This window comes from Acomys minous (assembly GCF_964271855.1).
Source record: "Acomys minous genome assembly, chromosome: 4".
NCBI lineage: Eukaryota > Metazoa > Chordata > Mammalia > Rodentia > Muridae > Acomys > Acomys minous.
In genome coordinates this window covers 79,500,901-79,572,989 of record NC_140486.1, presented here as the reverse complement: position 1 = coordinate 79,572,989, position 72,089 = coordinate 79,500,901, and positions in this window count along the sequence as shown.

Sequence of the window (72,089 nt, the reverse complement as noted above, 5' to 3'; positions counted from 1 at the left end):
ACTTTCTGTCCTCATGCCTCTGCACCAGGAGTTCTTGTTCTTGTTTTTGTTCTTGATCTTGTTCTTGTTCTTGTTCTTGTTCTTGTTCTTGAACTTGTTCTTGATCTTGATCTTGTTCTTGATCTTGTTCTTGTTCTTGATCTTGTTCTTGTTCTTGTTCTTGTTCTTGATCTTGATCTTGATCTTGTTCTTGTTCTTGTTCTTGTTCTTGTTCTTGTTCTTGATCTTGTTCTTGTTCTTGTTCTTGTTCGTGTTCTTGTTCTTGATCTTGATCTTGTTCTTGTTCTTGTTTTTGGTCTTGGTCTTGTTTTTTATCTTAGTCTTGATCTTGGTCTTGTTCTTCTTTTTCTTTGTTATTGTTGTTGTTCTTCTTCTTCTCATCCTTCTCCTCTTCCTCCTCCTCTTGTTCCTCCTCCTCCTCCTCTCATTCCTCCTCCTCCTTCCTCTCTCTACGCTGCCTAGGAAGAGAAGTCCCTCCTTCTTTCTCCTCTGCCCAGTAATTGACTCTTCAGCTTCTTTACTAAGTGATTATAGATAGCTGTGGAGTAAATTATAGACAACATTGATACAAAAGATTTACCAATAGTAATGACAACATCCGCATCCAGACTTCAACCAGACCTTGAGGCACAGAAAACAGCATCTGAAAGTACATTGCACAAGACCATCCTCTAACACATATTCATCATCTCTGCTGTTACCAGGGAACATGTAGATGCCTATGATCTGTCTTCTGGCTGATTATGAAGAGCTATGAGGTGACTTTTGCTGTGATATGAATGACTGCAGATGCACAGTTGAGATGGGGGGACATGGAAGACATCTGTGACAACCCCTTCCCCAATAAAAATTGACAGCCTAGAAAGAAAGCGATAGAGAAATTTTAATACAGCATTATGACTGCTCTGATCTCATCCAACCTGTAAATGCTGTTTTCATTTCCTCAATGGGGAATGAAATGATAGCTGTACCCGAGCTTTCTGACTGAAGGGCTCTGCTTGGAAAAACTGCCTATGAACTCCACAAACTCTATTGCATTTCCTTGCAAATTACTCCCAACTCTTTGACCTTCTAGATATGTGTGATTGCAGACTGGCTGCACATCTTTTATCCCACTGGTGGGAATATAGTTACATCCTTAGTTTACACCTTTAATCACAAACAATGTAGGTTAGTTTGTAGAAGGAAGCAGCTATTTTTGAAAGTGATGTCTAATTGGGGGTCAGAAATAGTGATAAATCAGACAAAGAAATGACAAAAAGAGTGGGAGATAGGATATAACCAACTATTATGAGAACATATAGGAAAGAGAAGCTACGTAAGAGCAGTACAGTATAGTTGAGACAGTGAGTAGGGCAGAGTATAGAGTAGAGAAGATAATGCAGTAGAGTAGGGTACAGTAGAGAGTTCAGTCAGAGAGTTGGGAATTGTTTGAAAGGCAGTGTAGTGGAGTTGAATTCCTGGCAATTCAGTTGGTGGCAGTTCAGTTTTTGGGATTTAGAGACAGTATTTCCAAGCAGAGCACTTTAGTCAGAAAGCTTGGGTATGGCTCCCATCTCATCCTCTATCTGAGGAAATAAAAACAAGATTTATAGGAAGCCACCAAAGAAAACTCTTAAAAAGTGTGATTTAGTGCTGAAGTGTAGCTCTCCACAAAAGATAGCTTCTGTCAGAGGGGAAGGACTCAGTTCTTTTTAAGAGGCAGGCCACTGAAAGTTTAACCACCCTCCACTAAGTATATAGGTAACACATATGGTTCTTTTTGTGCTATTTTTATTCTTATTTTTTTATTTTTACTTCTTTGAGGTCATAATGGTGGGAGAAGACATGGAAATACTGGGAAGTGAGTGTTCCTGGGGTGCATAATGTGAAATTTCAAGACAATCAATAAAGTTTTTACATCAAAAAACAAAAAAAGAAAACCCAAAAAACGCTGTTCTTGGAATATGTTTTCATGTATCTCCTAGGTGTAGTGGACAGGCATGTATTTATGTTAGGCTACTCATTATTGTTTGCTCTTGTTATTAAATGTGCCCCCTGTAGAAAAACATGCTTTTACCACACGCAGTTTGTCTTCCATATGCAACATTTCTGTCACGTCCATCTTGCCCTTATGACTGTAGACTTTTGTCGTGTGATTCTTCCTAACCCTCAGAGTATAAATTGTTTGAAGCTCTGAATAACGTTTGTGCTGCATGAGAATCTAATCAGCTTTATTTTTAGACTCTATTCTCCCAGATCCTATTGATGATAACTATAAATGGCTTTTACAATATTTCTACCCTGCCCCCTATCTCCATTGATCCCTGATGCTTTGATGGCGGGGATAATGTAAAGTATATTTTACATTTAGGACTGCACAGTTCACAATTATTTAGTTTCTTCTTGTTGACCAGTTGAGACTTTCTTTGACTCAACTACAAAGGAAACCTATGATGAGAGCTGAAAGACGCACTGATCTACTTGAACAACAATAATTGTTACAAGTAATTTTAATATATATCATCTAGCCAGTTTATAATATTATTTCCACAAGGGCCTACCACCTAGCTTTCCATATACTCTTGACATCAATATCAGGGCCTGGTATTTACCTTCACTCATACAGAAAGATTTAGATCTAGTCCAAAAATGTTTGCTTACTTTCATAAGATTCCACCTATTATTATATCAATGGCAACACCTTCTCAGACCAGTAACTATGTAACTTTCTGGAATAATAGCCGGGTTACAATCTCTTTTAAATTCTGCTAACATTCAGAGAGAGGTTGTTTTCAGCTCAAGGTCATGACTTAACTTACAACCTGATAGAATGTGATCAAAATAAAATGCTTGCTATTTCTTAGTTACCTGTTGAAATGAATGTAACTGGATGATTATTTTCCAAGGTTTACTTTTGTGGATAGTAGACTTTCTTATAGATTTGCTCTGAAAAGTCTGTAGTGTGAAAGAGTAAGATTCTAAAATATTTATCCCTGTTTTTATATTATGTGCCAATCTGAAGAAAATATTTTCAGAAATATTTCCAATTGAGACTATGACTTAATAAATATTTACTGAAGTAAGTAAAATATCTCAAAACTCACACTTTTCACAAAGGCCAGCAAGCCCTTCATTTTTACACTCCCAAAGAAACATTAAAAAAATTCAAGAAGTCCCAAAGGGCATCTGTTTATTATGCTCTCCAGTTATAGTTATTTAATCTGAACTTGGACATAGTTTCTTGTTATTTTTTTCTGAGTATGTCTTTTGATTATTAAAATTAAGTAAAAATACTTGAAGAGGCAACCATATTTTTAAGGGAACAGTGAACAAACAACCATTAAATTATCAATTTGAAATTGATCTCTAAATATTTTATCCTTATATTCTATGTGGTAGAGCTTTGAGTGTTGTCCATTAAGCATTTTCACTTGGCAACAGATCATGATTTTTAAAATAAATTCTTTCATTACATTTGAAATAATTTGTGACTTAAGTGAAATAACAATAATATCTACTTATGATTGGGCATTAATGGGCCTAGAGAGATGGCTCAGAGCTTAAGAGCATTGGCTGTACTTCTAGAGATCCTGAGTTCAATTCCAAGCAACCATAATGTGGCTCACAAGCATCTGTAATGAGGTCTGCTGCCCTCTTCTTGTATGCAGACCTACATGTAGTCAGAACACTGTTTATATAATAAATAAAACTTAAAAAAAAAAGACTGGGCATTTTTGAGCTCTCTAAATAAAACTGAATAGAACTTTAATAACACCTGAGCCATCAGAATTTGAATGCTTCTCTTTCAGAAAGTATGATCAAATCATTAAGGCATGATAATAATGAAGAATTTATTGTTGCCATGTGTTTCTTTCTGACTTTTTAAAAATTCATTCCTTCATCAAACTTTTAACTTGCTGGATTTTTATTGTTGTTTATTTTTTGGGTGAAGTTCTATAATAAAATATAAGTCTAATAAAAAACTTAAGGATAAGGATAAGTGTCTTAAATGGCTTATCAAGCCTACTCCTTTAGTTTTTGTCTCCTATCTAGATAGACTGAGGTTCTTTAGTTACAATTATGACCAAATTGGATATAAAGTACAGACTGTGGTCAATGTCTTGAGAAGAAAGGATTGTCCTAACCATTAATTCATTTAATTAGTTAACTAAATAATTAATCTTCATAAACATATATAATATTATTTGATCAATGTCTGTATATTATATTTTCTTATCACTTTCATATTCCTACCAAATCTTTAATTCTTCTTCAGTCTCTCATCTACTTCCATGTTTTTTGTGTGTATATGTGTTACCCGCTGTATAACCTCCAACCCATGCTCTATGGTCTTTCACTTTAAAGATGGTGAACATGATGTGAATGTCACAGATTTTGAAAACCTGGAATACACTGAATAATGCAATTTGAGAAAGCTAAGCTCTGATGGGATTTAACAGTAACAGCATATTCCAGAAATACTCTTTCCTGTGGGTGAGAATAGGCCAGAATATGTAAATCAGTGTAGAGTGTGGTAAAGACACATATTGGGAAAAAATTGGTGAGGTATCATACTAATAAATCATAAAATATTAGGATGCTAAAATGGAATGGGGATTTTGTTCAAAGAACAGGGACATAAAATGATCCTTGAAGTTTGTTTTTTAAGTCATGGTTTTTATGACATCTTGTGAAAGAATAATTTTAATGTACAGAAAATATATAGAGCCGCAATAGCACAAAACATAACCCCAAAAAATGGCAAAATAGACCACATGAAATTAAAGGCTTTGACATAACAAAAAGTTAATGACATACAAAAGAGTAAAACATGTTTGTCATCCATAACAAAGATATAGGGTTACTATCTAGAATAATCAGAAATGAATATTAAATATATGTAGCCAAATTGACAATAAAAACTCAGACAATTAAAATAATAGATAGGTCTAAAAATTGAAAAATTCATGGCCAATGAATATTTGTAAAATTTTCAACATATTTAGCCATCAAAAATGTTAAATAAATTTATTTTGAAATATTTTTCATTCTACGCAGAAAAACTCACTTCTGAAAAACAAATGGCTTAAATTGCCAGTAAGTATGTAAGGAAAGAGGAGCTCTTATTTATCATGAGTAGGATTTTAAACTAGTGTCCTTACTCTGGAAATCAGTGCAGAGGTTTTTCAAAAACAAAAAAAGAAAAACAAAAACAAACCACACACAGACTCACATTAAGCAGGACAATCTTTCAAACCAGCTGAACTTCTCTTGTGTAAAGGAATTTTAATTCAGAAACATGAGTGCTCTGACAAGGAAATGCATCCAAATACCTTCTAGGTCTTTATAATATAGCTATAATGTGGTCAGACCTTTCATACACACTTTAATCCTAAAAAGCAACATCTAATTGAGGGTCAGACAAAGTGATGAATCAGAGAAAGATTTGACAAAATGAGTCATAGATAGGATATACCCAACTCTTAAGAGAGCAAAGAGGGAAGAGAGGCTACTTAAGAGAACAGTACAAGAAATAGTGGTGACTTAAGGGAATAGAGTACAGAACAGAGAAAGATAGAAAGAGAGAGAGAGAGAGAGAGAGAGAGAGAGAGAGAGAGAGAGAGAGAGAGAGAATAGTAGGGTACAGTAGAAAGTTCACTAGATATGACCGTACAATAGAGAAAGGAGTAGAATTCAGTACAGAACAGAGTTCAGTAGGGGAAACACAACAGTAGAACAGAGTTAAGTATGATTCAAACAGTTCAGTGCAATTTATTTGAGTGTAGTTGAGTTTCTGTAGTTTGATTCAGTTCAGTTAGTGGAGTTCAGAAGAACAGCAACAGGAAACCTCTTATTTGTTATGCAGACTAAACTTTTATAAAATAAATACAGTTCAAGTGAAATATGGTGCTAAGGGGCTGAGTAGACTGTCCTCAGAATGTGTAAGTCGGCCTGTGGTTATTCCTTACCTTTGTAAAATAAGCACAGACATCCCAAAAATATCTTTTTCAGATTTGTTACTGTGTCCCACATAATTACACAGTAGTGGTGAGCAGAGGAAATATTTTTGTGTGGTTCAGTCAAGAAAATAAAATATGTCTGTTTAGTGGTCCAAAATGCTAAAATGAAAATAAAAACAAAACTAAAAAACAAAAACAAAAACAAAAACAAACAAAAAACAAAACAAAAACAAAACAAAAGAAAACAAAAATACCAAAAACAAAAACTACTAAGCTCTTAGTTCAGATGGCCATGCACATCTATGTTTAAAAGCTAGAATTAACATGTTGAAGCCAAGAGTTTTGTGTTATAAATCCTTGCCAGAAAGAGCTTTGTTAAATCACCCATTGATTTCCTGTGTAGGAGGTATCAGCCATTAGCTAAGGGCTGGTTCTCTCCAGCTTTCTTCTTAGTGTTGCAGCTTAACAAAGGCTTCATTCTATAAGATATCTTTTTTGTTGACCCTGTTCAGCCTCCTAATTAGTCCTCATTTCTCTTACCAATGAATGAAAATGACACAGTAGGAGTTCTCTGGACTCCAGACTCCTTCCATTGCTATTTTATTATATGTTTGCCTAGCCAGAACCATGATGATTGCTCCGTTTTCTCCAAGCTTTCTCATCTCCATTAAATACAAATACAAATAAAATAAATTTTGTTTACCCAGCTGATTATACTTGGCTTCCACCAATATTTTTTTTTTCATGTTCATCAAATGCAATCTACTAGCAAATGTTAGTGTGGACTCTGAAAGTCATTGGAAACAGATTTAATTCTTCTCTTTCCAACTTAATTACTTATACTCTTCAATTTTTACTATTAGAGATAATTGTAGTACTGTCTGTTTTATCTCCTGTCACTCTATTAGAGGTGATGGGACCTGGGAGAATGGAGCTGACAAATGAGGCAGCCTTAACTCTCATGCAGTAGCCAGATTTATTTAGAACATCAGGCAATTTATACCATGAGGGTTAAGAATGGTCAGATGAGTAAAGTTCTCTTGAGTTCAAGTTGTATACAATCAAAATGACAAGCCATATGTGACCAAAATAACCCATGTTTTCCAATACAGGCATATAGAAAGTAATTTAAACATTTAGTTTGTTAGCATTATGCTTACATTTAGTTTGTTAGCATTCTGCTTCAGCCCGCCTACTTGCCTGCTTACCTGCCACAGGTGTGTGGCCCTGTCCAGGGCCATATAAAAGGACAAATCATGCATGTGGCCCTCTCTCTTACCCTTCTTCCTCATCCGCTCTGTTCTTCTTACTTTTCCTGTGTCTGTCTCTATCTGCCCTTGTGGTACCCCTTTTCTTTTTCCTTCTTCCCCCATGCTCATTTAATAAACTCCTCTACAACATAATATCTGCTGCCTGGTACCTTATTATACCTTATCTTACCTTATAACTAATTATTAATCATAACATAGTTAAATAACAGAAGTAAGCAATAATGAGTAATTTAAAGTAAACTCACTCCTGCCTGCTATACTTGGGAGAAACATGGAAACACATTCTAAGAACAATTCCATATTTTGAGGAAGCTGGGGGTCAGAAGACCCTTGTCCGTTTTCTTGCCGTGTTCTCAAAGCACTCGGAGCTCTTTAATGCCTCAATCCCTTACCTGGGTTTTGCCATACTCCGTAGTTTTCATTTCATCTGCAGCAATTATTATTTAGTTCTTTGTTTTGTAACTATTTAGTCATGAATTGTAATATAGATTAAAATAATATATAGTCTCTGAGACACATTCAATTTATTATGCTGAAAACTCGATATTCCAGACTTCCACAGCTTAGTTTTCTAAGTTATTTACAAATTTCTTTGCAATAAAATTACAAAGCTTTACTTACTTATTTGGTTTGTAGTTTTGTGCTAAGAAGTTATATAATTTTTGTGTTTATTAATTTCTTTAATATGGGAGTACAGTATCAGTGGACAACTCTGGTGCTGGCTCCTTCCTTTACCATGTGTGCTCTAGGGATTGGACTGAGGCATCAAGCACATTGCTCATTGAGACATTTCATCAACCCACTAAATTCTTTAAAATTTTTATGCCCCAGTTACAATTTATGTATAATAGGTTATTATTAGTGATACATTCTTAGGAAGACTATAAGATTAAGAAATGACTCATACAGGGGTCTTAGAACCTTATCTAATATCATATCAATGAAGAGCTTCATGACATAAATATCACAATGGTTTGATTTTTTTTCTGAGGCTACATCTATTGCAGCAAATCTTGCCTCTACCATCATAGTAGATATCTGAGGGTGATCCTGAATCCCTGTTCCACTTTCCTGTTAGTATTTAGTAGTGCTAAGATCATAGGTATGCAGCACCATAGCCAATTTTAATTGTACTTAAACTGAAAGAATCATATTCGAGAAATATAAAGGAACCTGAATTAATTGGTAGATATTAAAAATATTTAACATACTTGGAAATTAATAAAGGAATATAAAGATAAATGCTTCAAAATTTAGAAAACATAAGAGATTATAAATTTGGAGGCCCCATTTGGGCAAATTTTGGAGAGAGATAAAGACATGCAAATATTTTATTGTATTTCAACAAGATGTAGCTGTCATAAATCAGGTGGGAGTTTTGTGCAATTGTTTCTGGAGAGGTAAACTGATAAATTCCCTTGAGGGCATCTAAGGTCACAGAATAGAAAATAGGCCTGTAGGATACTTTTATTGAAAGTGAGTTCCAATTTTTAAAAATTCTAAATCTATTACTTTTCCATTAAATACACTGAGGGTTAAAATGCTAAGCTATTTGCTCAAGTCAAAATCTATTTACTAAAAGTCACTAAGGCAGAAATTCAAGTATCACTGAAACATCCAATGCCATAGAATATTTCTGTGGGATCTTTTTTATGTAAAGAAATAGCTGACAATATTTTTTTGTATAAAAGACAAATGTATATCTTAGTATTTTGCAGATATTACTTTCATAGATATAAAACAATAAAATCTGGGGCATAGGCCCTTTAACTCAATAGTATATATAAGTTTAATGTTAATGTAAGATGTTAAAACCCTGAAGGACCATTTTGAAGAAGAAAAGCAGACTAACCTTGTCTCTAAGGAAAGGGAAAATATTAAAGATACTCACTTACATGCACAACTATTTTTCAATGTGGATTGGTGCTATAAAAATTATGACCTTTTTCTGTACCTTATTTTATTTTCTAGACCTAAAAATATTGCCAGTGCCTGAGGCGTGAGTCAGAGCGAACCTCCATTATCACTCCGGAGAGTTGGCATTTTCCTCATTAGGCGCCATAGTATCTGACTGAGTGACCTTGTTTGGTGAGAAGACACAGATGGGGTCTGTCAGTAAATCTTGTTAATGTAACAAGTATTCCTACTGTTAGATGAGTGTTGCACCTGATACTGGCATTTCTTCCCTTAGTAAACAACCTTTGCTCCCTTTCCAACATGGGCTTCTTCCCTCACACCATCAGGTTTTTCAGCATTAGCTTGTTCTTAGGATTATCTAAAAGCATCTCTCTTGCTGTGAAGGTGAGATGTTCTCTCTTCCCTGATAGAAATCTCTTGCTGGCATTTGAAAGCAGAAAAGATGGCATTAAAGGTGGTAAACACAAACTAATCCAAGTGTTTTAGGTAAAAAATAAGACTTGCTATCAGGTAAACATTGCTGTAATAGGTCATGTAATTCTTTACATATTTTTGCTATGTGAATCTTAAGGCTGGAAGAAAAAAGAAAATGTTAAATTGTTGGAGAAGACTAGAATATCATTTCACTGTTATGTTATAATATTAATGACACAATAGGATATTGTATTGGCAACTTAGAAAAAATTTAATCACTGATGTTTCAAATTGTTATTTAAAACATTTTAATAAAAGTGGCACCCCCACAAACACACAAGCCCCCCACAGCACATCAAGTCACATCAGGACTAAGCTCCTCTAGTCCATTGAGGACAGGCAAATCAGCCTGATTAGGGCAAAGTGATCAAAATCAGGCAATAGAGTCCATGTCATAGACAGCACCTGCTCAACTTACTAGAGGACCCAAATGACCATCAAACACCCATCACTACTTATGTGGCAGAGGTGGGCCCTAGGTCCCTGCATGCTCTTTGGTTGATGATTACATCTCTATAAGCCCCCATTGGTCTATAGTTGACTCTGTTGGTCTTCCTGAGGCATACTTGTCTCCTCTATCTTGTCCTATCTCTCCCTCCTACTCTTTCACAGGACTTCCTGACCTCCACCTAATGGGAGGTGGGATGGGGAAAGAGGGTAGGAGATAGGAACTAGGAGGAGAGGAGAGGGCAGGCTACAATTGGGGCCTTAACAGAATATGTAAATTAGATATAAATTAAACATTTAAAAGTAGAAAAGTACATTGATTTTAGTTAGCATTTAATGTGAGAACACTGAAACAAATATGAATCATTTCTGAAATAAAAATCCGATGTCTGAAAACAAAGTGGATGTCCAAAGTTTACAAATATTAGCTTGTTTGCAATGAGAACTGCTTTTTCTGAGAATTTGGTTTTATGCCTTTTAAGATATATAATAATTATTAATCAAACACACTACTCCTTATTCCATACTTTTCCAGTAGATCGTCATTCCAGATTTTAATGAGAAGTAATGTGCTAAATAAATACTGAGACAGAGACGGGTTTATAGAAGGCATATATATGTGTGTGTGTGTGTGTGTGTGTGTGTGTGTGTGTGTGTATGTATATATGTTTTCTTGAGTATGTTAAGTGTCTCCAGACATAGACCCCCGAAGAGAGTTTCAAACATGGAAGATTTAACAGTCCTTGCCTGTATTTGAGTAATGAGAAAGAAAGTAACAAAACTATTATGATTGGCAGTGTAAAGGATGACTCCCTCCCAACACACACACTATGCATTATCTGATCTCTTAGAATATTGAAGTTTTAGCTAGGCTTTTAGCTTTGCACATGTTGAAGTTTGAGTTAAATAGGGTTAGATATATGGAGAAAAATGCATGCCTGGAAGTGGAATGACATCTCATAATGGTCTGAACTACAAAACAGTTCAAATATGCCCAGTAAACAATCTTGAGTCTAAAAATGCAACTAGGGATAGAGGTTGGACCAGATAATTTATAATTCATCAATTCTTGATAAAATACACTGAAATGATGTTATGCTGTATGAAAAGTGGAAACTAGAATGCAACTCTAACATTCCCATAAAAAATAAAATGAAATCCCTATCCTTTGTGAACAATAAGGGAGTGAGTGCCCACAAACTCTGTTACAGTGTGTATACATCTTCCCCTGAAAAGTCTCTCTGTAGCCATCCCTGCAAGAGTGAAAGGGTAGTAAGGTGAAACACTTGCCTCTTTTTCATTTTCTGAGAAGCAATGGTTTCTATAGAATGGGAAATTTCCCAGGAATCTCATCCTGGGAGAAGAAAAAGGCTGGACCTTGTTCTTGGCAGAGGAGGGAACTTTATTCTTAGAAAGAAATTAAACACAGGTCTTTCAAATTGTTCTATTACCTTGTCAAAGAGAGACAATGATAAGTCAATATTGGATGAGGTTACAGCTTTTTCGGGATTAATTATAAAAGCTAATGGTCCTATACCAATGACTTTATATTCACAAGAATATCTTATGCCAAGATCCTGGAATTGGGATATGGGGCATGGTATACTGGATATCTTTATTTATTCCTCTTCAAGATATGTTTGAATTTGAAAGAAAAAAAAACACCTGCTTTCTCTCCTTATCACTATTAATTCTAAATATACTTGGTTATTGATGATGGCTGGGCAAACATAGATGTTTAGGTTTTCAAAGCTCAGACTTAGACACTAAAAACCTCAGTATTTTTCTTTTCCTTTCTACCCAATCCCTCTTTTTCTCCCTTATTCATACTAGTACATGACCTATGTCTGTTACCAGTAACTCCTCTTTCCCCAAATTAACTCTATTCTTAATTTGTGTGTTTGTATGTGAGTAAAGATCTGTTTTTTTTTATCTTTATAAAATTACTTATATGATAAGATGTTTTAGGAAAGTTCCAAATCATAACAAAACATGTTTATTCTATTATAGCTTCTCTTTTATGACAAAGGGGTCTGTCTATAAGGGAAGTTTTGTTATTAGGGATAGGAGAAAATAGCTTCAATCTGTGTTATTATAGAGAGACAATAGCTGCAAGAACAGAAGAAAAGGAAGGACCTGTAGGTTCCATGGGACTCAGAATAAGACAATTTAACCAGACAAGACATCCTTGAGAATCATTCTAATCAGTGCAAGATAGCCAAAAGGCTACCAAAATTCTTAACAGCAGGATGGCCTAACAGAAAGTAATAGTAGATGCCTCCAGACAGTGTCTGCATGATCAGAAATATCTGCTTGCTATTACTGCCTGCAAGCAATCTATACCAGGTTTCTAAGCAAAGGGTACCAAGGGTCCACAATCAAGAAAAAATGCTATTTAAAGTTTAATCAGAAGAGAGGACCTTGGGTAGCTCATGGTTGTTAGTTTTGGCAAACTTGATAAGGACAAAAGGTAAAGCACAAACATTTCCAGAGAGGTCATATCAAATTAAGAACAGAAATGCTGGAAAGGAAATTTAATTTAGGTCCCTGGATGGAAGGATGGGAGTGATTTGGCAATAATTATCAATTTTCACTTTCAAACTTCCTTTATTGATTATCTGCATTTGACTCTAAGTGTTCAGTCAAAACAATTATTTCTTTATGGATTCAGAATTAACTTCCATTTTCTCTTTTCCTCATTTCATTAGTCCTTCTATTTGCCTAATGTTGTAGCTAGAATGTAAAAGCTCTCCCAGAGGCTTAAAAGCATGATTGTTTTGTCTTTAGTGGGTGGTACTGGTAGGGAGCCGGAGGAACCATCATGAGGTTTGTGATGGTAGTGGTCACTGGCGTGTGGAACTTGGGGCTTTAAGTTCAGCTCCACTTCCTATTCACTGTTAGCTTTTTGAGTTGTTAATACTGTGTGAGCACTCAGCTTCCCGCTTCTGTGACCGTGCTTTTTCTCTGTTCATGGACTGCATCCCTCTGGAACTCTAAACCAGTTAAGCCCTCTTTTTGTGCCAAGCCATTTTCCCTCCAGCACAGACATTAGAATGTAACCGGGACTTCTTAATTTTTCCATATTTCATTTCCAGATCTTACATTATGAACAGAAATATGATCTTTAAGAGAGCACACAGTGTGGCAATTGTTTGAGTAACAAACTTAATGTATTTATTTACTTTGTATGCACAGTCCCTATTTTTACTTACTATGTTCACTTAAGTCATTTTCAACTCTTTCAATCCTTTTCACTTTTTGAGAGTATAATAGAAACACATCATCACTTCTTTCCCTTTTCTCCCTCCAAGTCCTCCTATATAGTCATACTTCAGGCTCTCTATCAAATTTATGGCATTTTCATTGATTTTCATTATATGCATTCTATCTATACATATATATTTTTCTTAATTTTTATTTAAATAATTTAGTCAGATTACATCTCAGTTATTATCCCCTCATTGTATCTTTTCATTCACCCCTCACTCTTCTCCTTTTCACCCTATTCCCCTCCCATAGGCCTATGACAGAAGGGGACTGCCTCCCCTGACCATTTGGTCACAGCCTATCAAGTCTTATCTGGATTGCCTGCTTACCCTTCCGCTGAGTACCACCAGACCTCCCCTCCTAGGAGAAGTGGTTAAATAGAGGGCACCAGAGTTTATGTCAGAGTTAAGTATCTGCACTCCACACAACTGTGGAGAATGTGCTGTCCATTGGCCAGATCTGAATAGGGTGTCTACCTTTACTGCATGAATTGTCCTTGGTTGGTACAGTAGTTTGTGCAGGCTCGCTTGGGTCCAGATCTGCCAGCCTTGATGGTCTTCTATAGTTCCAGGACCTTCTGGGCCCTTCTATTTCTCCATTCTCTCCTATATGTTTCACCTGGAGTCCCAATAGGAAGTCCCAGCATCTGTCCCAATGCCCTACTGAGCGAAGACTCTTAGAAGACATCCATGTTAGGCTAGTGTCCAATTATAAGTGAGTATATACCATGTGTGTCTTTCTTGTTCTGGGTTAACTTTCTCAGGATGATCAGTTCCAGTTCCATCCATTTGCTTGCAAATTTCAAGATTTCCCCATTTTTAATAACTGAGTAGTATTCCATGGTGTAAATGTACCACAGTTTCTTTATCCATTCTTCAACTGAGGGACATCTAGGTTGTTTCCAGATTCTGTCTATTACAAATAAAGCTGCTATGAACACAGTTGAGCAAATTTCTAAGTACACTAATACAATGTGCTCAATCAGTATAATGTTAGTTAAATTATAGCTTTAGGTCTGACCGTTTGACATTGGTGATTTTTTCCTGAGAAAATTCCTCTGGCTCACAGCATTCCTTAGTTGTCTGTACTGCTTTGTGTAGAGTTGAGGCCTCTTGGTCTTCCCTCTATTTTAGCATCTCTATTGCTGTCCTTGTTCAGCTTATGTTTAGGGAATCTCATGATGAGAAATTATTATTTTAGCTTTTGATATTCTTAGGAGACACAATCTCATTAAAAATCTTGATCTTAGAATGTTATTTTTTCCCTTCTTCAATGATTCCTGAGCCTCAAGTCTAGATATTGTGTTGAATATTGCTGCATGTTACTGTTCTTTAAAACTTTGCATTTTGATTGTTTGTGGTTATCTGTAATGGTTGCTATTGTTGCAAATAAAAGTTTGCTTGATGAGGGGTGAGATTTGTCTCTCATTGTTGATTCTGAATTTATACTATAACATCAGAAATATAAAATCTTGTGAGTCTGGGGCCAAAATTTCTATAGAAACAAGTAAAAAGATCTTAACTATTTTATCTTCATTTAAAACAAATTCAAACATGTGGTTATACATAAATCTGTTGTTGCTAGCAATGTGATAGAGGAATTAGAGAATCAATGTGCATTTCTGATAAAATGTTTATGAAAATGTATAATGTATTATTCTGATACCTGCATGTATATTATACAAATTAGCACCAGCCACAAAAATTTAGGATTTAGAAAATTAAATTACATTCTCTGAGATAGTCATTGCTCAGAATTCCTTATGTATAATGATGATAAGAGTTAATCCATATTTTAATTAACAATAATTACAAAATTTATATTGAATTTTAAACAAATTTTCTTAGAATATTCTGTCCCTAGATAGACATGTTAGTTGTGGGGTTTATAGAGGTCCAAAATTATAATTACATGTGTAAATTGTTGGCTTTTTACCACAATTGCCAATTAAGATTGATATGTAATTAATTTACAGTTGTTAGAACAACACTTCAACCAGTATTTTTATATTCTTCAAGACACTTATGTGCTACCAGTGTAAATATGTGTCTCATAAATATATAATTTCCATTATATAGCTTATAAAAGTTGTTGATTAAATCTTCCCAAATAAACTTTTGTTTAGTTATGGTTGTCCTGGAACTTACTCTGTAGACCAGGCTGGTCTTAATAATATATAGATCCTCCTGCCTTTGCCTGCCATTTGCTGGGATTAATGGTGTGCACCAACATGCCTAAATTTTTTTTCAATAAATTTTTCTAAAGTGCAGTCCAGGGAAGTAAAAAGTGAACATATTCTCTAAAATTAATACAATTAGGGGACAACAAATTTTGTAATAAGAGACATGATAGTAACAACAATGATCAGATAATTATATATATTTTAACCTACAATTTTACTCATAATTTAAGCTTTAGATATAGACAAACCCTTGTGTTATGTAGCTGTTTCCTAGGAGACTAAAATTTTCCATCCAATATAAACTCACTAAAATAGGAACTAAACAACTCAAAGTAGCATAAGGAAGTCCCTGAATCTAATCAGGTTTACTAGTTCTGTCTTTCCAAAGAGTTTACAAACAGTAAAGCTTGCTGAGAGTCACTCTTAGAGAGCCAATCTGCAAAAGATGATTCTGCAGAGAAGTAGAGATACATCAAGCAGCTTGAATGAAACAGAGACCATCTGAGCTACCTGGAAGAAGCTCAGACCACAAAAACCTCTAAGAAAGGACTCTCCAATCTATTGAGATGCCTGAAAGTTGTGCATTATGCTCCAGGCTTCCAGCTTTTTATGCTGTAAACCATGTTGGGATATTACAAATAAAGCTGCTATGAACATGGTTTAGCAAATGTCCTTAGTGTATGTTGTAGCACATTTTGAGTATATTCCCAGGTGTGGCATACCTGAGTTTTGAGGTAGATCTATTCCCAATTTTCTGAGAAAGCACCAGTTTGATTTCCAAAGTGGTTATACTAGTTTGTACTCCACAAGCAATGGATGAGTGTTCCCCTTTTTCCACATTTTCACCAGAATATGTGGTCACATGAGATTTTGATCTTAGCCATTCTGAAAGGTGTAAGATGAACTCTCAGAGTCATTTTGACTCTGATGAGAGATGAAGTTGAACATTTCTTATAATACTTCTCAGCCATCCGAGGATCCTCTATTAAGAATTCTCTCTTTAGCTCTGTACCTCATTTTTAACTAGGTTATTTATTTTGTTGGTTAATTTTTTGAGTTCTTTATATACTGTGGATATTAGCTATTTGTTAGGTGAGGGATTGGGAAAGGACTTTTCCCAATCTGTACCCTGACATTTTGTCCTTTGACAGTGTTCTTTGACTTGCAGAAGCTTTCAGTTTCATGATGTCTCATTTATTAATTGTTGATGTTAGAGCCTGGGCTGTTGGTGTTCTGTTCAGGAAGTTGTTTCCCGCGCCAATGAATTCAAGGTGTTTTTTCATTTTATTGTTTAATAGAGTTGGTGTTTCTGGTTTTATGGTGAGGCTGTGATATACTCGCACATGAGTTTTGTGCAGGGTGATGAATATTTACATTTTCTACATGTAGATATCCAGTTAGATCTGTACCATTTCTTGGTGATGCTTTCTTTTTTCCATTGTATGGATTTGACATTTGTATCAAATATCAGATATCTATAGGTGTGGTTTTATTTATTGGTCTTTTATTAAATTCCATTGACCAACTTCTCTGTTTCTGTGTTAGTACCATGGAGTTTTTATTGCTATTACTCTGGAGTACAGCTTGAAATTAGGGATGGAAATATTTCTTTTTTTTTTTTTTGATTTTTTGAGACAAGGTTTCTCTGTGTAGCCTTGGCCATCCTGGACTGACTTTGTAGACCAGGCTGGCCTTGAACTCACAGTGATCCGCCTGCCTCTGCCTCCCGAGTGCTGGGATTAAAGGCATGTGCCACCACACCCAGCAGGGATGGAAATATTTCTAGAAGTTCTTTTACTACATAGAATTGTTTTAGCTTTTTCAGTTTTTGTTTGGTTTTGTTCTTAGTTTGGTTTTTTCATATGAAATTGCTAATTGTTCTTTCAAGGTCTTTAAATAATTGTGTTGGTAGTTTGATTAGGGATTGCATTGAATTTAACCATTGGTTTTGGTAAGATGTCCATTTTCACTATGTTATTCCTACCAATCCATGAGCGTGGGAGATCTTTCCAGCTTCAGATATCTCCTTCAATTTCTTTATTCAAAAGCTTAAGGTTCTTGACATAAAGGTCTTTTACTTGCTTAGTTTAAATTTCACCAATATACTTTATATTACTTATCACTATTTTGAAGGGTGGTTTTTTTCCTCTACTTTTCTCAACTTGTTTATAATTTGAATATAGGAAGGCTACTGATTTTTATAGGTTAATTTTTTATCTGTCAACTTTGCTGAATGTGTTTATCTGCTGAGGAGTTCTTTGGTAACATTTTTGGGGTCACTTATATATATTATTTTATCATCTGTGAATATGAATAATCTGACTTCATCTTTTCCAGTTTCTATCTCCTTGATCTCTTTTAGTTGTCCTATTGCTCAAGCTAGAACTTCAAGTCATACCTTGAATGGATATAGAGAGAGTGCACACCCTTGTCTTGTGCCTGATTTTAATGGAGTGCTGTAAGTTTCTCTTTGTTTACTTTGATGTTGGCTATTAGCTTGCTATATGTAGCCTTTATTGTGTTTATATATGGGCTTTGTATCTCTGATCTCTCCAATAATTTTATTGTGAAGGGGCTATAATTTTGTTAAAGGCCTATTTTTTTTATCTAATGAGATGATCATGTGATCTTTTTTCAGTTAGTTCATATGGTGGATTACATTTGTGAATTTCTGCATGTCGAGCCATCCTTGTGTGCCTGGGCTGATGCCTACTTGAGATTTCATCTTGCTAGATTTTTTCCTATGATGAGTATGAAGTGTCCATTCTTATCTTTTTTGATTAATTTTGGTTGAAAGTCTATTTTAATCAATACTAGATGCCTGCTCTAGCTTATTTTTTGGTTGTTTTTGCTGAGAAAAGCCTTTTGCAGCCCTTTACTCTGAGATAATTCTATCTTTGTTGTTGAGGAGTGTTTCTTATATACATTAGAATGATAAGTCCTGTTTTCATACCCATTCTGTTATCCTGTCTCTTTTTATTGGAGAATTCAGTCTATTGGTTTTGAGAGCTATTAATGACCAATGATGCTAATTAGTGTTATTTTGATGTTGTTGTTCATAGAGTATATGTGTGGTATGTGTGTGTGCTTAACTTATTTTGGTTTTGTTAATGTGGGGTCATTTATTTACTGGGTTTTCATAGATATTCTTAGCCTCCTTGGTTTGGAGTTTTTCTTCTAACATCTTCTGTGTGGCTGGATTTATAGACACATATTGTTTTTATTGTTGTTGTTATTATTTTGGAATGCCTTGTTTTCTCTCTTTATGATGATTAAAAGTTTTTCTGGCATAGTAGTTGAACTGACATCTGTGGCTTCTTACTGTCTGTAAGATATTTGCCCAGGCCCTTCTGACCTTTAGCATCCCTGATGAAAAGTCAGGTGCAACTATGACAGGCCTGCTTTCATATGTGACTTGGCCTTTTCCCCTCAAATCTTCTAATATTTTTTCTTTGTTCTGTACATTTAGAGTTTTGATTATCATGTGGTGGAAGGAATTTCTGTTTTTGTCTATTCTGTTTGGTGTTCTGTAAGCTTTTTTATATTTGTGGGCTTCTCCTTCTTTTGGTTTGGGAATTTTTCTTTTATGATTTTGTTGCAGATGTTTTCTGGACCTTGGAACTGGGAGCCTTCCCCTTCTTCTATTTCCATTGTTCTTAGATTTAGTCTTTTCATAGTGTCCCAGATTTCTTGGGTGCTTTGTGTCAGGAACTCTTTAGATTTAAGATTTTCTTTGATAGATTTCTTCAGTCGTATCTTTTGTATCTGATATTCTCTCTTCATTTCTTATATTCTGTTGGCGATGCTTCTGTCTGTAGTTTCTGTTCTCTTGCTTAGGTTTTCCATCTCAGGGATCACTTTAGTTTGTGTTTTCCTTCTTGCTTCAATTTCCATATTCAAGTCTTGGACAGTTTTGTTCATTTCCTTCTCTTGTTTAATTGTATTTCCCTGCATTTCATTAAGGGATTTATGCATTTCCTTCACCCGTTTGATTGAATTTTCTTGTATTTCTGTAGGGGATTATTCATATCCTACTTTAAGGTCTCTATCATCTTTATTCGGTTGGATTTAAGGTGATCTTCTTTTGCTTCAGTTGTTTCAGAGTGCCCAGGGCTTGTTGCAGTCGAATACTTGGGTTCTGGTGATGCAATATTGTTCTGGCTATTGTTGATTGAGTTTTTCCATGGGCCTTTAGCCATCTTGTTGTCCCTGGTGTTGAGGGGGTGTTCCTAGTGCTGACAGGACTCCTCAGGGAGGCAAGCAGAGTCTTCTGCCTGATAGTAGAATTCCAGGAATATCAGCCTGCTTATTCCTGCTGCCTGGGTGTCCCTGAGGACCTGCAGGTATGGATGTTCCTTTTTGGTTGTGTCTTAGCAGGGTCAAAGAAAGGCTGGGCAGGCTCTAATCTTGCAGTTCCTGGGGATCTGCAAGCCTGGAAGATCCTGAGGCTGGCTGGCTTCTTCGAGAGAGAAGGTTATGGAGCTGGCTGTTTCTGAGAACCTGCAGGTGTAGATGATAATAGGGCCAGAAAGTCTCCTCCAGAGGGCAGGTTACAAAGCTCTGTTGGCTGTGGCCCCTGGCACGCAGGAGAATGGCTCTGTGGCCTCTAACTTGGCTGTTCCTGAGGACTTGCAGATCTGGCTGATCCTAGGGCCAGCATTCCTCCTTTAGAGGGGAGGTTATCCTTATAATTTTAAATTCATTCTTGCAACATAACCATTCCAGTAAGTCACAGGGATTCTTGCCTATTACTAGTCAATTCCTTCATGTCTAAGCCACCTTCTATGAAAACTCTAAGTCTCCTGTGGAAGTTTTGGTTTATATGTAAACATGTTTTTGTTTTAATGACAGGTGTGGGATATGGGGGCTGCTCCAGCTTGTTCACAGTTGATATTTGCTTCTTAAGAGGGCATGTGATGTTCTTTACCTTTTGAGATGGTGTGGTCTTTGCTAGAGGGATAAAAGCCAGACCTGGAGAGAGACTGGGGCCTCCAAGAAACAGGAAGGGTGCTGGTGCCCTCCCACACCACTTCTCCTGGTTGCTATTGGTGCAGTTGAATGAGTGGAAGTTGGACGAAAACCTTGAAGAGTAGGAAGAAGGAAGAAGGAAACTGACAATCTTGAACAGAAGGAAGGAGCTAAAGAAAACTATGCTCCCTCTTCCCCCTAACTTTATTGCTCTCCTTTCTGGTGTTGAGGCATTGGAAGGGATTGGGATGTAGAAGGGAGAAAGATATTTATGGAACCCAAAATAAAAATACATTTTAAGAGTACGCCAACATAAGTCTCAGTGAATATATTGTTTACAGTTAGTTAAAGCTGCTCCTTAAAATGTGTAACATCAAGATTATTTGACTTATCTTTTCGAGACCTGGAAATTGGCAAGGAAGCATAAACACAGTTTGAGAACCTGCTGCTATAGCTGATAGGACATGGACTTATTTTCTTCCAGTTGTAATCCTCACCTATGAAGACAGAAAGTATATGTTTAAAAGGTTTTAACATTGTATTTAAACTATAAATTGAAGCCTTCAGAAACTATTGTAATTGTACTTGGCAAATTTTAATATGAAAGTAATGAAAACATAAGTAACACTTTAAATTTCTTTTTCTGCCAATACTGGAAAAATCTACTGAGTCTCATACCTTGTTAGAGGATGTTTTTCTTTTAAAAGAGTGCACAGAAGTAGAAAAATCATGTGAAATGTAAATGTAAATAAAAATTGAAAACAGACAGAGAGAACTGCTGTAAAAATATGACTGAATATGGAACACACTTTATCTAAAGTGCACTTCTACTGAAACTATGATGTTGAGATGTGTGCCACCAAATATGTGGATTTGTTTTTCCTTTGGGTTTACATCTACATGTTTATTATCCTCTGCATCCATTCTCAGAGATTGATGAAGAAAACACTTTCCAAAGTCCATTTAAACCAACTGAAATTAAAATATAATTTTTTTATGTATTCCTCATTACTGTACCTCAAATTCACGACATCTTTTTCTTTGTTAACACGTATTAAGTTATATATATATATATATATATATATAACTTTCTCAGTCTGTATAATATTACTTCTATGCATATGAGTCTATGACTGACCACTTGATATTGGGTAACAACTGGAGCATCTCCTCTGAGAAACACTACTTCTTTGGCTTTCAACATTCCTTAGTTGCCTGTAGCTCTTTTTATAAGGGAGAGGCCTTACAATATTTCCTCATTCCTTGTTAACACATTGTAGGTTGGCTTTTTGTCTACCGTTTTTTGTTGTTGTTGTTGTTGTTGTTTGTTTGTTCTTATATTTACCATTCTTCTCTACCACAATCCCTCCAACTTCCTAACCCTAGGTAGGCAAAAAAGGTTAGGGGGGAAAGGGGACATAGACTTCTTTGGAGTACCTCCTGCTGATCAAGGGTGTTGGGTTCCTTTGGACAATTCCAATCTTTGCTGTAGTCAGGCTGTCTCCAACTTCTTGCTCTCGTCAAGCCATGGCAACAACAACCAGGAGCAGCAAGTGGAGCGGGATGGAGACCCACCACCTCCTCCTTGGAATTCCTCAGGCTCCTCTCAGGCTCTGGCATTTGTACTCCCACCAGAGTCCCCAGAATTCCAAATGTAAACAATCTACCACTGGGAAAATTATGCCTCTGGTAGTGCACAAGTCAAAAATCATAATTACCTGCTGTGAAGCAGCCTCTTCTTCTTTACTTCAGATCGAAACAAAAACATATTCTTGCAACATAACTGGGTTTTTAAAGAAATCAAAAATTTCACTACAGCACATTCATTGAGGTCATCCCTTTTGTTTCAGGTGGTCATTTTTTTTGGGAGGGGACCTAATGAAGGATATAACCAGATAATTTAGTATTTCACTTATTCTGTCTCTATAACAATGTACCCATGATCAAAATTATTTACCATAGCCATGAGTTATGTTATGCCTTCTTAACTTGTTCTCACTATAACACCTTGCTTGTAAATCTTATGACTCAATTCTGGTCCTGAGTTCTACTAGAACATGACAGGTTCCTAGGTTGTATAGACAGCTTTCTTCCAACTGTGCTCTGCTGGGAAATTGCAGAGACTGACCAATAGACAGCAGTTTACCAAGTGCTGAGGGACCTATGACAGGTCTCTGGCTACTAACCTTTATTCTACTATTGCTGAAGTCTTTCCCCAAGACTGAAAAATCAAAATGCGCATCTGAATGCTAGTTTTCTTCACTCCGATACTGTATGGCTGAGGCAGCTGGGCTTCTTCCACTCTTATATGCTTTCACTTGTAGGTATATCTGAGGTCTCTCCTCTCCTGGGGAAACTGAATTATTGGAGTCCTCTGGAGTATAGCTGTTGATATGTTAAAAATAAAATAAGCAATATAGAAGATCCTGAAAATCCTTCCTCAGGGTAATGGCTCGCCTTTCAGATATATTGTTTGTGTATAATCCAATTTGAATGCTAAAAATACTGCATAGGTATTTCTTCTTTCACTCCATCTGTAACACGTTTTAATCTTACCCTCAGCAGATGGATGCCTACAGTGGTATAGGGCAAAGGCTAAGACTTAGGAAAGCAACTGATAAAAATGCTGTAATTGTAAAATCAATTACTCCTTCAGAGGAGCTTATTTCAAAGCTCTCCCTATCTGTCTTACAAAACCCATTGTTATTTTTTAATTTACTATTGTGCTTTGTACCTTTTTCTTAATCTTCTATTTTAATTAAATATTAGGTACTTTAAAAATCCAGCACACAATTTTGCAATGAAACAAAACATTTTTCTTACAACACAGACAACTAGAAAAAAAAAAAAAAAGCTTGCAAAGAGCGTAGCTTTGAAAGGTTTTCAGAGATTCAAGTAAATGCATAGATGTTAAATTACCTGAGTAAGTTTTCGACCTGAAACATATCTATTAAATCCACTCCTCAGTCAAGATAGAGAAGAATTTGCTCAAATTCAGAGAACTCCCCTTTTTTTGTAGTCAAGGTTAATTTCTCACATCCCCAAGGTGACACAAGTCTGATTTCTGTGTTAACACATTTAATTTCCTGTGTCCCTAATCTTCAGCTGGGTTGAATCCTCAAGCACATGCTATGTTTATTTGTTCTTACTATGTTTAATGCTCTGAAAGTAATCAATAATTGCCGTGCATGATATAGTGTCTTTGAATACTATGTAGATATCACAACATCTGTTTTATAATTTGGTACTCTTCTAATGCTATTATGAATATTCTTCTATTTGTTCTCCAGGTTCACATCTTTATTTTAGCTATTTGTTTGTTTTTTCAGAGACTACCGAGAGATAAAAAAAAAATCATGTTGTAATTGACAAGTAAATTTATATTTGCGGTACACTTCCAACTCAACTTTTATACTCACCACAATAAATGACGGTTTCAGAGTTCTATTCTTTCACCCAGTGTCTGTGGTGTTCAGACTTCAGGATTAGCTCCACTTTGAGTCTGTAGTGTTTCCCCATTATAGTCTGAAAGTTGTGTTTTCTTTCTTGGTTGGGAATAAGATGCACAACTTTCTTGTCTATGTAATGGTCATTGTGTATCTTGTCATTGGTTCTGGTTTTATAGTGGCTCTTCTTATTGTGGAATTAGAAATAACGTTACATTCGGAAGTAAAGCTACTTGCTGGATATATATATATGTATATATATTTCTATCCTGGTCAGTGTATGGCCTCTAGCTTTAATTTTATATTTAAGAAATATTTTGTCATAGAGCTGTACTATGTAGCATTTATTCTTATTAGAGAACTTCCAGGTTTTTCCAGTTTTATGAATTGCTGCTTTGAATGGGAATATTGTCCATGAATCTAATGTATTAATTTTTTCCTCATGAAAATTCCTAGAAGCGAAGCTTCTGTCTTTTGTTTTATTTTCATTATTCCTTACATTTGTATTGTAACCTTTAAAAAAACATAGTCCCTCTTTGTTATAAACTCCTCAAATATTGATCTTTCAACCTTAAAATATTTGTCAATAATTAAAGCAAAGTATCCTCTTGTAGAATACGCCTTAAATACAGAGTAGTTGTTCACTCTCAAAACATTTGTGTTACTTTTGCACCAGCATGCCATGCAGACATGACAGGCCCTGCTGTAGATCACAGGATTTGAGCTTGATTAGTGATAACCTTCCTCTTCTGGTAGTGTGCACAATACCTTCCATTATTATCAACAATAATGACAAGAGGCAAAGATCTAGACACCAATACAATTTCTCCATGTGCAGTGAGATATGTAGACTCTATATTTGGCAATAGAGACTTATCATCAATTTTGGAGAATATCTAATACCCTTGGCAGTAACTAGAGTTATTTGGAGTTTTGGTGGGGTCCCTTTAGCCAACAATTCACCTACATTCAATTGACTGCTGCCAGTGAAGGTTTCTTTCAGTAGGGAGAAATGTATATGGATCATTATGTGATGACTCCATCTCAATTTATATTTCTTACACACACACACACACACACACACACACACACACACACACACACATACACACACACATCAAATGTGTGTCTAAAAGAGATATATATGAAAATAAATATATATGCTTCTTTCATATATATATGTGAAATAAATATAAATGGAAATATATATACATGGATCTTCATTTATAGCAGTAGCCATGATTTTTGTCTTTTACAATCTATCACCTGTTTGGTGATGTTCATTGACCTTCAGGTATAGAGAAGCATTGTAGATTGTAGATATGTCAGTATGGGTTGGGCACCCCAGAGTCTATTGTACTCTGTATTTTAACCAGTTTAAATGTCTTTAACAGCTTATATCTTATGTAAAAAGAAGCTTCTTTGATGAGTAATGAGTGCTACTTAACTTTGGTAGTAACGATATGTACTTAGAATTCAATTCAAATTCATATTGGTTTAGGATATGGTAGTAGTTGGTTCTCTTTTAGGATCATTGACCTCATCACACATGGAAAGTTGATTAGGTTTACCATTCTAAGTATGAGTTCTCTTCTATTAAGGGAAGGTGTTAAGTCTAGTTACCTACTTATTGATTATTTTAAATATATAAGTGACACTAAAGCATTGATGGACATACTTTGCTTTAATGGACATTATTGTGGTTTATAGCCTTTACAGTTGGAAAGGATTATGAACTACTTTTCTGCCTCATCATCTTCAAGCACTATGAAGTTTACTCTTTATAAAAGAGGATTCTGATTTAGTCCCAGCTTGATTCCATAAAGCACTGTGTTAAAAAATGTAGTGTTTCCAGCAATGGTGTTGTATATTAAATTTCAGGGAGAAAGTGATAGGAAATGATGAGTAACACCAATAACCTATTCAGTTTTGGATATCTCTTGTACCCTACTGACAAAAACTAGCAGGACTTATTTTCTATGACACTCTTCCTGATAATACCTAAGGATCCTGGTGGGAACATAATCATTCCACTTAGGTGGTTTAACATTAGTATACACTTATCATATTTTTAAATAAACATAAAATTATATGGTTCCCTATGGCTTTTTAAAACATCCCTATTGTTTTAATTTAATTTTATAATATGTTCTATTTTTTGAAATGATAATATAATCATATTCTTTTATTCCCCAAATGATCCAGTGTATCCCTTTGTTCTCTCTCAAAATCATGGCCTTTAAAACATTATTAATATAGACAATAAATACACAAATACACACACATATGTATACATATGTACAAGTAGCATTGTACAGAGTGTGCATGTATACACATACATCTTTGTCATTCCATATAAAATATAACACACACACACACACACACACACACACACACACACACATATATATATATATACACATTCCTAATCCATAAAATGCTATTTGTACATATGCGATCTCAGAGTTAACTAACAATTTGTGAGTCTTACCAGAGGAAGATAATTTCTCCCATTTTGGCATTCTATTACCTATAATTTTTTTCTATGATCAAGGCCTTTTGAGCTCCCCTGACGCTTTTTTGTTTGTTTGTTTTTGTTTTGTCACTTTTCTTTTTATTGTGTTTGTTTTGAGACAGATTTTCTCTGTATAATTGTTCTGCCTGTCCTTGAATTCTTTTCATAGACCAGGCTGGCCTCAAAGTCACAGAAATCCACCTGCCTCTGCCTTCCTAGTTCTGGGTTCAAAAGCATTCACCATAACACCTGGCTATCCCCCTTGCATGTTAGCATGTTTCTTTGTGTTGTCAATGCCGCCCCCGACCAGCAGTAAAGACACCAACACTGAGAACTCTTCTTGCCGTGGTTAATTCAGGAACCTGGACTACTGGAGTGACCCCGGGAAAAGCTCCCACAGAACCTTTATAGTGTGCCTGGTCCTATCAAAGACTGCCACGTTGTCGCTCTTGGTTGGTGCGTTCGGATCATGCCACCTCACACTATGCCTTCAGGCATGCGCATAAGGGGCTTGCTCAAAGGCACACTGTGCATACCCATAAGGGGCGCATTGTGCCAGAGAAGCAGCAGGGGGCACAGCTATCTGTGGCACTCCACAGTTCCCCCTTATTCATTAAATTTTGAGCAAGTGGCACAAAGAATGCCCAGTAGGTTGTCCTCCCTGTACTGGAGAAATAGGCTGACAAGATGGTTGAACATTGGCCATGTAGCCCGTCCCCAACATCTTCTTCTTCTCCTCCCTCTCTTTATTAGAAAAGGAGGTAGATGGATCCATTATATACAGGTGAGCTTGGGTCCCCAGAGGAAGCGGGCATTAACCAGAGGGGCGAAGCATTGACCTGATCCTCCTGGGGCCACATTGGCCTGTCAAGATGTCTTTTTGAGGAGGAGAGAGAGGTCCTGATCTGCTGTCTGTGGGCATCCCCAACATACAGCGAACAAGACAGTTTCCAACATCAACCTCTATGCAATCAGGTTTACTTCTCGGGGGACTCAGAGTTGGACAATCGGGTCCTCCCCCTGCTGTACCTTGTCCTACACCCCTTGCAGGTGCCCATGCCTTACAGCAGGCAATATCTGAGTATATGCCATTCTCACCATGCCAAGGAAGGGGAAACGGAAGCACTTTAGTGTCATGGCCTTGGTCCGCCAAGTGAACAGAGGAGCTATACCTGTCACTGACTATTTCTCTATCATGCCAAGCCACATTTGAGGAGATTGCCCAGCCTCCAGTGCAGCAAATGCTTGCATCATAGAGGCCTACATGCGATGTTGGTGGGCGTGCATCCTGCATATGCACCAGAGTGCTAGGCAACTGACAAGGACCAGACACACTGTCAAAACTCTTATTCACGTCCATTCCTGCAGATGAGAGAAGGCATTCTGGAACCACTGCGAAAGCCCAGAGACCATGGAGACATCAGCTTGTGTAGAATTGATGTGCAATATGGAGAGACACAGTTCCAGCAGGAGACTATCCAGGCTTCTGCTCCAGTTACCTGCAAGATACTGGGAGAGGCTGCTAGACAAGTTAATAATCTGAAAACATAAGTTTCCCTTAAGGGGAAAGCCCATATTTTCTGTATCAGGTGCAATCTCTTTTGTTAACGAAACATTGGTGGTGAAGATTCTTGAGAAAATTGTGGTTGTATGTAATACTGGTAATGGTTTTAGAAAACCTGACAAGATTCCCCACCTATACTCAGGCTGTGTCATGGAGCTCAGAATGTTTCCCACCATTATCATCCAGATTCCCATTTATGGGCTCATGGCTCTGCCAGAGGTTTTGAAACATCATCATTTTTCTTTTTGTAAATCAAGTTAACCTTTCAGGCACCTACACTGGTTGGTCTGCATCCTGTGGAAACACACAAACAGATCCTCTTGTCCAGACCAACACTGGGTCTGGGCCCTTCCACTGCCCTGTAAGGACATCCTTCCACATGACTGTTCCTTTATAAGTAGAGTCTTGGCTCTTATGACACTTGGCAGCCATCATGCCGGACTTATCTAATTGAAAAAAATTTATGGTTAACATAGCCAAAGAAAGGCACTCTCTAGGTGTTCTTTTATACCCTATTCCTCTTTTGTGTTTTGGAAGGCATTCCTTAAGGGTGCAATGTGCTCTTTCAATGATGCCTTGTCCCTGAGGATTATAAGGGAGGCCATGAAGTAATGTAACACCCATCTGTGCACAGAAGGAGGTAAAAGTAGCAGATGTATAAGCTGGACTATTATCAGTTTTATAAGTTTTTGGCATGCTCCAGGCACTCCATGCCACAAAGCAATGATCAATAACATGATGGGATTTTTCTCCTGTATGTGGGGATGCAAATATAATACCTGAGGCAGTGTCAATCGAAACATGCACGTATTTTAGCTTCCCAAATTCTGGTATATGAGTGACATCCATCTGCCAGATATGCAAGGGATATAGGCCTCGAGGATTTACCCCCAGGGGTAGTTGAGGCCTAAAAGGAGCACATGCTTGACATTCTTTCACCACAATTCATGCCTCCTCACGTGTAATGGCAAAACGGGAAGCTAAAGTTTTTGCATTAACATGGAAATAAGAATGGAATTGACGGGCTCGATCCAGATTAGTAAAAACAGTTAGGATTAAATGGGCCCATGTGTCTTTATTCACTATATCATTACCTTCTGATAAAGGCCCTGGGAGCCTGGTATGTGCTCAAATATGTTGAATAAAGAAAGGTTGAGTACGTTTCCAAAAGAGGGTTTGTAATTGGGATATCAATTCTCGAATCACACTTTTCATATTAATTTTCCCTGTTATCTCTAACTCTTTGACTACATTAACCACGTATTTGGAGTCAGAGAGAAGATAAAAAGATTGTGGGAATTCTTGAAAAACAGTGTTGACAATTTGTAATTCAATTATTTGAGGTGAAGCAGAGACAAATTTCTTTATTACTGGCTGGCCTCCATCAACTGAATATGCTCCACGCCCTGTTTTAGATCCATCAGTAAAAATAGTGGGGCAATTTTTTAATGGTTGCTTAGATGTGACCACAGAAAAAAATAACAGGATGCTCTGAGACAAACTGGAGAATGGGATCTTTGGGGTAGTGATTATCAATATCACCAGTATAACTGCAGCGAAGTATTGCCCAATTATCCAGAGTGTGAGAAAGTACTTCAAATTGTTGAGCTGTATAAAGTATAATAAGCTTCTCAGGCCATTGTCCAAAATATTGAAGGCTTTGATGTAAATCTACAAAGGCCAATTGTGCTACTGCATCAGGATAATGACTGAGTATTTTTCCTGGGGGAAATCTTTGGATGAATCCATATTAAACGTGCCAATTGCCATAACACACCCATAGGTTGTCTATATGAGGGCAAGATTAATAATTGGAATGCTATATTGGGATTCCATCTGGTAAGACTTGCAGTAATTAATCCATCCTCAACAAGGGATAAGGCCGCTCTCGCCTCAGGGCTAAGAATTTTAGGGGAAGTTAAGGCACAATCCCCAGGCAAAATATACAGTGGTTGTAATTGGGAATTAGTGAGTTTTAAGTAGGGTGTCAGCCATTGTATATCCCCCAGCAATTTTTGGAAATCATTAAGTGTTTTCAAACTATCAGTTCTTAATGTAATTTTTTGTGTGGTAACTCTATCCTGACATATTCTTGTTCCTAGATAATCAATAATTGTAGCCTTCTTCACCTTCTTTGGAGCAATGAACAATCCTTTTACCTTTAAGCTCAGGACTAGCCAGGTTTAAGATTGAACTAAAACCTCCTCACTCTTTGCACAAATCAAAATATCATCCATGTAATGAAAGCACTTAAGTTGAGAAAATTCTTTCCTAAATCCCTGAATGGCATCAGTGACATATAACTGACACATTGTAGGACTATTAGCCATTCCTTGTGGTAACACTATCCATTCAAATCTCTGATCAGGATCTGTTTGATTTATTGAGGGTACTGTGAAAGCAAATCTCATTGTGTCTTTTGGAGACAGAGGAATGGAGAAGAAGCAATCCTTGATGTCTACCACAATAATATGCCAATTTTCAGGTAAAGTGGATGGCAATGGAAGGCCTCTTTGGACTGGCCTCATTGGCATCATCTGATTATTAATAGCTCGCAAGTCATGTAATAACCTCCATTTACCTGATTTCTTTTTATAACAAATATGGGTGTATTCCATGGTGAAATTGAGGCCTGTAAAAGACCTAGTTCCAGCAGTTCCCTAACCAGCTCATGAATGGCTTGCAATTTTCCTGAGGGCAGGGGCCACTGGGGAACCCATACAGGTTCCTCAGTTTTCCATGTAATGGCAATTGTATCCTCAGTGGCCCCTAGGAAAAACCCAGACCCTTACGGTCAAGTTTTGGAATGTCAGCAATAGGATCTGGACGTCCCCGCAAATTTTTTCCAAGTCCTTTTCCTCCAATATATCCCGTATTATTATTCATCATCTCCTGGGACTGTCTGCTGTAGGACTCCTGATTAGTGATCTTATATCCCATTGCATTCAATAAATCTCTTCCCCACAAGGTTATGGGTACTTATAATACATGGGGTTGGAAAACTCCTCCATGTCCTTCTTCATCTTTCCAATTTAGCATTCTGGCACTAATATTTGGGGTTTTCTCGAAACCCAGCCCTCTGAGTAAGTGACTAGAGGTTTGAACAGGCCATCCGGGGACCAATCACCTTTTGCAATTATACTTATGTCTGTCCCGGAATCCATAAGGCCAGTGATTGCTTTTCCTTCTATTAAAAGTTTTAGAGTGGGGCGATTTTGTAAATTCATAGCCATGTAAACCGAAGCTCCTGAGGATCCAAATCCCTTCCCTCTACGTGTTTGATCTTTTGCCGGGAATAAATTATGACAGCTAGGAAGAATGAACAACTGTGCTAGATGGTCACTGGGTGAAATTGCGCTCACCCCACGAGGAGATGAGATCATAATTTTTACAATGCCTGTATAATCTGAATCAATTACACCGGGATGAATAATAAGGCCCTGCAATGTAGTAGAACTACGGCCAATAAGTAGTCACACTGTGTCTTTTGGTAGTGGGCCAGTGAAATCAGTGGCTACCAACTGAGGCCCCATTTGTGGGGTCAGTACGGGTCTGGTGGTGGAACAGAGGTCGAGACCTGCACTCTCTCTAGTAGCTCTCCGGGGTGTTGGCATTCTATGGGAGGATGCAGACTCGCCCACTGTTCTGGAGCTCTGGTCTCCTCCACTGACCCATATATTTGAGGGCCCTGAGGATGAGGACCCTGTGTCCCGTTTTTTGGCTGTGCTGCCTCAAATCCTGCTGCTAGTTGTTGACCATTATTGTCTTTTACTGACCAGCATTCATTAGCCCAATGATTTTCTTTCCTGCATTTGGGACAGAGGCCAGGTGTACGTGCAGGGGGATTTTGACTAGTCTGATTAATCCCCTTGGGACACTGGCATCTGAAATGTCCTTCTTTGCCACACTTGAAGCAATTTTGAGGACAAGTAATTCCATTTTGATTCCTCCCTTGGGCTGCCTCCATCATGGCTGCAGCCAATCCTGCATTAGATAATGGTCTTCCTCTCTCTCTGCAGATCTTTAACCACACATCTAAAGATTTATGTTTGTATGGATTTATGGCTTGTCTACACTCCTTGGTACATTGCTCAAAAATAAGTTGTTTTATCAAAGGCATTGCAGTATCTGGGTCCCTGAAGATCTTTCCAGCGGCATCAACTAATCTGGCCACAAAGTCGGCAAATATTTCATTGCCTCCTTGAATAATTTTTGTGAGATTACCTGATACTTCCCCTCATTTAGGAAGGGCTTTCCATGCCCTTGGGCCAAAAAAATTAATTTGCTCAAAAACTTGCACCGGATATCCTGTGTGTTGGTTAGCAAAATGTCCCTGCCCCATAAGCATATCCTGGTCCCATGCCACTTGTTCGTTACCTGCATTGACAGCTGCCTGCTCAGCTGAGAACTCAATGTAATAAGCTTTCCAGTCTAAATAGGTGCCAGGTGAAATACAGACTCGTGCTAAATTTTGCCAATCTGAGGGTGTCATGCAATATCTCCCTAGGGACTCCAACTGAGCCATAACAAAGGCTGTGTTTGTGCCATAAGCACAAATAGACTCAGCCAGTCTTTGGACAATTTTAAAATCCAAGGGTTCGTGATAATGATTCCCTTGTGCATTCTGAAAAACTGGGTAACAATGAGTGGCATTTTGCAAATGAAATTGCCTCTATACCTCAGGACAGGTAGACTTACCTCCCCCTGGTATATGGGGCGGGGTTCTTATTCTGCCTGGAGATTTAGGTAGCTCTAGTTCAGGAGCTGACGGCTGTGTAATCTTGGTCTCCTTCTTTTTTGGTATAATAATGCTATCTAGCCGTTCAGCCAACTCCTTTAATTCTTCATCCTCGGGGCCAGAATCATCCCCTTCAAACCGTTCCTCTTTCACTTTCCCCAAAATATAATCCCCCATTTTGTCCGAGTCTGGAACTTTATTGTTTCAAAGCCTAAGAACTTAACAGTTAAGTCCCACTGACCGGGAACTTAATTCCCCATTTTGTCCAAGTCTGGAATTTTATTGTTTCAAAGCCTGAGAACTTAACAGTTATGTCCCACTGACCGGGAACTTATCAGCTAGCTGCCCTGGCTGCCGCAAGTTGTGAGATTCCCGTTATGGGCCACCAAAATGTTGATGCCGCCCCCGACCAGCAGGAAAGACACCAACACTGGGAACTCTTCTTGCTGCAGTTTATTCAGGAACCTGGACTACCGGAGTGACCCCGAGAAAAGCTCCCACAGAACCTTTATAGTGTGCCTGATCCTATCAGAGACTGCCATGTTGTCGCTCTTGGTTGGTGCGTTCAGATCACACCACCTCACGCTATGCCTTGTTCGGATCACACCACCTCACGCTATGCCTTTAGGCATGCGCATAAGGGGCTTGCTCAAAGGCGCACTGTGCATGCGCATAAGGGGCGCATTGCACCGGGGAAGCAGCAGGAGGCACTGCTATCTGTGGCTCTCCACATTGTGTCATTGTTATATGAATCTTACTTAATAACAATGTTGATGAGCCTTCATTGGTATAGCTAGTATGATAATTCTAGGAGACACAATTTCACATTAGTGTTACTGTTTCTATGACTCTGACAACCTTTCCATCCAATCTTTCATAGTAACCTATGAGCTTTAGATATGGGAGTTGTATTCATTGCAATTTGGCTCCACAACTCTGTATCTTGAGTTAGTGTTGTTTTCCGCATAGTTTCACTCTATTCCACAGAGGTGTTTCCTGGATGAGGGCTGATGGCTATACTTATCTCTCAGTTTAGGTTAAATATTCACTATGTAATTAGGGACTATGCAAATTAGAGTAGTGACAGTTGTAGTTTCTCCACCAAATTCAATGACTTAACTGTTCCTGGGTAGTGGTCTAGGTGTTCAGTACCAGACATGCTTTCAATGTTGTTTATTTGATCATATACTCAGTTAGACAGCTGATAGTTAACCACAATAGTGCATGCCCTATTGTACCCTTTGTGTTATTACACCATGACAGTTTTTATTCTGGCTCATAGATTTCATGGCTGAACAATAAAAGTTAGTCCTCAGAGAGTAGGCTTGCAAGTCTCGTATTCCTGTTTCCAAAGTATCCATAGTGACTTTATCAATAGTGGCTAACCTCTATTCTGGGAGGCAACCATGAGCAACAGCCATAGCCTTTAATATTTTGGAAGCATTTTTACAACTTTACCAACAACTCAAAAGGGGATTTTCATACTTGGTTTTCTGGTTTTATTAGATTATGAGCACTTGAAGACTTGCCAGTCCAGGTGAGTGAATTAAATTTAAACTATACATCTATTTATTTGTAAATTTAGGTAAATATTAATATGGTCCATTATAACTTTTTCAGATTTCCTTATTATTATAATACTCTACTCCCCTCCTTCTATTATGTGTATTTCCCTCCTGCTTCCTTAATAAAGATTCCAATTTTTCTGTGTCTGTGTGGTACTCACGTAGAAACAGACTGGTGGATCAATGGAATCAAACTAAAGACCCGGAAATAAATCCACTCTCCTATGGACAAATGATTTTTGACAAATAAGTCATAATTATACAATAGAAAAAGATAACATCTTCAATAAATAATGCTGGTCTAACTAGATATCTACATGTAGAGAAAGGAAGGAAGATCCATATTTATAATCCTGTACAAAGCTCAAATTCAAGAGTATCAAAGACCTCAAAAAAAAAAAAAACCTAGAAAAGGTAAATCTATTAGAACAGAAATTGAGAAACATCCATAAACTCAGTTACAGAGAGTACAACTTTCTGAAAAGAACACTAGCAGGTCAGGCTCTAAGATCAGCAATTAATAAATAGAACTTCATGAAACTGAAAAGCTACTGTAAGACAAAGGGCACTGTCAACAGAACAAACTGGCAGCCTACAGATTGGGAAAAGATTTTCACCAATCCCACATCTAACAAACATCTAACATCCAAATTGTGCAAATAACTCAAGAAATTAAATACCAAGAAACCAAATATTCAAATTAAATATTAGGTACAGAACTAAACAGAAAATTCTCAACAGAGGAATGTCAAATGGGCTACAAGCACTTAAAGAAATGTTCAACATCATTATTCATCAGGAAAATGCAAATCAAAATAATTCTGAGTTTCTTTTTTACATTCCATCAGGAAGGCTATGATCAAAAACTCAAGTGACAGCACATGCTGGCAAAATGTGGACAATTATTTTCATTTTTAAAGTAAATGTGCAATAAAGAAAATGAAATTTATGTCAGGGTATTAATCCTATTTTTTAAAAGGAATTTATCAAAAACATTCTGTTTTACAAATTTTTCAAAAATTATTAAAGTGTTTTGTTGCGTTTCCTTTTCCCTTCTGGTTTTATCACATTTCTTTTTTTTAACAGATAATGTTGGTTGGCTATATTGATTACTTTTCCTGTTACTGTGCTAAATATTAAAGGAGTTTTTATTTTTGGCTCACAGTTCTAGAACACAACCTATCACAACATACATGTGATATTGGTATGGGCTTGTGCTACCTGGTCACATTATCAAGGGAGATGTGAGCACATTTTGTATTGGTATAAGTTAAAGAAAATAGCCTTGTATGTTAATGTTAAAGATTACAATATCTTTAGCACAAAAAATTTATTTTAGAATCTCTTACACTTCCCAAACATAGTGAACTTATGAAATGAATTTATATAAGAAAAGAGAGAGTACTATAGGAGATAAATAGAGTTTGTTACAGAGTGGAGGGAAATATTAATATGACATGGGAAAGAATACTGATCACATGGACCATTGTAAGGGAAGCATGCTCAAGGGGTAAAAATAATCAATACCCAGAGGGTATATTTGCATACAGTATTTCTTAAAATAATTAGAACAACAGCTTTGCTGAGTGATGAGTTTTGTTAAACTGCACATCGACCACTTACATTAGTACTTATGGGGAAAAAAAGACAATATTGTGTTTGTTTTTTTGTTAGAAATCTTCTGTGTAGGTAGTAATTTTATGATCTTGGGCAATAGAGAATGCCATGTCTCCACCAAGGGTTTGAGATAGGACTCAGATCTAATTCTTTTGATAAGTGCTCACATTCTTAATTTTATGTCCTAGCTTTTTTTTTTCCTGTTACTGGCGGTTTTTTTTCCCTTTTTAAATTAATTTATTCTTGTTACATCTCAATGGTTATTCCATCCCTTGTATCCTCCCATTCTTCCCTCCCTCCCATTTTCCCCTTATTCCCCTCCCCTATGACTGTTCCTGAGGGGGATTACCTCCCCCTGTATATGCTCATAGGGTATCAAGTCTCTTCTTGGTAACCTGCTGTCCTTCCTCTGAGTGCCACCAGGTCTCCCCCTCCAGGGGACATGGTCAAAGGTGAGGCACCAGAGTATGACAATGTGATAGGCAGATTTGGGCCCAGGAGTCCTGCTCAAACTAAGGCACCAGCCAAGGACAATACAGGCCGTAAAACTTTAAACCACTACCCAGATCTAGCCAATGGTCAGAACATTTTCCACAGTAGAGTGGAGAGTGGGATATGACTTTATGTCCTAGCTTTATGAGCTGTTGTTTATGAGATGGAGTCAGTCCTCAATGGCCTTCTAGCATGGAGTATCTGACTAGCTACCTAATATGTAGCACACAGATTTTTTTAAGGCAAGAAGGCAAGCATATTAAATAGCAATATTATTAATAATAATGAAAATTTCTAAATGTGTTAAATGATCTTAACAGAAGAGAATGTATAAGTTCACTATATATTTGATGAGTTGGCAGTCTTAAGTCCTTTGAAAATTTTAAAAACATAATAAAGCTACACAGGAGTATACTTTATACAAAGTGTGTTTTAAATAAATATCATCAGAAGGGACTAGGGTGATTTTAAAGCACCACTGAACAAATCATGATGGTAAGAGGATACTTGAGATAAAGTCAAGGTGGGTCAGGATGTCTGTCTGCAACTCCATCTTCAAAAGAGAAACACGAAGGACACCTTACCCTTAATCTAAACAATGAGTCTAGACTCTTGACAGGCTCCAGGTTTGACTGAAGGTGCTGACTCATAATGCTCAAGGATGATTATAAACACCAGCCTAAAGCCTTCTCTTTGATGTGCATACACATGTATGTATGAAGGTACTCAAACGAAACACACACACACACACATCAGTATTCATGGGCAGAAATGAAACATAATGTCTAACATTACTTTGAACTTCTGAAGAAACTAGCTGCAGTTTTTACTTTTGATTACTATTGAAAGTAAATGGATTTTTATTGACACTTATTTTCAAAATAGAAATTTAATATAATTGCTGAATCTGATATCTTGCATGAACATTTGGATGGCAATACAAATAGTAGCTTATTTATCCCCAAAGCACTCAATTAAGCAAAGTAATGAAAAGAAAACAATAAAATAAATTGATATATCAAATTAAACAAAGAAGAAAATGACTGTGATCCCCAAATATTGAGGACTTGGAGAGAATCATAACTCATTAGTATAACGGACAATTTAAGTTGTGGTTTTAATGTTCTTTTTTAGAATAAAATTTATGACTAAATTCGGTGGAATGAAGTCAGCTTGAGATAGTGGCAACCTGCTTAGGAATGATTTTTCCTGCCAGTCACATGACAACAAAGCTGTTTTTCAAACAGTGTTGTGAGACTACTGATGTGATCTTTAAACCTTAATTACGCATAATAGGTACTCTGCAACTCATTGCTTCAATCTTCTTGGAAAAAATGCACAGCTCCTGAAGTTGTTGACGAAGTTGGTATTTGAAATAATTATGTGTTATTTTCAGTTCAGTGATGGATGGTGTATTTTAAACCCTCTTGAAGTTGATTTTTTAATGGGTAAATGTAATGATATAGCTTTCACATTATAAAACTCCAAAACTCACAATATGCATAAAGAAAAATTTAAAGACTCTACCCTACATTTTTAAAGACTTGGAAGAGAAACTTGAATTCAAATGAGAAGCAACACATTTATTCAAGATGCTGATTAACTAAAAAAAAAAAGTTGGGTACAGTTTGGCAAGACATTGGGACTATTTTACTGAATGAAATAAGAAATGAAAAAATATTGATTTATTTGTACTTTAAAATTAGCTTAAAATTACCTTTAGGGCTGTATAATTCCTGTGAAAAATTATATGTTTTTGGAACAAAGAACTGGGCACTGACATTACATCAGACCTGACAGGATTCATTCCTCTCAGCATGCTGGACACTGACATCTGTATCTTTCATGTTCCATCCCCAAGCACTACAATTGCTGTTACTCATCAGAATAGGACAGCCTCGAAGAAAGCTTCCAAGACAAATTGGTCCAGCATTTCAGACTGTCCCACACATGACTCCCACTAAGCCTGTAATTTCTCAACATTTAGAAACAGGATGACAAATGCTATTTTTGACTTGTTTAACCATTTTCCCAAATTTTATATGGGTGCCTACAAAAGGTACTATTCACCCAAAATTAGCCTGAAGAAACCTGAAGAGGATGACACTCCATTTCCCATAAGGGGGCTTGGGTATGTTTTTTATTGCTTTCTTGGGATACAGATGTTTATCTTCATTAGGAGTTGGTTATAAGCTATAATTGGTCTTATTTAGAGAGAAATTGAGTTTGGACTCGGGGATGTTGCTCTTTTCCTTTATCTTTCTTTGGTAGGTTTGGAGATAGGGGTTGAAAAGAAAGAATGAATAGGGATGATAGAACAAAAAGTAAATTATTGAATCTACTTCTCAATTTAAGGCCTTAATTGTTACACACAAAGAAGGTTAATTTTAATTCATTGGTATAGAATTTTGTATATTGAGGCAAAATAAGTTTAATTTTGATACACTGGCAGAGAATTCAAATGTAAGATTATTCATCACACAAATTATATGTATTTCTACTCTAATATGCAGTATTATACCCACACAACTCAATTATAATATAAGGTTTAATTCCAGTACCTTGAAAGTGTGATTACAGGCTATTTAGGATAATTAAGAAATATAAATAACTGTTACTTGATCAAATCATGGCCATGTCAATTACTAGTCTATTTTTATCACAAAAATATACATCCTAGGTTTAACTGATAGATATAATTCTATCAATATATGAGGTAAAGTAGATAGGTCTTCAAAAGCCTCAGAGACCTATAGAATATGGCGTTTAAATATGTCTTTATTATTTTAAAGATTCTTTGACAACCAAACAGGTTAACTCCTGGAAAAACTCAGCCTACCTCTAAAAGATGATGAATATCAAAGAACCTCTTTGTGGAGATGGCTTCAAATGATGCAAACAAGCCACTGGGTAAAATGTCCTCATTTTTGTCACAGACAAAATTCTGTCTAAAAAAGGACAAGCTTGGATATAGGCAGAGTTGACAGGCAAACACGGTCAAGATTGGGTAAGCAAGTCCACAATAGTTCCTGCCACACAAATATGTCTGTCAGATATATTGGGCCAGAGGGCTGAAGAAGATGCTCTAACATTATATAGAGTTTTGGGTGACTGTTCGGCCAACAAACTGTCCCTGTGATTTTTTTTTTTCATTTAGAAGCTGATAATATGCACTTCCGGTTTACTCAGGTAATTAAGTTTTAGTCCTTCTCAAGTCTCTGATAGGGTTGAAGACCAGATAGTTTAGTCTTACAATTAGGCTTAGCTGTTTAGGGGTTAAGATGTTTTTAGATTTAGACAAGATAAGAAAAAGAGAACACAGAAGATTAAGAAAAAAGACACTAAATAGGAAGAGGTGAACAAGACTAAAACAGTATGGACCAGAAAATCTGCTAACATCAGTGGGGATGAACATGATCAAATCTATAATAGTCAGACCAAAGATGGGGAAGACCAGTTGGCAGTCCAGGTACCTGGATGAACTGGAGTGGTGTGCAAAATGTGCTTGAGATTGCAGGGAACAACTTTGCAACTGTTTGGAAAGCAAGGGAACCACAGGACTTTAGTCACTTGAAGCTACTCAGTGAGATCTGTGGTTGGCAGTAGTTTCACTTCCCTTTTTGGTGTCCAGACAGCCAGGGTTTGAATTGGCAGCATACTCCTATAACTAGCATTTGCCAATTGAGTTTGTATTAGGGCTGATTTGCTGTAGCTGCTCATAGTTCTCCCTTGTTCCTAGGACTTCAGGAGTGTGCCATCATTCCAGCGATAAATGTTTGATTATGGCACAAGATTGGGACTGGGTAGTCTTGTATTGAAAGGTTTGTGTCATCACCCCACTGCATTGTGACAAGCACCTGCGTCTGGACAAGCAATGTGAGGTGGATCATGAGGCCCAGGAACTTTAAGACAACTCTATAATGGGCTACATAATTCTCCCATCACTCAAAAAAAAAAAACCTATCATCACTATTGCCACAACCTATTGCGGAGACACTGTAGCAGAAAATTTAAGTGGACAAAAAATGGAAAAGGTGTCAAAGATGTGGTGGTGGTACTGTTTGAAACTAATGTTTTCCTCTAAGTCCTCCTTTGAGAATTCCTAGACTCACTCCAACTGCATCTACAATATGATCAAAGTAGGTCTGAGTGAGTAGGAGACTTGAGATACACGTGACAAGTTAGAGAACTGTCTGGGCTTTTGAACACATAATGCCATCTGACTCAAATCTCATGTCTTATTAAGTCATCAGTGAAAGCAAGATGGCTACAGAGGATGCTAGTGCTGCTCTTCCTGATGAGATTCCCCTCACTGGAAAGTGATGAAGATGCCTATGTCATAGGTGAGGTGTGTTAGAGCTGCCTCTGGGAAGTCTAGGTCCTCTATGGCTTCCCTGTGGTTATAGCTGCAACCTGAGCTTGGCTTGACTGACCTGGATCTCTGCTCATGTTAGGGAATCTCTTCCATCCTGTCCTATGTCCAAAGAAGAGAAATATGCTCATACAGAAGTGAAGGGTTTGGTGCTATGTTGTTTGTTTTGTTATTGTTTATTTCCTTCTGAAGTTAAAATTATGCAAAATAAAGAAGATGCAGTTTTGTAAGGAAAAAAGAATGACAAGCTCTCTTTTAAATTTGATTTTTAATTTTAATTAATTATAATTGCTCCTTCTCCTTTCTCTCTCCAAACTCTTCCATACACTCCTCTTTGCTTTCATTCAAATTCAATGTCCTCTTTTTTCTTAATTGCTACTTCATGTGCACATAGACACACACAGGCACAAGCACATTAAGTATAACATGAACACTTTATATAATGTAATGTTATTTGTATGTATTCTTTTAGTTCTGATCATCTGGCATTAAATAAACAATTAGCAGGATCTTTCTTGGTAATGGAAAACTGATAAGTGGTAACAAAGGGAAAATGCCTACAAAGATAAGAGAGAAATAAAAGTTTCATTGCATAAAAAAGATTTAACTTCCTCTATAAAATTAGATGCATAAAAACTATTCAGCAGTAAATACACAAAAGATGTACAGTGTATTCTACATGAGTAAGGATTCATAAGATATAAACAGTAGAACAGAGATGAGCTCATGAAGAAATGGGATGTGAGGAGGCATAGAGCAGCTGGCTGGGATAAAGACAAGAGGACAGAGACCTTAGGACTGTAAGACCCCCAGCACGGTGGTCTTAACGTGGAGACCCCCACCAAGAACCAGCGAGACCAAGGTTTCGGTTGCAACACGCAAGAGGCTTTATTGCAGGGGGTCGGGTACCCGGGCGTCTCAGTCTCTGGAGAGGCTGGCGCACCGAGCGAGTCTTTTGGGGGCCTTTTATAGGGATTTTAGCAGGAAGCGCGGGTACAGAAGCGAGAAGCATAGTTACAGGGCTCTGATTGGTAAATTTAAATGAGGCGAGGTTATGGCCCGGTCATCAGATGGGCTCTAGGAACAGGAGAGTTTACCCGTTCTCTGGGCCAGGAAAGGGAGGTCAGGGACTGTTCTAATGTACTAATGGATTTTTTTAATGCTTGAAGGTCTGCATTTATGGCCTGTTGTAACTGTTGAAAATGAGCAACCTGAGTGAGAGCAGTAGTCCCGGTTCCGATACCTGTCGCAACCCCCCCCCGACTGTTAATCTTTTTAATAGCAGTGCCAGAGTGATGGATATTGGCCCTTGGCCGCCTTGACGTGAGCAGCGTGGATCTAGGTGGCTATTCCGTCAACCTTGAGAGCCGTTGGGGTGATCAGGAGTACTGTGTAGGGTCCCTTCTAGCGGGGTTTAAGGTTCTTGGTCCGGTGACGTCTGACCCAGATGTAGTCTCTAACCTGGAATGGGTGAGGGGCCAGGGGCTTATCAAGTTGGTCTTTATAAGCGCGGGCTAGGGGTTTTTATACCTCATTTTGCACCTCTTGGAGGGCTCTTAGGTGTGTCTGGAGGGAAGGCCTGGTGGCGAAGGAGCCGATATCTGGGTCAAAGAAGTGAACAATAGGAACATGTGAACCATAGACAATCTCAAAAGGAGTAAGCCCATGTGGGCCAGGGGTGTTCTTAACCCTGTATAGGGCCAGGGGTAGCAGGGCCACCCAGTCCTTAGTGCCAGCTGCAAGCGTTAATTTGGTTAAAGTCTCCTTAACAGACTTGTTCATGCGTTTTACCTGTCCTGAACTCTGGGGTCTGTATGAACAATGTAATTTTTAATTAATTCCCAACAGTTTGGCCATGTGCTGGCTTACCTGAGAGACGAAGGCCGGTCCGTTGACAGACCCGATTACCTGTAGCATCTCGTAACGAGGGAAAATATCATCTAAGAGCTTCTTGGAAACCACCTTGGCCGTCTCATGTTTGGTGGGGAAGGTTTCAGCCCATCCTGAGAAAGTATCTATGAAGACTAGCAGGTACCGGTACCCGTATATACCTGGTTTGACCTCCGTGAAGTTAATCTTTTAATGGGTCCCTGGCCAGTGTCCTCGGACCCTAGTGCTTGACAAGTTCAAGGATTTGTTAGTATTGACCAGCGCGCAGGGCCGGCAATTGTCAATGGCTCTCTGGAGGGCCTCCTTTTTTCCCAATAGGTAAAAGTCCGTTTCTTTTTTTTTTTTGAGGAGGGTCTTTATTTTCTGGGCGCTTAAATGAGTGAGCTTGTGAAAGTAGTCAATCAAATAGTTAGTTTTTTTTTTTTGAGGGGACGACTACCTTGTCCTGGTATCGCCAATGGTTGGGGCCTTCAGGAAGAGCGCCCATCTTGTGAAGTCTCTGTATGTCGTCGTTGGTGAATTTTTAATTCCGATCTTGCTGTCCTGGTGCTCCGGTGTCCTCTTGTAAGGAGAGCGCCTCGAGAGTGTCGAGGGGTCTTGTAGCGGCTTGGCGGGCTGCCTCGTCAGCCAGACGATTACCTCGAGCCTCAGGGGAGTCCCCTTTCTGGTGGCCCGGGCAATGGATGATGTTGAGCTGCTGGTTGGTGGTGGTGATAGTCGCTCCGGCCCGTCGTGTCCCGTTATCCAGGAAGCTGTTCCTATCCGTATACCAAACGAAGTCTGGGTGAGGGAGAGGCTGGTCAGTGAGGTCAGGGCGGGTTCCGTGGGTTTCCGCCAGGACTTGCTGACAGTCATGATCCTTGGGCCCGTCTGGGAGAGGGAGCAGCGTGGCAGGGTTGAGATTGGTCTTTGGCCCAAAGGTGACTCTGTCTGAGTTTAAAAGCATGGCCTGGTAATGGGTTAACCGGGCATTGGAGAGTCATCTGTCTGGGGGCTGCCGGACCAGGGATTTCATGGCATGGGGCGCCAAGATAGTAATTGACTGTCCCATGGTGAGTTTATTAGAGTCTTTAAGGAGTAAGGCGGCTGTAGCAACCATCCGTAGGCAAGGGGGCCAGCATGCTGCCACGGGGTCCAGTTTTTTAGAGAGGTAGGCTATAGGCCTTTTTCAGGGCCCCAGTCTCTGGATTAGAATTTTCTTGGCCAGGGAGACTGACAAGGAGTCAGTATGCCTTGGTCCAGGAGTCTCCGAATATGAGGCCGTATCCCCAGGTAGGCTTCCTGGGACATAGGGTACTGCCGAATAGAGACTGGGGTGGCAGAAGCCTTTAGGTGTAATACTAAAGTCTGAATAGGCCGCCCTTGTGGTCCTGTCACACAAGTGTGCCCTTTTTCGAAGTGAATTTGGGCCTTGAGTTTGGTTAACAAGTCCCTTCCCAGGAGGGGATATGGGCAGTCCGGGACGTGAAGGAAAGAATGTGAGACCTTACCGGTTGCAAGATGTACTTTTTTTTCGGTGGTCCAGGGGTAAGGCTTCCCGCCAGTCGCTCCTTGTACCCAGGCAGTCTCTGTTGTCAGGGGCCCCGGTGTGGTGGTGAGGACGGAGTGCTGAGCTCCCGTATCCACCAAGAAGGTGAGGGGTTGCCCCCCCACATTTAGAGTTAGCCGGGGTTCAGGGGGAGGCTCCTGATCCTGACTTTTTCAGTCTTTTAGGTTGAGGAGAGCTGCGGAGGGGGAGGCCCTACGGGGCCCTTTGGGACGTCTGGGACAGTCCCGTACCCAGTGGCCTCTTTTTTTACAATAGGCACATTGGTCCTTATCCACAGGGGCCTTTCTCCGTTCTTTCTGGCCCTGACTATCCTGGCGCCCTGAAACTACGGTGGCCAACAGTCTACTCATTTTTTTATGTCTCTTCTTATCTCTAGCATTTTCCCTTTCTTCCGCTTTTTTTTTAATCTTTTTTTTTAGACTCTTTTTTAAGCCTTTTTTTTTTCGGCGTCTTTCTCTTATTATAAACTTTCTCTGCCTCCTTTAAAAGATCCTGAACTGTACTTTTTTTGAGTTCTTCCAATCTCTCTAATTTGCGTCTGATATCTGGGGCAGATTGCCAGACAAAGGACATGGCCAGAGTGGTGGCCTGGAGAGGGTCCTCAGGGTCATATGGAGTGTAAACCCTATAAGCCTCTTTTAGACACTCAAGAAAAGCTGACGGCGTCTCATCTGCTTTTTGAGTAACCATCTTAACCTGAGCCAAATTGGTGGGCCGCCTGGCGGCTTTTTGGAGACCCGCTATAAGCAGCTGGCGATAAAGACGTAGGTGGGCCCTACCTTTCTCAGTGTTGAAGTCCCAGTCGGGTCGTTCCAAGGGGAAAACACTGTTGATCTCATTTGGCAGCTGGGTAGGCCGTCCATTAGCTCCTGGGATGCTCTTGCGTGCCTCCAGAAGGACGCGCTGTTTCTCTTCCGAGGTGAGGAGTGTCTGTAGGAGCTGTTGGCAGTCGTCCCAGGTGGGTTGATGAGTGACTAGAATAGACTCAATAAAGGAAGTTAACCGGGAGGGATCCTTAGAGAAAGGAGGGTTATTATTTTTTCAGTTATAAAGATCTGAGGCAGAAAACGGCCAATATTGGATCTGGCCACCCATGCCAGCCCGAAGGGGGAAGGCCTGAGAGGTCTGGGGTGGAACTTCGCGCCGGCTACGGAGTCGGCCGGCCATTGGTGAGGCCTCGGGCACTGTGGTGGGACAATATCCTCAGGTGGCCCCGGCAAGGGAGGAGCCGAGGGAGTCGGGGGTCCGGCCGGTGAGGCTGGGCCTGGGGCCGCTGGGGCCTGATAAGGGGGTGGTTTCTCGGTTAGGAGGTAAAGGAGGGGCCCCTCGTCCAGCGGCAAGACCTTAGGGGGGGCAGACAATGGCGGGATAGAGACCAGCCCCAGAGGGGGCCGCTGGAGTGGGGGCCAGGGGAGGGGCTAAGGCGGGCGTGGTAAGAGAGGTGGGGATAGGAGGGGGCTGAGTGAGGAAAGGTTTGACCCATGGAGGGGGGTCACAAACGAGAGATTCCCAAGTTATTATGTAGGGGACCTGGTCCGGATGACCGTGTGGTCCAGGGTCCATAATTTTGGACTTGACCTGTAAAATGAGAGAAAGGTTAAAGGTGCCATCTCGTGGCCACCCGGTGTTAAACGTGGGCCATTCGGCGGAACAGAAAGTCTCCCATTTGCCCTTGCGGACTTCCACTGACAGATTGTGTGCAATGACACGGACCTCTTTGAAATGCTGTAAGGTAAGGGTTAATGGGGTGGCAAGAGTCTGACCCATGGTACCAAAAATATAAAACGAAAGACAACAGAGGAAAACTAGACACAAAAGACCAAAAACAGCCTGCGCGGGACGCTTGCGCCAAAGCGAAAGTAAAACGGAGGTTGGAGACGGCGGCTCGGGCGCCGCAGGGGATCCGGATTTCTCGTCTCCCAGATGAGGCGAATAGCCTCTCAGATGGGCCGGGGCCCTAAATAACCCTGGGGCAGACAGGGTTCTGGTGGGACGGAAAGTCCCTACGGAATTCCACCGGGACGTCTCCCGGGGGCACAAGGAAGAAGTCCGAGTCCGTCAACTCCTTCTAGTCCTTGCCAGATTCAGAGAGTCTGCGCAGACACCAAGACACGTAACGATTAACAGAGAGATGAAATGACAACAACGACTAAGCCGGCCGGCACAAAGGCTTACCTCCCGAATTTCGGTCGGTGGTCCCTGGGCAGGGGTCTCAAATCTCGGTGGGACCTCCAAATGTAAGACCCCCAGCACGGTGGTCTTAACGTGGAGACCCCCACCAAGAACCAGCGAGACCAAGGTTTCGGTTGCAACACGCAAGAGGCTTTATTGCAGGGGGTCGGGTACCCAGGCGTCTCAGTCTCTGGAGAGGCTGGCGCGCCGAGCTAGTCTTTTGGGGGCCTTTTATAGGGATTTTAGCGGGAAGCGCGGGTACAGAAGCGAGAAGCATAGTTACAGGGCTCTGATTGGTAAATTTAAATGAGGTGAGGTTATGGCCCGGTCATCAGATGGGCTCTAGGAACAGGGGAGTTTACCCGTTCTCTGGGCCAGGTGGCCGACCATAAATATCTTGTTTGACAAGGACAAACTGTTTCTGTTATCTCAGCATGCTTTTATCTTTTTCCTCTGGGCCCCAGGCCTCATCTTATCCCGGGAACCTATTATTCTAGTCTTACCTTGCAAGATAGCGTTACTGCTGCTATGCTTGCTATGGTGGGTGCACAGGGGAGGGGGTCTTACAAGGACCAACCAAAATTGATGGCAACCTGAACTAGGAGTTGTTCAGAATTCTGTAGAGAAGAATCCTTGTTGTTGAAATTAGTGCATGCTTTTTTTTTTTTTTTTTTTGTCAAGAGAGCTCTTTCAAAGTCAGTACATGGATTGCAATTTCTGTCGCATCCTGTTACTCAGTGATGCCTAGTATTTGGAATGTGCACTGTGGAAGGCATGATTTGTATCTTGTGAACTGCAAGATGCCTCAGTAATCTCAATGAAATGTAATAAAAAACACAGTGCCAATTCTACCAGAAATGTGCTATGGTGTGTCAGAAGACATAATGAACTCATATGATGATTTCTAGGAGGACTATACTTCTCATAAATTTATATATAAGAAAAATCATGCAATATTTATATCATAGATAAAAGTTTTGGAAATATATGTGCAGAAAGACCAAAATTTATCACTGTTTTTAGAGGCCCATTTTGCAATTCTTTGAGCAAATTATGTTTTAATTATAAGAAGTAATTAATTTTAACAAAATGTCAAATAAAATTTTATTGCTAATTTCTTTTTAATTAAGTTACAGAAACAGCCCTGTGTTTGAAGCATACTTCAGGCACTGATTAAAGCATTAGTCACGTAATGCTGTAGGCATTAGCCATAGTACCCTCATCTACTGATGCCCTAAGGGTTAACTACAATAATAGAACTTAGTAACCAACTGAAAAATAATGTACCTCACTATAAATGTCAATGTTGTGAAGAATGTCTTGCAGCATTTAACATACATCATTTTAAAATTCACTTCTATATATTAGATAGAGTGTGTGGCTTCAAGTTGACTTACATGTAATAATGGATTCTGAGCTTTTTAAATTAAATTTAACTTTTCTCTAATAATTTGCACATACACTCCAACAGTCAACCTAGCCTATTGTCAGCATTTTTGTTAATATTGCACACCTGTTAGTTGTTGACACACCCCTGCTGTTTGTCATTAACTAAAGTTTTAAAAAGTGTGGTGCTATGGCTGTACTCCATTTCTTTTCTGTTCTACGCACAGAACAATTTTACAGGCTCTTCAAGGCTGAGAAAGTTTCTCACACTACCCTTGTAAATGATGATTTGAAAATATTGAGGGAAATTGATCTAATCTATTGTGGCATCCTTTTCAGAAATTAAAGTATATGTGTTTTTTTCCTCCTTATTAAAAAGTTTGTGTATTCAGCTTTAGGGAAGAAAGCTACTTCAGAATGTCACTTTCAGGACCTCATGGTGGGGTGCACAAAATTTCCAAATGCCTGTTAGACTTCACTGAGGCCATCTTGCTTTATTGTATTTGTGAGGATTTTTCAGCACAGAGTTGTCTTCCATCTTTGTCTTTTCATACTTTGTTTTTTGGAAGGGAGTGTCGGTGATGACCACACACTCCAGTGAAAAGTCATGATTATACTCACTAACATTGGAAACATAAGGTTCCTTAGCCTGAGAAATTTTTATCTACTGCAGCTTTTATTAATTCAATCAATCATTTATTTACATACAAGTGAAATTACAAATATGCCTTTATACATTTAGCTAACACTATTGTACGGTTAGTGTTTATAATCATTATTACTGTGTATGAAATGATGTGTGTCTACAGGAAGTTAAACATGAACTTCTACATATGATTCCAATTCTAACACTTTATTCTGTGTACATTCCAGGCCTTGGCAGTCTTTGTACTCTCATTTCAGTAATGAAAAATGGGTCTTAGATTATATATTTTAAGTATTTAACTCCAGTGAATATGTATATGAGTTTCAAGACTATTAACACAAAGACCTTGAGTGGTAGTATTCCATAATTATGTGCAATTTTTTTTGATATTGCCCTTAGAATCTTGAGTTCATGTCTAAGGATGAGCTTCTCATCACAATACCTCATTCATTTTATTTTTCCTATATTAAGATACAATTACAATTTTGTCAAAATCTGCATACTTCTCAAAAGACTCAAATATATGTTATGATTATTTAATCTTTTATTTAAAAATATGTAACTTAAACTAACACTTCAACAGGGTAAAAGCCTAATGTCAAAAATGGAACATAAACACATACTGCTGTTTTCACAGGGGAATTCTACCCAATATTTAGGGAACAAATTAAATAAAATGTATGCTGTCTCCTAAAATATGAAACAAGGAAGCTTCCCTATTCATTCTGTAAGGTCCAAGTAGTATAAAATGTCAATTACTTAATGGTTCTTTTGGGGGAGATATGGATAAATATCTGTTCACCCAAGAAAGGGCATTGAAAGAGATCCACACAGCAAGTCAATCAAAGCCTCGCTTAGTAAAACCAATGAATAAGTTGGAGTTGCTAACTGGAGTATGAGTGAGAGATTATAAACGGAACCCTGGATTACTCAAAGGCAGCTGCATCATCAGTATCTCAGTAGCTCCCTGCATAGCTTCCAGGCAGCTGCGTCTAAGATTCTTCCCCAAAGCAACACATCACTGCATAGATAATCTTTAAGAAGAACTTTATGAACCCTGTGCTCTGAGCTGCCCAGGCTTGTAAAAATTTGAGTGATCAGATTCCCTAGGGACATCAGTTGGAAAACAAAAGAGGAACAGAAACCACTAGAGAAATGACAACAAGCATTTAAGGCAGCTATGATGACCCAGAAGGATAAGAAGAAAGCAAACATTTCAACATCATTTTCAATGAAAAGAGCAAGCACTCCAACGTTACATGTAAAAACTCAAACGTTTCAGCGAAGAGATTAACTAGAGCAACTAAGATTGCAGTGGATTGAATGATTATATTCGTGTTGGAAAGTTGGTGTATTTGAAGAAGACATCAAGGAAATAATTGATTGCTGTAAAGGCTTGGGGAAGATGACGTGAGAGTAAGTTGAAATGCAGGCTTGAGGAAAGGGCAGCTGTTTGACACTGATGCCCATGAGAGTCAGAAGCCTGCATGACCCACCACGTGCTTGGCCCACCACATGCTGATCAGACACAGAGTAACTTCTGAGAGCAATAGGTATAACTTACATAATGGATTAATTTAATCTTTTTCCTAACAATGACAGGTGTATCTCATCTTCAAAAACTAACATTTTTGCTAAGACTGCACTTTTCACTAAAAAAATACTGATGTAGAAACAAACAAATGAAAATCACTAAGTCAGCATACTTGGTTACCAACAAGAAAAATTAGGATATTTTAGAATTAGTCTAGGCATCTTTATAGTTTCTTACTAGGTAGAAAAAAAAAAGCTAGAATAAAGCAAAAAATTACATTTGATATTTAATTACACATCCTTGTGGTATCATCTCTTTTAATGGAGAATGTAAGTTTTCTCTCTATCTTTAGAAATCATGTCATTTACTATTGAAAACATACTATTTTTTGTTTTTGTTTTTTGTTTTTGGATACAGGGTCTCTCTATGTATCCTTAGCTGTCCTATACTCACTTTGTAGAGGAGGCTGGCCTCAAACTCACAGCGATGCACCTGCCTCTATACTCAGTGTCATAAAAAGGGGAAAACTACTTAAACAAATGTTCTACAAATTCTGAAAATAGTTGAAGTAGACTAGGTACCTCAAAGATAAGTTTCTTATAAACTACAAAGACTTTCAGATAGAACTTGTAGTTTACAAAAAGAATCCCATGATTTAGCTTCTGTTTTCTGACCTACAGGGAACTACATAGTAAGCTCTTACAGGATGGGGAAGGATTTATTGTAACTCACCTTGAGTGTCACAAGATAAAATGTTTTATTAGGCTACATGTACACTAGTGTGCCACTTTCCTTTTTATTAAAGACCATTCTGACAGTCCTCAGGGCTTGCTGGGATTGAAGAAGTGAAAATATGTTACCTGTACCTCTGCTTGTAGAGAGCAGAGACAATTTGGCACCAAAATCTACCTCATGTATGCTCAGGATTTCTATTGTTCTTCATAGAAATCCAGCCCCTGCTCTTTGAAGTCAAAAGGTAAAATGTTAGGATTTATTATAAATGGATGTTTAATGCAAGTAGTAAAATCAATATCACTGTGCACCCAGAGATTATGTTAAGTGACATATTTTGATTTTCACATGCATCACTGAACTTTATTATCTGTAATGAATTCCTATTGTGTGCCAATTGTATACATTGGTGTAGAAACCATATAAGAAGACAGTTACAGATAGAAATATGCCATGTGAAACAATGTGATTTTTTAGACTCATTGTGTAGATTTCAGACCAGGAATACTTCAAAGAGACATGTCTCAAGAATGTGAAATCATTTGAAATGCAGAAAAGTTTAGTTCTCATTGTATTTTTTGGGTTAAAGTGAATTCTGTTATTGTGTAAAAACACCAGTAAAAAGTGAGAGCCTGTTTCTGGTACCTCAATCTCATCCTCTCATCAATGATAAGATAAAATATTCTATATTTAAATGTGGAGGATAGGATGGCTTTAGAAATACCAAGAAGCATGACCATCCAATTTCACTCTCAAACCATGCCGAGATTCCTTTTTCCACTCTAAAATCCCTCCAACAAGCTACAGACCCAAGAGCAATCAAAATCAGAGGTAAGACTATCCACTACCCTAGCTAGCTGTGCCCCGTAAATGAGGATGTCAAGAAAGGGCACAGATTTGAGAGTAACTGTTTTTCATTACCTGCTACCACATTTACTTTGACCTTTACTTGAGCATGATGGTCCAGTTTACTTAATATGTATACTTTGCACTAAGTCTTTAGTGATATTATATATATTCCAAATATGTGTCTATATATACATATATATATATGGAAATTGGAAAAAATGGTATTATAAATGGATGTGACTTTTTGTGACCCAATGTACCAGACATGTAAGAAACTAAGGCTAGAGCCAGAAGTTGTACCTATGCCTGTTCTCCCCTCACTCACTCTGGAAGACTGTCATGAGCTGAGCAACAAATGTGGTAATTTCCACACCCATTAAGCTAAAGTTTGAGACCACATTCCAAAGAACAGAAAACAAACAGATTCAAATCAAAGCCTGAGTCTTGAATGCATCATAGGAAAACATGAAACTTTAGGTTGCACTCTGCTACTTAGAAACAAGTCCAATTCTTGCACTTAAATTGCAATGCAGAAAGTAGTCTGAAATTGTGAGAGTCAGAGAAACAGGGGACTATCCATTGTGAGATTTAGTCTCTTAGACATGTCAGAAGTACAACACACACATTTACATATATGTGTACATATTGTATATATATACATATATCATATATACTATGTGTGCTAATACACATGATAGAAAGCCCACGAGGCCCCAGCCCTGCACCAAGAACTACAAGTGACTTAGAAATGCTTAGAGCTTGAGAGCCTTCTCCGTTGAAGAACACACCAATTAGTTATCCAATACCAAACGGTCAGCTCTGAAAATATATATATGAATAATTTTACACAAACTCAGCACATTGTATTTACAGGTTTAGTAATATAGATAAATGCATAAACCTATGCATATAAATATATACACACATATATTAAAGAGAAATTAATAAGGAAAAAGAGGTGACAGTGGGCAGGATTTCCCATCCCTAACCAAGAAAGTGTCTGGAATTGATACCCTCTAGCAATGGAAAATTAGTTTTTGCCAATGGAATCTCACTGTGCACATTAACCAAATATCAAGGTGGACCCCATGTTTAGCAGAAGATGATAACACAGAAGTAACTCAGTGGTATTTTTTTGTAGACATTTGGTTTCAGTTTGACATTTTGAACAACTTTAATATTGTAATTGGCTTGTCTATTTGGTTTTCTCTTTTCGTGTTTGTTTTGTAGATTTGTGTATATGTCTTTTGCTTGCTAAAAGGAGGGCAAAAATGGAGTTCAGTGGGTGGGATTGTGTAGAAGCTTTGAGAGGAGTAGGGAGAAGAGGAAAGGGAGATCAGAATATAGAACATGTAAAAAATTACAAGACTATCTTTAGAGGCTTTCTGCTGTGTTCATCATTTATCTCATTTCCTCCCAACGTGACTGCTGTGCATTTAATAGAATCACAAAGATAGAAGAAAGTTTATATGGTTATAGCTCATACAAAATGTTCATTAAAACGTAAAAATTTTTACAACTATCATCTATTTTATTACTTACTTTTATGTAAGTCACAGTATTGTCATCTCTTAAGAAAGTCAACCTATTTTTCAAACACTTTGTCAAAATCTATATTAAAATAATTTCCCCCAAGTAGGACCAATGCTATTTAGTAGTTCTCATGTGTAAATGTAATCTCCATTATCCTGGTGACTGGGAGCAAAACTTGTTGAACAGTGGTCATATTGACTGCCTTTGCAATGTAAAGGTACAATAGTGGCACATGGTGGCTCTGGAGGTAATTATTTGAAAGCTTCTGATAAATGCCACAATGATTTAATGTAAGTGAATGACACAGTATTAAAAACACTATCATATATCCTTGTTCTCTTTCAAGTCTGTGTCTTTTTCAATAATTTTGTGATATATATATTTCTAAATCTAACTTGTTCAGCACATATGATGCTTCTCACGTATTTTCAGTCTGGTCTCTTGGTATTGGATAACTAACCAGTGTGCTCTTTCCTGGAAAAAAAATAATTTATCCCACTCTTAGGATTTCTTATGTCAAAACCTAGCTTTGATATCCAGGTAAACTGAAATAGACCATAGAGTGGTGATTGATCAGTTAGAAGATTTTCTCTGAAGGAACAAAGCTTGACTCTCTGAGGCTGGGGAAATACTGTCTGGCGTCAGGGAAAAACTCTCTGGGGCTGAGGAAAACTCTGTGGGGTGGCAGAAAATTCTCTAGGGATGGCATTTATGCACACACACACACACACACATGCACACATAGTGCATGGAGCAAGGCTCCAAGCACTTGTTTTCTCCCATAGCTTATATATCCCAGCATAAACATTCAAGCAGTAAGCAATTCAAAATGTGATTACATATGATTTTTTATTCTAGTGAATGGTTATTAAAATAATCAGTATGTTACATTAATAAATATTTACATTATAGAGACAAAAGACACTTTATTTTCAAGAACCTATATACATTTGTAACTAAGCACTTGTTACAGATTAACAAAATGTAAGCAAGAAGGTAACTTCTTCAACCAGTTTCTCTTACTGACAGGCTGTAATTTGGGGTTACAAACAAATGATAAATTATTTTTTATTTATCTTAAAGAGCAATTTTATAAAAAAAATCTTAAGAGAATGACAAATATAAACTTTTATATAAAAATCATCTTTACTTTAAATACTCATGGTGCATATCTCCTCATTAACAATTCTTTATTAAATCATATCATGAAGCTGAGGATAAAAATGGATGCTAGAATTTATTAATCACCTTGATCACCAGCCCAGGTTTAGCAATAGAGTCATCGCCTCCAGGGCTAATTGAGCTGCTATTGCTCTTGTTCCCTGACATCAAAAAATCCCTAGGTCAACTATTAAGTCTGTATTTCTGAGGTTCAAACTGCTCCCTACGATTTTCTGTATCAAAGCCACTAGCACAAAAATCTTAACCCAAGTTTACGTACAACTTACATCTCCAGTTTCTGTCTGAGGGTTGTGGATATTACTACCAGTCTACATCTCTAATTCATTTCTCAAGGTCATGGATGTATCATTCATTTTCTCTAGCAGCAATGCTTGAAAAAATATCAATTTTTATAAATGCTAATAACACTGCCCAGTGATGGGCTGAAAGCCCTCTTAGAGTTTCCATATAACTAATAGAGTAGGAAGCACCTGGGGGCAACAAGCAGAGTAAAAGTCCACAACAGCATGAAGTTTTCTCGGGACACAGTCCGCAGTACTCTGCCTTTCCAAGGCACACCTGTCCTGGTTTTGCTAACTGCGGGGCTGTATTTCATGAGTTTCAGAGATGTTTTGCTGTTTCTCTTGCATGGCCCAACACCACAGTAGTTTGTAAGTCTGTTTGTTGAATTGAGGGATCAAGGACTTCCTCCCCTTCACTTTCACATGTCCTTTGGTGCCGTTCTTTTTTGTTGTTGTTCTTGTTTTATAAAATTGTTTTATTTTAGCCGGGCTTGGTGGCGCACACCTTTAATCCCAGCACTCAGGAGGCAGAGGCAGGCGGATCGCTGTGAGTTCGAGGCCAGCCTGGTCTACAAAGTGAGTCCAGGATGGCCAAGGCTACATAGAGAAACCCTGTCTCGAAAAACCAAAAAAAAAATTGTTTTATTTTTAATTTATTCACATCACATCCCTATTGTAGTCTCTCACTTGTCTCATCTTATTCCCAAATCTCCTACCTGTCTCCCACCAAGTCCCCAGAAAAGAAGATCCCTCTTCCCCTATCATCTGACCCCCGCCTATCAAGTCTCATCTGGGTTGCCTGCAACCTCTTCCTCTGTGGCCTGGGAAGGCTGCTCCACAGGGATAAGTGATCAGTGAGTGAGCAACAGAGCCCATGTCAGAGACAGCCCATACTGCTCATATATGGGATCCAAATGAGACGGTGCTGTCTATTGACTACATCTGAGCAGAAGATCTAAGCCCTCTTCATGGTTGGTCCTTGGTTGGTGCATGAGTCTCTGCATGTCCGCCTGGGCCCAGATTTGCTTGTTCTCCTTGTGGTGCTCCTGTCCCTTCAGGTCCTACTATCGCCAACTCTTCCATAAGACTCCCTGTACTCTACCCCAAAGTTGGGCTGTAAGTCTCAGCATCTGCTTCATCGCCCTGCTGGAACTTTAAAGAACTCTATGGTAGGCTCCAGTCTTGTTCAGTTTATGTGTGGCCAGTCATGTTACCAAAGCTTAGTGGGTGCAACTTGTGTCATTACTAAGAGATACAACTTCAGCAAATACTCCAATCCTCTGGCTCTTACTACCTTTCTACCTATGTGAATATTATATAAGATAAGCAGCTGAAATGTCTTAAAATCTTTAAAACCATAATAAACATAAACATCCATCCCATATTGATTATTTGATTTCCAAGTGGGTATTTAAAATATTTTAAACTATAGGAGTTACTAGAAGGCAAGAATAATTATGAATTATGACTTTTTAAAAAAGGCAAATACTTGAGAAATTTCATGACATGTATCCTTATTAAAGTGTAGTTTTGTGCAAAAATTTTATATAAATGATTCTGCATAAAAAATTACAGACCAAAAAAATGGTCTCAAGAAGCATATATAGTTGAAAAGCTGAAAACATTAAAAATCTACTAAAACGGAGATTTATATTTAAAGATTCAATTTTGTAGATAACAGCAAAATATTTAAAAGTTAATAAGATACAAGCACTCAGAACCACTAATTAAAATAACAATAGCTCCTACAAAATATTCCTGCAATCACATCATTAGATTAGGTACAATGAAATAGGTTCCAAATAGAAGTTAGAAGTAGTCATCATTTCAGGAAACAGCTTTAGATAATATTCTCATCATAAGATGTGGTGGAGGATGCTACATTAAAACATTTATGTGACCAAGGCTCAGAAAGTGAACAATTATTTATTTTGTTTCAACTATGAGTGAGTATATAATGTCTCTTCCTATTCCAATGACTAATTTTTTTCACAGACCAGAGGAAAAATATGTCATTTACATTTTGGTCTTTAGTAGGTACATCTTTTCTTGGTTTCCAAAATTTATTAATTAAAATTAGGTTGCTGTTTTTAAACAATATATTGCATGTCTTTTTATGGTTTGGATTTTAATAAGCTATACAGAAAATTTTTTCAATAAAATTATAAAATTATAGAGAGTGAATAAACACAATTAGCCAAGGAATTTCATCCTCTTAATTTTTCAAGGTTTAGTGCACAGTGTTGACAAACTGATGGCAGCAGTACCAAAATACAGAGTAGACAGAAAAGACTGAATGTTCCAGGGTTCTCACTAACAATAAGCATGATGAACACGATGGCTTGCGTAGTAAGAAATTTTCAAAACCATTTTGTGTTGTTCACACTCATATTATCCAGTTGATTAAGGCAATTTGCATAATTTAGAGGTAATTTCTTTCTGAACATCATGATAAAGTGTTCTGATTGCAGTGTGCCAAGCTCTTCAAATGTGCAAGGTTTTCAAAGATGCCTGCAAATGAGTATACACAAATAAGGTGATGTCTAAGCCTTCAACCAGTTTTAAATCTGATGAATTTTTTTATGTCTTTAATCTTTCTCTCTCTGTGTGCTTAACACACAAAAATATCCTGCAACAAAATTATGGATTAAATAATTTTTTTTATTTTTGTGTTGTTGTTTGTAAGTTAGATTCGAACATAACACTCAGTGATCTCTTCCTCTTACTATTCATGTTTTGTGATATGTTTTTAGAAGGATTGGTTAGATTTTGTTTTAACAACTAATTTAAAATAAATTAAATATGGTGAAGTTATGGCTTGACCATTGCTTATTTATGGTAAATAAAAACATCTGCATTAGGGTATTTTATTCTCTATCTCTTAAATGTCTTATGAAGCAAACTACATATTGTGTTTAGGCATATGGAAAGAGTCATAAAACAAAATATCAATACAAGTACTAGAAACATCAGCAGTATGTTGAATGCCATGCAGTCAAGGGTAGAAGTGGGTACTTAACAGTTATGATTTCAGATAAAACAATGCAATTACCATAATCCATCTTAAATAAAATTATATTAATCTTGCCATAGACTCCCTTATGCTTTTCTTAGTTCAGTGGAATTTTCTCGGGGAAGGGGATGCAGGTTATACAGAGAAGACCTGATAGGTTGTGGTCAGATGAGGAGGGAAGGATAGCACCCTTTGTCAGAGTTCTAGGGGAAGAGAGTAGGTCAGAAGAGGAAGAGAGGGTGTGGACAGGAAGAATAGGCATGTGAATAACAATTGGGAAATACATGAGTGAATTACAATACATTAAAATGTTAAAAATGGACTAAAGCAGTATACACACACAAGGCCTACATTGGTCTTCACAAGATCATCTGATTATATATTTTAGCTTACAATTTAGTGTTTTATGGAATTCTTGAGTGTGGGAACACGTGGTTCTCTGATTCTCATTCCTTCTTTTGTACTCTTTTATTTTTGTTTACTATTTTTGAAACTGATGTGTTAGCTCCTATGTCATTTCATTTTACTATTATTATTTAGAAATCTCTTTGTTCTAAGAGGAGACAGAAAGGCGTGGATCTAGGTGATGAGAGAGAAGTTGCAAGTGAATGAACTGAAAAAAATAGAGGGAAGGGAAATAATAATCACAGTATATTATATGAGAATAAAATCTATTTTCAATAACAAATGCAAGATTACTTTCTCACATACTCTGGTGCCTCACCTTTGACCATGTCCCCTGGAGGGGGAGACCTGGTGGCACTCAGAGGAAGGACAGCAGGTTACCAAGAAGAGACTTGATACCCTATGAGCATATACAGGGGGAGGAGGTCCCCCTTAGGAACAGTCATAAGGGAGGGGAATAAGGGGAAAATGGGAGGGAGGGAAGAATGGGAAGATACAAGGGATGGGATAACCATTGAGATGTAACAAGAATAAATTAATAAAGAAGAAAAAAAATTAAAAAAAAAGATCTAGACCAAACAAGCAAGGCACACTAATTAATTAATTAATTAATTAATTAAATATAGGAAAAGAGCATAGAAGATACACAAGACTCCATAAAAACATACACAAAACAAACATACAAATAAACAAAACTCAAAAGCCTCAAATCATAGAAATAAATGAGAAAGAACCATCAAAAGTCAATAGCGTACAACCAATCTTCAACAAGATCATAGAAGAAACCTTTCCCAAACAAAGGAAGAGTATACCTCTACAAATACAAGAAGTTTCCAGAACATAAAATAGTTAAGAGCAGAAAAGAAACCATCCAGGGCACATCATATCTAAAACACTAAGTACACATTATGAAAAGAATATGAAAGGCTTCAACAGAAAAACTGGCATCATGTATAAGACTTATATCCAAAAAAAAAAAAAAAACCTTAAAGAAAACACAGGAGGCATTATTTCTAAGGAGCAGAGAAATGACCATAGCAAAGAGACTGTGAAAAAAACACAAAGTCATAATTCTAAAACACAAAATGCCACTGAGAAAGTAAACAACAACAAATACCAACAAGATGATATGAGGCTACATATTAGAGAGCCCCAAAACCGTGCCATAAAATATCTTGAAATTACAAATTCAGTCACGTGACAGGATACAGAATCAACTTGCACAAATCAGATGTTTTTCTATACATCAGCAACAAAGATACAGAGAGGAAGGTCATGGGCACTCTCATTCACAGTGGCCTCAAAAACAAGAACAAGATCAAGGTCAAGATCAAGAACAAGAAGAGGAATAAGAACAGAACTAAGAACAGTAATAGCAACAAGAACAAAAACAGGAACAAGAACAACAAAATATGTCTTAAAGAAAAAACAAAACAGAACAAAACAAACAATCAAACAAAGCCTTAACCAAATGGAGATTTATCCATGGAAGCTTTGAAAGCTTGAAGGTCTGGAATAAAATATCCTACTGCCTAAAAGACTATGATGGCCACCCTAGAACAACATATTTGTTGCTGTTATTGAAGGAGCTGTAAAAACGTTCATGCCTCCTCTTCTACAGAGGTCCATGAGCACTGAGGGAACAGATTTGGTGGAGACATCCTATTTAGGGGTGCTGTATCTTAGGTCTCTTGGACTCTGCATATTTCCTGCTTGGGCCTGTCTGGAATTGTTCCCATCTGCTCTAGGAAGAAGCTTATTTAATGATGTGCCAGCAAGAGACTCATCTATGAGTACATCAGAATGTCATTTGGAATCATTTTATTGAAATATTTTGGGTTTCCCCTATGACTCTGGGATATCTAATCTCAGAATCTTAGTCAACCCAGCAGTGTCAGGCAGGGCTTCCATCTCATTGAGTGAGACTTATATCAACTCTGGTTTGCCTGGTTGCTCCCTTGAGCTTTGTGATATGGTTGGGCCAGCATATCTTGCAAGTGGTCACTATTTTAGATCAAACAATTTTAAGATGGGTTGGTCTTTATCTTTTTTTAAATTGATAGCATTTAGAATACCTCCCAGTTTCATATTCTGTTCATAATAGCCAGAAAATGAATACAATCTAGAGGCCCATAAGTCCATGAATAGAAAAATAAAATGTGGTGCACTTAAACATGGAATATTATATTGCAATCAAAATGAAATAAATTTAGCATGTAAATGAATATAATTAGAAAAATAAATCATTATGAGTAAGCTGACACAGACCAAGGAAGACAAATATATCATGTATTGATAAGCAAGCAACCACAGGCATACCCAAGGATTTAGGCATAAAGTAAGGAACTAGACAGGAGAAATGGATCTCTCTAGGGAGGAAGAAAAATGGATATTAATGGATGGACAAGGTGAAGGGATTGAAATGGGAAGATCAAATGATGAAGGGTAAGGTAGAGTGGAGTAAAAGAGGGAATATGAGGAGATAAATCTAAAACTATGGGCTATTTGAGGGGCCATATGAAAACCTAAAACAGTAGGAGCTTCCTAAAGCAAATACATATGAAAGTGATCTAATGAAAATTTTGCAATTTTCATTAGACACAAGGCCCCAACAGAACACCTCCTGTCACCAAATGAAGCTTCCATTAACAGCAGTATGGCATGTCCAATTGAATTGTTGACATAAAGGTTCTGTGAGAACCACCAAACAACCCAGACTTCTGCCAAGAAAACTGGTTGCTCTTCACAAAGGACAGTGAGTCCTCATTGCTGATGACAACATTTACACAACTCATTGACCAAGAAGAAGTCATGTTGGTGCATCACTTGAACCAAGGATATTTGGAATTCCTTTGGATCTTGCAATCTTCCTCATTCTTCTTCTATGGTGCTCCCTTAGCCTTAGGTACAATTTTGTTTTGTAGAGCATGAACTGTGGCTGGGTTCTCTGCATTTTGTAGATTTTTGTAATAGTCTTTTTCTTCTTTAAAATGAAGATTCTTTGAGAGGGATGAAAGCTACACTTACTTGTAGGTTTAATGTTAAAAAGGACAGTTAAAAATTATATTGACCTAGAAAATGACAGTGCTAGATTCTCCCTTAGTGTCTGATCCCACTAACCACAAAACATTCACTAGATTTACAGTACCCATCATGAATCTCCACCTTTTGAGTAGGCCTTAGGTCCAATCAGACAGCATCTTAGGTAGGGTTTCTACTTCTGTGATAAAATACCTTGACCAAAAGCAACTTTGTGAAGAAAGGGTTATTCGTCTCACAATTGTATAAAACAATTCATCTTCAAAATTAGTGAGGGCATGGACTTATACAGGACAGGAACCTGGAGGCAGGAGCTAATGCAGAGGCCATGGAGAGGTGTTTCCTACTGGCTTGGTACCTAATTGCTTGCTTACCTGTTTATAGAAACCAGGGCCACCAGACCAGGGATACTACCTCTCACAATGTGTTAACTCCCCCACACCAATCACTAATTTAAAAAAAAATGCCTCACAGGCCTGCCTGGAAACAATTTAATATTATGGAGGCATTTTATTAATATGTTCCCTCCTCTCAGATGACTTTAGCTTGTGTCAAGTTGAAATGAAAATACATAGCACAAGCAGCTTCTGATTACCCCCAAAATATAAGTGCTACTTCTATACTTTTGGGGATACCTTGCCTTCTGGTCCTTGTGGCATGTACTCTTTATACTGAGGCTGTACTGTTGTTTGCTTTCTTTCATTGACAGCTTGCATGGCCTCTTTGTATGCTGTAAGAGCTAGTCCTCAGTGAAAAAATTCCAGGTCATCCCTAGTTCAACTTTGCTAAGCAATATGTATAACACAAGAATCAGTACTGTTTTGTATATTCACAAATCATTCTCAATTCAGTTCTTGAAGCACTAGCTACAGCAATAGTATAAGGGAAGACTATTAAAGTTATACAACGAGGGAAGAGAAAAAGTCAAATAACCCATCTTTTTAGAGTATATATTAGACATAAGGAAAATGTATCCAGAAAACTTCTATAAAAGATAAACATATTCAGCAATGCAGTACAAAACAATTCAACCGATAAAATTCAGTATTCCTTTTGCACATAATATGAATCATAGTGAGAACAAATTTGTATACACATAATTCATACTGACCTCAAAAATACATAGGAGTATCAGTCTTTTTAAGACCAAGTGAATTATCTATCTACTTTATATATTTCTGGTTTAAAATAATTGCTTCACTCAGCATCTTTTGGTTTTGGACAACCAGTCACTTGTGTGTTTTCTGGGTTATTCTATAATGTGGAGCTGATTGCACTACTTTCATTTAGGTTAACAAGGTGAATAAATAATCAAATTAGTATGGATCAGGGTCTGTCTGTAATTAAAATGAAATCCACTTGTGCCTTTGATAGAGAGATGTCATGCTGCTGTAAACCATGGAACACATATTTCTCCTTCTTTAATACTCACTCATGTGTGCTTCAGTGTTTCCTCCTATACTCCTAATAGCAATTTTATATTTAGTTGGCACAAATTAGGGTTCCAAATTGAGTAATATATTTGATAATGAAAATAATGTCTGTTTCCTTTCTAATGGACCTCAAGAAATTGTACAATCATCATAATGTTTTTTAAAAAGCCCTGAAACTATTCAGATGACTGGCTATCCAAACAAAAAAGGGTTTGGTGGTACAATTACGTCAGAAATATTCAGCATGTGTATATTGTTATTTTATTTTTAATACACTAAAACTCTTATATTTTAATAGTTGTGTCTTTACAATCTTGTTCTTTTTCCACTGACTCAAGAAACCTTGAAGAATTTTAAAGTTTGTTTAAATGACATTGGACATGGTACTTGTAAAAGAATAAGGGTTTCACGGTAATATGAAAATACTATGAATATGTATGGTACCCTTAGGATTTTTACAAATTAGTTTCTAAAACATAAAGAGGGTACAAATTTTTCACATCATAGTTAGCAGTATTAGTACAGTATAAATTTCTTATCGCGAGTATAATTTAATTTTTACTCCTTAGTATATAGTGAACTGAAGAATAATTAATTACATGCAGATAAAAATTATCTAAAACACAAAACTTGTTGAGTTTTCAATAGGGATTTATCTATTTAGTCATATTTTATGCAAAATATTATGTATCTGGGGCATATAAGACCTGAGTATAGTTACCAGTAGAGGGCAATGGGTGTAATATTCTTATACCAGTTATAGTTCTAGGAAAAGACTATGTGGTTCGAATTTTTCTAAGTGTTCCAATTTTGTATGGCAAAACCCATAAGTTATCGAAAGTCAAAATGGAAGACAAGGCTTTAAAACTTTGAACTGTGTAATATTAAGAAGTCAGATGTAAACAAAGAATTCTCACCAGAGGAATATCGATGTCTGAGAAACACTTAAATGCTCAACGTCTTTAATCATCAGTGAAATGCAAATCATAACAACTCTGAGATTCCATCTTACACTCATCAGAATGGCTAAGATCAAAAACTTAAGTGACACCACATGCTGTCAAGGATGTGGAGAGAGAGAGGAACACTTCTTCATTGCTGGTGGGAATGAAAACTAGTACAACCTCTTTGGAAATCTATCTGGCTCTATGTCAAAAAACTTGGGATAAGGCTTCCTCAAGACCCAGCTATTCCACTCCTTGGAATATACCCAGAAAATGCTCCAGCACACAACAAGAACATTTGCTTAATCATGTTCATAGCAGCCTTATTCATAATAGCCAGAATGTGGAAATAGCCCAAGTGTCCCTCAGTAGAAGAATGGATAAAGAAATTGTAGTACATATACTCTATGGAGTACTCCTCAGCTATTAAAAACAAGGAATTCCCAAAATTTATGGACAAATGGATTGAACTAGAAATTATCATAATGAATGTGTTAACCCAGAATCAGAGTCAAATGATATATACTCACTTATATATGCACACTAGCCCAAGGGGCATATACCATGAAAGTCTTCACTTACTAGGAAACTGGGACAGAGGGGAAGATTCCTATTGGGACTATAGGTGAGAGAAGCAAGGGAGAATGGGGAAATAGAGGGATCCATAGGGTCCTAGAAACCTACAAGTAGAACATTATGAACGGAGGATCTGGGCCCAGGGGTCCTGCTCAAACTATGGTACCAGCCAAGAGCAATATGTTCAGTAACCTTTGAGCCCTTACCCAGATCTATCCAATGGACAGGAAATTGTCCACAGTTGAGTGGAGAGTGGGGACTGACTTTCATATGAACTCTGGTGCCCCATATTTGACCACACCCCCTGGATGGGGAGACCTGGTGGCACTCAGAGGAAGGATATCAGGCTACCAAGAAGAGACTTGATACTCTATGAGCATATACAGGGGGAGGAGGTCCCCCTCAGTCACATGCATAGGGGCGGGGAGTAAGGGGAAAATGAGAGGGAGTGAGGGATGGAAGAATACAAGGGATGGGATAACATTTTAGATTTGATATGAATAAATTAATAAAATATATATTTTTTAAAAAATCAGGGTAAAGTGTTTACATTTTCAGAGTGAAACAGTCTGTCTGGACTATAGAGGGAAACACAGGAGATTGTGTGACTAAACAACAGCTGCTTATGTCTCACAATTTTGGAGCAGAGACAGTCTCAGATCAAAGTGCCTGTTCTGTTTTGTAGGTGGCTATTTTGCCGTTGACTCACACAACCTTTACCTTGTGTACAGAGTGAGTAATTGGCTACTTCGGCCATGCTCAAACACTCTCTCTGCCTCAATATCACTACAATTACAGGTACTCCCTGGAACTCTTTGTTATTCTACTTTATCCTATAACTTCCTGCATATTTACAATGGATTATAATTTTTGTCACCCTCCCATTATTTTTTTTAACCCTCTCCTACTCATGATGAATTTCTTTACTTTTCCAACCAATCTTCCTTTTATTTTCATGTCCTTTTATTGGTACCACTCAATGAGTTTATGTAGGGGTGCTTTCATGAATATGCTACCTATTTTCATATAATTTATCATAGCATTGGCAACTTACCAGTGGCTACTCCATTAAAAAATAATGAATCTACTCACTCTCTGAAAAAGATGGTGATTCAGGAGGGTTTAATATACACTGTGGATTATTGAAAGGGACAGTCTTACAGAGATATTTCTCTGGTGGACATAATTCTATGGGTCCACATTTCTCTCCAGTTTCTGGGAAAAAGCATTTCACTGCACTCCTTTACATGCTAAGATTTTACAAGGATTGAAACCAAGATTGTGTCTGTTTTAATTGAATCTCTTTGAATTGAGCTACAACCCCAGTTCTTCACCTGTCTCTTTGTAAGGGCAGTGAACTTACTGCAGCAAGCCTCATCTTCATATCCTAATTTATGCCTAGTTACTTCTTAATTGTAAGCAAGTGAGAGCATTAGATTTAAGAAGTATAGCTTAGCCAGATGAGGTTGTGCATACCTCTAATTTCAACACTAATGAAGCGGTTAGAGAGCTTAGCAGTTCAAAGACAGCAATTACAAGAGTTCAAGGCCAATATCTGAGATCCAGTAAAATAATAAATAAATAAATAAATAAATAAACAAACAAACTTACTATTCCCATATACTCCCATAAAACACATTGACTAGTCTTAAATTGCACCCTATCCTCTGGACTTCCTTCTTGGACTTATAACTCTGCCTGCTTTCACAGAGGCCATGTTGGCACCAGGGACCTACTACAATAATTTCCTGCTCTGTGTCCTATGCCTGTAAATTACCCTTAAGGCACACCCAAAAGCCATAATCTGCATTGTTCCCCTGGGGCTCCATTTCCTGATGCACAACTTCAGCAGAAGGCCTTTGCCTTCCTGGAGGCTGCTGTTTATGTGGACCCCAGATGCAACATGGAGATCTAAAACACCAGAAGTTATACAGGGCATAAAAACTCAGTAGAGATAGCCTACAGAACCTGAAGACCCTCTTAATACCAGAACTCTAGGTAATTCATGACAGAAGACCTAGATGAAACAGAAAACAAGGGGAAAAGCATCAAAAAGAATCCACCTATCAAAAATAAACTCAGAAATCAACATCTAACCTATAGTAACTCCAAAACCCAGGTGACTACAGTCAAACATAAGAATACAATCAAATTTACAACAGCCAGCATAATCTAACACCACAAGAGCCCAGCTATTTTAGTACAGCAAACTCTGGATGTTCTAACACAGCCGAAGCACAAGAAAGTGATATTAAATCCAATCTTATGATGACAAAGGACTATAAAGAGGAAATGAATTACTCCCTTAAAGAAAGAATGGAAAATACAAACAGGTGAAGGAAATGAATAAAGCTGTTAAAGAACTGAAATGAATGTAGAAACTACAATTAATACGCAAGTAGAGGGAATCATGGAGATGGAAATCCTAGGTAAGTAACAGGAACTACAGATGCAAACATCAACATAGGAATACAAGAGATGGAAAAGCAAATCTCAATCTAAAAGAAATGTTAATACTAAAAGGTTCCTTACACAAAGCATCCAGGAGTTCTGGGACACTGTGCCAAGACCAAACCCAAGAATAAGAGGAATCAAAGAAGAAGATTGCCAGCCCAAAATGCCCCTGAAAATAGATTTAGTAAAATCATAAGAAAATTTCCTTAACATAAAGAAAGAGATGCCTATAAACGCACAGGAAGCTTACAGAGCACCAAATAGATTGCACAAGAAAACAAAATTCCCTTGGAACATGATAATCCAAACAGTAAATGCACAGAACAAAGTAAGAATATTAAAAGCTGCAAAGGAAAAAGATAAGTAACATATAAAGGCAGACCTATCATAACTATACTTGAATTCTTAACAGAGGCTATAAAAGCTACAAGGGGCTGGGAAGATGTCCTGTAGTCTACAAAAGGCAGAGGGGTCAGCCCAGGCCCCTATAATGCAAAGCAATATTTTCAATCAGTGTAGATGTAGAACAAGATCTTCTAAGAAAAAATCAAATTTAAACCATATATATACACAAATCCAGCCATACAGATGATACTAAAAGGAAAACTATAGCCTAAGGAGGCTATCTATAGATAAGAAAACACAGGATATAAGTAATTTGATAGCATTAAAACTAAAAGAAAGGAAAGGTGATTGTGCAACATACATACACACTCACACTTGCTTGCATGGGCATACACATGTGCACACCAACACACACACACACACACACACACACACACACACACACACACTTCCACCACAATCATCAAAATAACATACTTAACAATGTTTAGTGTTTAATATTACTCAATATCAATGGATTGTATTTCCCAATTTAAAGACAGAGGATAACAGGCTAGATTAAAAAAGAGGACCCATTATTCTGCTACATTCAAGAAATATCAAATCAATAAAAAAATTTACCTCAGAAAAAAGGGCTCAAAAAAGATTTTCCAAGCTAACATACACAAAAAGCAAGCTGCTATAGCCATTAGTTTTGTTTGTTTGTTTTTGAGACAAGGTTTCTCTGTGTAACAGCCTTGGCTTTCCTGGAATCTCTTTAGTGTTTTTTGTTTGTTTGTTTGTTTGTTTTTTGTTTTGTTTTTTGAAAATATTTTATTGTTTCCTTTGTAACATATACCTTTATATTTTTATAGCTTTTAAAATAAACTAGATATAGCAGAAAGAATCATAAGATAATCAGGAATTATATAAATGTTATCATAGTGATTTGGCTATTTGTATTTGGCTAATGTGAAGTAAACATCTTTTCAATTTTGTTGAGTCTAAATTTCTGAATGGTGATTAATATCTACCATATCTCATCTCTATTAACTTAAAACATCCATCTTGATCTAAAAACATCTTAATTGCTAACCTACTGACCTTATTGAAAGACTAAACAATCTGGTTTTCAAATCCATCATAGACTTGAGAAGGGATAAAACTTAAATACCTGAGTGAATCCACAGTGCAAATTAGCAGCTTCTAAAATTGAAAAATGACTCTCTTTGTTGACCAAACTGGCCTCAAACTCACAAAGATCTGCCTGCCTCTGCCTCCCAAGTGCTGAGATTAAAAGTGTGTGCCACCACTTCATTCTATATGTAATAAGTAGATTATCGAAAGAGATGGAGAAAATCAGTTCATACTTGTCAAAAGAAAAATCTATCAAGATGACATCTCAGTTCTAAATATCTATGCTCCAAATGCTAGAGCATCCTCATTTGTAAAAGAAACATCACTATAGCGTAAGCCATATATTAAACCCCACATGTTAATAGTGGGAGATTTCAATACTCCATTATCACCAATGGACAGGTCATTCAGACAGAAATTTAACAGAAATAATGAAACTAAGAGATGCTATGAATCAGGTGGACCTAACAGATATCTATAAAATATTTCACTCAAACACAAAAGAATATACCTTCTTCTCAATACCTCAAGGAATATTCTCCAAAACTAATCATATGCTTGTTCACAAAACAAGGCTCCTTAAATACAAGAAAAGCAAAATAAACCTCTGTATCTCATCATAACATTATGGATTAAAGATGGACTTCAACAATAACAGAGACAACAAAAAGCCTACAAACTCATGGAAATAGACCAACTTTCTACATAATGACCACTGGGTCACAAAGAAATAAAGGATAAATTAAACACTTTCTAGAATTCAATTAAAACATACCTAGCATACCCAAGCTTATGGGACACAGTGAAAACAGTAATAAGAGTAAAGTTCATAGCACTAAGTGCCTTTATAAAGAAATTAGGGCAATCTCATAGTAGTGACTTACCAGTACCCCTCAAACTTCTAGAATTAAAAAAAAAGCAAACCATATAAGGAGAGTAGAGAGCAAAACATAATCAAACTCAGAACTGAAATTAATATCATAGAATCAAAAAGAAAATATAAAGAATCAGCAACGCAGAGTTGGTATTTGAGAAAATCAACAAGACTGACAAAGACATATCCATACTAACTCAGTACTGGACAGAGAATGTCCAAATTAACAAAATAAAAACTGAAAAAAGAGACATAACAATAGACAAAGAAATCTAAATCTGATAAAATCTAAATGCCATTTACCAAAGTTAAATCAAGATCAGATAAATAATATAAATATAATTACAACCCTTTTAAGTTTAAGCAGTCATTAAACAACCTTCCCCCCCCCAAAAAAAAAAAAAAAGGCCTGGATGTTTTTTAGTGCAGAATTCTACCAAACTTTTAAAGAAGATCTAATAACAATAATTCTCAAACTATTTCACAAAATAGAAACAAAATTTTCTAAGTTGATTTTATGAAGCCACAGTTATCCTGAAACATAGACTCTAAAAAGATCCACAAAAGAATAAAACCAATTTCCCTCATGAAATTTGATGCAAAACTATTCAATAAATTACTAGCAATGTGAACCTAAGAACACATCAAAAAGATCTTGCACCATGACCAAATAGGATTCATCCCAGAGATGCAGAGATGATTTTTCATAGGAAAATCCATCAATGAAATCACTATTAAAAATCACCTGAAAGAAAAAAAAACCCACATGATCATCTCATTAGAGGCTGAACAAAAGCCTTTGACAAGATCCAATATCCCTCCATGATTAAAGTCTTTCAGGTATCAGGGATATATGACACATACCTAAAAACAGTAAGAGCAATTTAGAGCAAACTATAACAGCCAACATAACATTAAATGGACAGAAACTCAAAGCAATTCTACTAAAATCAGGGGCAGGAAAAGGCTATCTACTCTCCATAGCATTTTTTTTTAAATTTTGGTGCAGGGTTTTGTAGTGTATCCTTGACTGTCCTACACTCATTTTGTAGTCCAGGCTGGCTGTGAATTTATAGAGATCCACCTGTGTCTGCCTCCCTGAGCTCTGGAATTACAGGTATGTGGCATCTCCATATATTTTAAATATAGCACCTGAAGTATTTGAAGTTTTTGCTAGAGCAATAAGAAATCTAAGGGAGATCAATGGCATACATATTGGAAAGAAAGAAATAAAAATGCCACTATTCACAGAGGATGTGATAGTATATAAAAGTGACTCAAAATATTCTACTGGAGAACTCCTAAAGTGATAAACACATTCAGTGAAGTGGCTAGATGTAAAATTATCTCATAGGAACCAGTAACCTTCTTATACACAAACAATAAATGAACTGAGAAAGAAATTAGGGAAAGAATACCCTTCACAATAGCCATGAGTTATATACAATATCTTGATGTAACTCTAACCAAGCAAGTGAAAGACCCATATGAGAATTGCAAGGCTTTGAAGAAAGATTCTGAAGAAGATGAAGATATAAGAAGATGGAAAGATCTCATATGTTCATAGATCAGAAGAATTAATATAGTAAAAATGCCCAACTTACCAAAAGCAGTCTACAGGTTCAACATGAATACCTTCAAAATTCCAACATTTTCTTTTTAGTCTCCACAAAGGCTTCATTAAAAGCCAACTTCATATAGAAAAACAAAAGAACTCAAGATAACTAAAACAATCATGTATAATAAAAGAACTTCCAGAAGTATCATCATTCCTAATTTCTCACAACACTACATCACAATAATAATTAAAATCACATGCTATTAGCATAAAAACAGACAGATTGATCAACAGAATAGAATTGAAGAGGCAGAAGTGAATTCACACATCCAAGGAAACTTGATTTTTGACAAAGAATCCAAAATTATACATGGGAAAATGAAATCATCTTCAAAAAGTGGTGCTGGTCTAACTTGATGTGTGAGTGTAGAAAATACAAATACATCCCTATTTATTACCCTGCAAAAACTCAAATCCAAGAGCATCAAAGAACAAGTTATGCCAAACCTGACTGAAGACAACATGAGAATAAACATAAATTCATTGGCATAGGAGCCAGCATCTTGAACAGATTACCAAGCACAGGCAAAATGTCAACAATTAGTAAATGAGAGGTGATGAATCTGAAAATTTGTTGTAAGGAAAATAACACTTTCAGTAGGACAAAACAACAGCTTACAAAGTCAGAATAGATATTTGCCAAGTCCACATCTGATATAGGACTAATTATATATATATCAACCAGACACCAAAAACCCAAATCACATGCTTTTAAAAATAGGGTACTGTTGGAAGACTATTTTATTAAGGTCACAAGCCACCATGCCTGTGTAGCTCTCCAGGCCTTGTGTAAAAAGGAAAACTCCTTTTCTTTTTTTATTAAATATTGTAACACATAGATTTGTATTATTACATACATATATAATAAACTACCTACAGGAAGAGGAATCATGAAAGAATCAGGAATTATATAAATGTTAACCTTCATAGTGTTTTGGCTATATATATACCACTGTATCTAGAATTAAACTTATTTTGCATCTATATAAAAATTCTATACTAGCAAATTAAAGCTAACCTGTGAGTAACAACTAAGGCATTAGCTTGAGTAGATTCACTAATCTACTTTTTGTCATATCATTCATATATATTTCTATAGTCTCCCTTCTTTCTTTTCAACCCCTATCTCCAAACATACCAATGAAAGATAAAAGAAAAGAGAGACATCCCCGAGTCCAAATTTATTTTTTTCTCTAAACAAGAACAACAAAAACTTATAACCAACTCCCAATGAAAATAAACATCTATCACACAAGAAAGCAATCAAAAACCTATGCAACCCTCTAAAGGGAAATGGGGTGTCATTTTCTTAAGGTTTGTTTTGACTGATATGGGATGAGTAATACTTTTTGTAGTGACCCAAATAAAATTTGGGAAATGGTTTTAAAAAGCTAGGAATAACATTTGTGGTCCAGTTCTTAACTGTCAAAAAAAATTCCAGGCTTTAATCAGAGTCCTGTGAAGGACAGCATGAAATTCTGGATCAACTGGGATTGGAAGTTTCTTACCAGACTTCCTGATGAGGAACAGCAACTGAAGCATGCCTTATACATTTATAATTTTAGGTCTGTATAATGCTTGTGAGAAATTATGTTTTCAAAACAGAAGAATCAGACACTGACACTGTGTCACACCTGACAGGATTCATTCCTCTCAGCATGTTGGACACTAACATCCTATATCCTTCATGAGAACTCCCTTTCTGAGCAAGGCTTCCTCTTCCTTGCCTGATCTTATCTGG